This window comes from Nicotiana sylvestris, chromosome 9 (genome assembly GCF_000393655.2).
Source record: "Nicotiana sylvestris chromosome 9, ASM39365v2, whole genome shotgun sequence".
In the NCBI taxonomy this organism is placed as follows: domain Eukaryota; kingdom Viridiplantae; phylum Streptophyta; class Magnoliopsida; order Solanales; family Solanaceae; genus Nicotiana; species Nicotiana sylvestris.
This window is the reverse complement of record NC_091065.1, coordinates 1261161-1322108: the sequence shown is the minus strand read 5'-3', so window position 1 is coordinate 1322108 and position 60948 is coordinate 1261161. Positions and strand designations below refer to the sequence as shown.

General features: G+C 38.1%; 3 protein-coding genes across 3 annotated transcripts in view; 2 read left to right on the top strand and 1 right to left on the bottom strand.

The window, feature by feature from the left end:
* The first annotated feature begins 10199 nt into the window (after positions 1-10199).
* On the top strand, positions 10200-27266 carry LOC104223103 (protein CIA1). The gene is made up of 10 exons (XM_009774456.2): positions 10200-10478; positions 11454-11600; positions 11933-12151; positions 12736-12797; positions 18652-18717; positions 18845-18922; positions 20186-20248; positions 20655-20724; positions 25163-25246; positions 26995-27266. The coding sequence occupies exons 1-10, from the start codon at positions 10287-10289 to the stop codon at positions 27085-27087; spliced, it is 1074 nt and encodes a 357-aa protein (XP_009772758.1). The 5' UTR covers positions 10200-10286; the 3' UTR covers positions 27088-27266.
* Positions 27267-33631: 6365 nt separating this feature from the next.
* LOC104223102 (uncharacterized) lies at positions 33632-37261 on the bottom strand. The gene is made up of 6 exons (XM_009774455.2): positions 37004-37261; positions 35422-35492; positions 35247-35311; positions 34671-35156; positions 34509-34599; positions 33632-34021 (listed from the first exon to the last, which is right to left on the bottom strand). Exons 1-6 carry the CDS (start codon positions 37143-37145, stop codon positions 33935-33937), a joined length of 942 nt encoding a protein of 313 aa, XP_009772757.1. The 5' UTR covers positions 37146-37261; the 3' UTR covers positions 33632-33934.
* A 20273-nt stretch (positions 37262-57534) lies between these two features.
* LOC104235826 (NADH dehydrogenase [ubiquinone] iron-sulfur protein 7, mitochondrial) overlaps positions 57535-60948 on the top strand; it is a 5622-nt gene continuing 2208 nt past the window's right edge. The window contains exon 1 of the mRNA XM_009789652.2: positions 57535-58002. Within this exon, the coding sequence (XP_009787954.1) occupies positions 57596-58002 (407 nt within the window). The 5' untranslated portion in view covers positions 57535-57595. The remainder of the gene's footprint in view (positions 58003-60948) is intronic.

Below are 60948 nucleotides of genomic sequence, written 5' to 3'. Positions count from 1 at the left end.
CGCAAACTATCGTGATGGCACCAAGTCTCTACTACTAGGTAAGCCTAACAAATGCGAAAAAGAAACAATTTGCGGAAAGAAAATAACATAAAACCGAAATATCGAAATGAAATAGTGTTTAAGATGCCGCCTGGCCTAAACAATACAAGAATCACAACCTAACACTTCCCAAAATTCGGAACCCCATAAATCACAAGCTAAGAGATACATAAGAAGCTCTAACTCCAGAAATGTCTAACAAATGGAAAATACAGAAGGGCTATACTATTACAGAAAGATAGAAGGGGACTCATCGGTCTGCGGACGCGACATATATACCTCGAAGTCTCTACAGAAGTGTCTCGCCTCAAGAATGATAAGACTGAGTGGAAGTACCTGGATCTGCACATGAAAAACATGCGCAGAAAGGGCATGAGTACACCACAGCTGTACTCAGTAAATGCAAAGCCTAACCTCAATCGGGTAGTGATGAGGAAGGTCAGGGCCCTACTGAGGTTAAATGAAATATAAGGTATAACAGTGTAGAATAAGACAGTATAATTAAGTGCAACAGTAAGAAATAACATAGAATGGAAAGAACAACAACAACTATAATAGAGACAAAATAATCACAGATAGAGTACAGGTCAACACAGAGATAACAACTGGGGATCTCCCAGGATACCGTACTGTAGTCCTCAAATAAACCCCAGGCAGAACCCACTGTCCAACTATATAGGAAACATCATGAACCTTTCGGTTTGTGTAACTCTTCTGTTTGGACTGGACTGTACGGAGTCTATCCTGAAACACCTTAACCTTCTCCACAACATCCTGAACCAAGATTGTGCCCAATAATCTAGCCTCACCTGGCTCGAACCAACCCACCGGGGATATACACTACCTACCATGTAAAGCCTCATACGGCACCATCTGAATGATAGACTGATAGATGTTGTTGTAGGCAAACTCCGTCATTGGAAAGAACTGATCCCAAGACCCTCCAAACTCGATCACACATATATGAGCATATCCTCAAGAATTTGAATAATGCGCTCGGACTGTCCGTCCGTCTGAGGGTGAAATATTGTACTCAACTCTACCCGAGTACCCAACTCATGTTGTACGGCCCTCCAAAACCGTGATATAAACTGAGTACCTCTATCTAAAATGATGGAAACTAGAATACCATACAGACGAACAATCTCCTATATATAAATCTCCGCCAACCACTCCGAAGAATAGGTAGTACACACATGAATGAAGTGCGCGGACTTGGTCAGCCGATCCACAATCACCAAATGGCATCGAACTTCCTCAAAGTCCGTAGGAGCCCAACTACAAAGTCCATGGTGATCCGCTCTCACTTCCACTCCGGAATCTCTATCTGCTGAAGCAACCCACCCGGTCTCTAGTGCTCATACTTCACCTACTAACAATAGAGGCACCGAGCTACAAACCCAACTATGTCTTTCTTCATCTGCCTCCACCAATAGTGCTGCTTCAAATCTTGGTACATCTTCCCGACACCCGGATGAATGGAATACCGCGAACTATGGGCCTCCTCCATAATCAACTCCCGAAGCCCATCAACATTGGGTACACAAATCCGACCCTTCATGTTCAATACCCCGTCATCACCAATAGTCACATCTCTAGCATCACCATGCTGAACCTTGTCCTTGAGGACAAGCAAATGAGGGTCATCAAACTGATGCTCCCTGATACGATCAAATAAGGAAGACCGAGAAACCATGCAAGCTAGAACCCGATTGGGCTCCAAAAGATCAAATCTCACAAACTGACTAGCTAAGGCCTGAACATCCATTGCCATGAGCCTCTCTGCTGCTGGTAAATAAGCCAAACTCCCCAAACTCTTTGCCCGGCAACTCAAAGCATTGGCCACCACATTGGCCTTACCCGGGTGATACAAAATAGTGATATCATAGTCTTTCAGCAGCTCTAACCACCTCCTCTAGCGCAAATTAAGATCCTTCTGCTTGAACAGATGCTGCAAACTCCGGTGATCAGTATAAATCTCACAAGGCACACCGTACAAATAATGACGCCAGATCTTCAAGGCATGAACAATGGCAGCTAACTCGAGATCATGGACAAGATAATTCTTCTCATGTACCTTCAACTATTTGGACGCGTAGGCAATCACCCTACCATCCTGCATCAATACCGCTCTAAGGCCAATCCTCGAGGCATCACAATAGATAGTATAAGACCCCGGACCTGTAGGCAATATCAAAACTGGGGCTGTAGTCAAAGCTGTCTTGAGCCTCTAAAAGCTCGTCTCACACTCTTTCATCCACTGGAACGGAGCACCCTTTTGGGTCAGCCTGGTCATAGGGGCTGCAATTGATGAAAACACCTTAACAAAACAACGGTAGTAACCCACCAAGCCAAGAAAACTACGGATCTCTACACTACCTCTACCTTCTTCGGATCCACCTGAATACCTTCACTCGATACCACATGGCTTAAGAATGCCTCGGAATCCAACCAGAACTCACATTTTGAGAACTTTGCATATAACTTCTTTTCCCTCAAAGTCTGAAGCACTGTCCTCAGGTGCTACTCATGATCTTCCCAACTCCGGGAATACAACAGAATATCATCAATAAAAAAACAATGACGAACGAGTTGAGATATGGTCGGAACACACTGTACATCAAATGCATAAAGGTTGTTGGGGCATTGGTCAGCCCAAATGACATAACAAGGAACTCATAATGACTATACCGAGTCCTGAAAGCAGTCTTCAAAATATCTGGCTCCCGAATCTTCAACTGATGGTAGCCTGAACACAAGTCAATCTTAGAAATCACTCGTGCACCCTGAAGTTGGTCAAACAAATCATCAATACGAGGCAAAGGATAATAGTTCTTCACTATAACTTTGTTCATATGGCGATAATCAATGCACATACGCATAGAAACATTCTTTTTCTTCACAAACAAAACAGGAGCACCCCAAAGTGATACACTGAGCCGAATGAAACACTTATCAAGCAATTCCTGCAATTGATCCTTCAACTTAGGAGGGTCCATACGATACGGAGGAATAGAAATGGGATGAGTGCCCAGTAACAAATTAATGCCAAAATCAATATCTCTATCGGGTGGCATGCCCGGAAGATCAGCTGGAAACACATCAGGAAAATCCCGCACTACTGGGACTGAATCAACTATAGGGGTATCAATACTGACGTCTCTCACATAAGCTAGATATGCGTCACACCCCATCTCAACCATACGCTGAGCCTTAAAGAAAGAAATTACTCTACTGGAAGTATGATCTAAGGTACCCATCCACTCTACTCGCGGTACACCTGGCATAGCTAGCATCACGGTTTTGGTGTGAAAATCAAGAATAGCATAATGGGGTGACAACCAGTTCATGCCCAAGATAACATCAAAATCTACCATGCTAAGCAATAATAAATCGGCTCTGGTCTCAAAACTATTAAGAGCAACCACACACGATCGATAAACGCGGTCCACAACAAGAGAATCTCCTACAGGAGTAGAAACATGAACTGGGGAACTTGAAGAATCCCGAGGTACACCCAAATGTGGAGCAAAATAAGAAGACACATAAGAATAAGTGGAGCCTGGATCGAATAGAACCGATGCATCTCTGTGACAAACTAGTACAATACCTGTGATGATAGAATCGGAGGCAACAGCCTCGGTACAGGCAGAAAGGGCATAATATCTAGCCTGGCCTCCCCCTCTAGGGAGACCTCTACCTCCCAAACCTCCACCTTTAGCTGGCTGAGTAGGTGGGGTAGAAACTAGAGTTGTAATCATAGCATGAGAACTCTACGGGGCATGCCATGGCTGAGAAGTCTATAGAGGTGCCCTCCTCCCAAGTCTAGGGCAATCCCTCACCACATGGCATGTGTCACCATACTCAAAATAAACTCTGGAAGGACGTGGCAGTGGGAACTGTACGGTAAGGGTACTCTGAGACCCCTGAACACCTGAAACAATGTGTGAAATAAACTGAGCTGGCTGATCCACAAAACCTCTACCATGTCGTACTCTTCCTCCAAAATAAGGAGCAATGGGTCTCTCCAATCTATGAGGCCTCCCCGCTTCCCTATACTCTCTGTTAACCTCGTCTATCCTATCTCTCCTAGACCCACATGTCCTCTACTCGGTGAGAGGTCCTCACCACCCGCTGAACTAGGACCATATGTTGTGTCGCCATGACACCTGAAACCCGACCAATGTGAACTCGCTGCTCTAGAGTGGGGGCGGTAGGAGCCTGGGCCCCTCCCATGATCTGTGAAGTAGTTGGTACAACCTAATCAATTCCGCTTGAACCAATGTACCAAACATGCTCAGGAACTGTGTTAAGGTCTCCTGAAGTGCTGGAGTAGTAGTAGCAGTAGGCGTATCAGGCACTTGGGCTCCAGCTGGAACTGCTAGTGGCTCCTCTGTAACAGCTCGTGCGGGTGCTCTGGTTGCACTGTGTGCGCGTCCTAGGCCTCTACACCGGCCCCGACCCCTGACGGCTCTCGCAGGGGGCGCGGGTGTCTGGTCACCTCCGGTAGCACGTGTCCTTACCATCTGTGAGAGAATGGAAGATAGAGGTTTAGGATTGTGATGTCAAAAATCTCGCACGACAGGGAAATCAAATGAAGTGGAATTTTTCCTAAAGGTAACATAGCCTCTCGTAGATAAGTACAAACGTCTCCGTACCGATCCGCGAGACTCTAATATATCGGCTTGTGATTCATGACTCCTATGAACCTAGAGCTCTGATACCAACTTGTCACGACCCTAGTTCGCCCTCCGTGAACTATCGTGATGGCACCTAGTCTCTACGACTAAGTAAGCCTAACAAATGCGAAAAAGAAACAATTTATGGAAAGAAAATAACATAAAATCGAAATAACGAAATAAAATAGTGTTTAAGATGATGCATGGCCTAAACAGTACAAGAATCACAACCTAACACTTCCCAAAATTCGGAACCCCATAAATCACAAGCTAAGAGATACATAAGAAGCTCTAACTCTAGAAATGTCTAACAAAAGGAAAATACAAAAGGGCTATACTATTACAGAAAGATAGAAAGGGACTCCTCGGTCTGCGGACGCAGCAGATATACCTCGAAGTCTCTACAGAAGCTCCTCGCCTCAAGGATTATAAGACTAAGTGGAAGTACCTAGATCTGCACATGAAAAACATGCGCAGAAAGGGCATAAGTACACCACATCGGTACTCAGTAAGTGCCAAGCCTAACCTCGGTCAGGTAGTGACGAGGAAGGTCAGGGCCCTACTGAGGTTAAATGAAATATAAGGTATAATAGTGTAGAATAAGACGGTATAATTAAGCACAACATTAAGAAATAACATAGAATTAAAAGAAGAGCAACAACTATAACAGAGACAAAATAATCATGGAAAGAGTACAGATCAACATAGAGATAACAACCGGGGATCTCCCAGGATACCGTCTTGTAGTTCCCAAATATAAATATCCAGTGGACCTCCCGGGTGCAGTTCCATAGTCCAACTCATAATGCGCGGGGATCTACCGAAAATCTGATCCGTAGTTCCAAATGTAAATATCGAGTACATGGGGAATCTATCGGGTGCATTTTCGTAGTTCCAAAGTAAATGTGCAAGGGGATCTACTGGAATACAAATCCGTAGTCCCAAAGTAAATATACAGGGAATCTACCGGATACCATCCCGTAGTCTCAAAGTAAACACACAGCAACAACACGAAGAAATACACAATTCAATACAAATTCCATACTAAGGTAAAACAGGTACTTCTAGCCTAGCATGTTGCACATAATCCAATTAAGGCAATTTGAGCAAGTAAAGCAATTAAGTCAATTAGACATGCTTCCCTAAGCTAACAACAGGCTTAAATTGCAAGTAGTATAAACATGAAAAAGAAACACAATTAAAATTACTTAAAGAAAATCGAATTTTCAACAATTAGCATAAGCACGCACTTGTTACCTCACGTACAAGGCATTTCAAATATTAATAATATCAAATCCTACGGAGAGTTTCCCCCCACAAGGTTAGGCAAGTCATTTACCTCGAACCGGCTCAAAATCAATCCGAAACCACGTTCTTGCCACGAGTACTCGACTCCAAATGGTCCAAATCTACTCAATTCAATTGCTTAATGTAAATATAACTTCAAGTAACTGATTCCACAAATAAATTCTAAGCTAATACGCGAAATTAGGTAAAATTACCAAAATGCCCTCCGGGTCCACGTCTTAGAATCGGGTAAAATTTATATTTTCAGAATTCTCATATTCTCACGAGTCTAACCATACCAAAATTATCCAAATCGAATGTCAAATCCCCAATCAAAACTCGAATTTTTGGTCTAAGAACTTCCCCCAATTTTCATACAAATTCCGTAATTAAATGATGAATTCATGTTTAGATTAAGGGGTTATAAGAAAAAAAGAGTTAAGAATCGTCACCCAATCGATATCTGTGAAAATCCCTCAAAACCTCGCTCAAATCCGAGCTCCCAAGCTCTAGTTTTCACAAAAATGGCTAAACCTTCGATTTTGAACTTAACATTCTGCCCAGACGCGTTCTTTTTCGCGAATGCGAGACAACGGTGTTCCACGGGATAGTCTCCTTTTTCGTGAAAGCGATGATCATTTCTCTTCTCCTCTGTGAACGCGAGACTGCCTTCGCGAATGCATAGGCACAAGGTCCCACAGCCTCGCGAACGCGGGAGCTCCTTCGCGAACGCGAAGCGCTAATTCCTCACCAGCCCCAGCTCCTCTTCGCAAACGCGAGACCTTACTCGCGAAGAAGAAAATCAGAACTGACTGTTGCAACATTTTTGCAATTTCTAAGTTCCAAAAATGACCCGTTGAGCATCCGAAACACACCCGAGGCCCCCGTGACCTCGACCAAACATGCCAAACAATCCTAAAACATCATTCAAACTTGTTCTAATCTTCGGAATGCTCAAAAGAACATCAAAACACCAATTTAACATCGGATTCAAGCCTAAGAACTCTAAAAACTCTCAAATTACGCTTTCGATCAAATAGTCTATCAAACCTCGTCCTAATGACCTGAAATTTTGCACACACGTCACATTCAACACTACGGAGCTACTCCAACTTCCGAAATTTCATTCCGACCCTTAGATCAAAATCTCACTATCGAACCAGAAACTTCAAAAATTCAACTTTCGGCATTTCAAGCTTAAATAAGTGACGGACCTCCAAAACACAATCCGAACACGCCCCGAAGCCCGAAATCACCCAATGGAGCTAACGGAACCGCCAGAATTCCAATCCAAGATCGTCTTTATACTGCTTCGACTACGGTCCAAATTCTAAAGCTTAAGCTCTCATTTAGGAACTAAGTGTCCCAAAACATTCTGAAACTCAAAACCAAACATCCCGGCGAATCAAAATAGCATAAACAAAAACGAAAAAACCAGTTGATAGGGGATTGGGGCATTAATTCTTAAAACGACTGGCCGGGTCATTACAAAAAATCAATCGGCACGTTACCTTATTCAAGCTATAAATATGCTTTCTTTCCACTCTCCCATTTCATTGGGGTATTCTTATACCCGGAGTTTGAAAGATAATTCCACATTCAATAAAATATTTTCTCATACATGTAAACTCCATTCCATTATCGCTCCTGAAAGTCTTAACTCGCTTACTAAATTGTCTGTCTATCATAGTAAAGAAATTCTTCACAATTTGTAGTACTTCTTTCTTAACAATCAATAAAAATATTCACACAACACGCGAGTAATCATCTACAATAGTCAAAAATATAATGACCACAAGACGAAGTTGTTCGATAAGATCCCCACAAATCATAATGAATCAACTCAAAAATGCTAGAAGCTCTATTATTACTCAAAGAAAATTTATCTTTTGTTTGTTTAGTCTAATGGCAAACATCACAACTTTTATTCATAATATCACTATTCTTTTCCAAAATTTACAATAGGAATTAATTTGGTTACTTGTAGAGAGGGATGATTCAAATGCATGTGGCAAAGATCCATCAAGTCCACACCACCAACCTTTATAGAACATACACTCTATTTGTTCCATAAATAGTATAGCCCATCTTTCCGTTCACTCACTCAAATCAACATCCTCAAGGTGCCTATATGATACGTAAAAGTTTAGTTAAAAGGACCAAAATCTGAGTAATTGATTGATTGAGATACATAAATCAAGTTGCATGTTAAGCCGGGCACATAAAAAACTTTTTCTAGAACAAAATTTTCTTAAATCGTTGTTGGTCGCTACATCATTACTCCCATTAGGCAGACTAACGAGACACTTCTCAATGTTTTGCACATTATACAATAATTTTAAACATCTTGTCATATGATTCGTCTCTCCTGTGTCGATGATCCAACATAAATAATTTTGCTTACCGATCATCTACTCATAATTTATATGTTGATTATTCAACGTAGCAATCAACGTTTTCCACTGCTCATTGCTCAACCCCGAAGGCCCATCCTTTTCTCCCCTTATCACAGTTGCGGAGACGCCACCTCTCGTAGCATGTGCAAAATTCGCGCAATATGCATCGCCACATCCTAGGCCTCTATTCATTCACCCCTCTAATATTGTTGTTGTCCTCTATCGCGTCCATATGGTGTACTATTACCACATGGTCTCTCTCCCCATCATTTTGGATACCCAACAAGCTGGAAGCAATTTTTGAATCATATCCAATTCGATTGCAGTAGCACGTAATTTTGTCCTTCACTTTATTCCGACCATTATAGGGGGATGTCCCTTGAACGGCAAAGGCCATAATGTCTCCATCTTCATCTATCCCTTGAGCCATAATCTTCGCACGTTCGTCTTGTACCAACTTCGAGTAAACTCGATTCAAAGTTGGCAACAGATCTTGAGCGAATAAGTTTGACCTCACTATTCCATACAGTGTTTCATCTAATCCCATAAGAAAAAGGTGCACTTTCTCCTCTTCCATTTCTTTTCCAAGATTACACCAAGATCGCATGTGCACTTACCATATGTGCAAGTCGACATTTGATCAATATTAGCAAGCTCTTCCCAGAGTTTTGTTAAATTTTTATAGTACTTTACTATGGTTATACCCTTTTGTTTGCACTCCACAAGTTCGGCCTTCAACTGCTTTATTCTTAGAACATTGGAGACCAAAAAACGTTCTTCAATACTAGTCCGTAAATCTTTAGCAACTTTTATGTGTGGTATAGACTAATGCAAAGGAGGCTCAATAGCATTCCGAATCCAAGAAACCAACAACGAGTTGATGGTCCACCAATCTTTAAGATCGGGAGACTTCTCATATGGTCTCTTGATTATTCCGTTAATAAATTCGAACTTCTTCCTCGCCCTCAAGGCTGTCCTCGTGGACCTTGCCCATTCATCATAGTTTTCTCCCGTTAGAGCCACATGTGTTATCAAAATCCCAGAATTGTCATTAGATGTTATATCATACGGAGATATGGTCTTTCAATTATTTGTTTCATCACCACCACCGCTTTCGCCGGTAGCAGAGACATCTTTACTATTGTTCCTTGCCATTAGTATGTCACTCCGAGTTTCTTATGGTTTGGCCCGACTTTGGCTCTAATACCATGCAAAATACGCAAGCATACGATGTCCAAGTGTGAAAGAGAAAGGCTTGCCTTCTTTAATTGATTTACAAGAATATAGATATACAAGTCAAGTAGTAAACCTTACTCCTAACAAATATGGGAAACTAGTCATAACAAATATGGAAAAGGAAAACTCTCCTAGCCCGAAGCATATAAATATATTTGCTATCCATATATAGGGGTGGCAAATGGGTGAGTCGGGTAGGATATCGGCGGGTCGAAAACGGATAAATTATCTGACCTAACCCATATTTAATATGAATAAAACAGGCTAACCGACGGATAATATGAAAATCCATATTAGACAGATAATATGAATATCCATATTATCTATAACTTCTTGAATATGTTCACTTTTAGGAGAATTGTTAGTCTCCTAAACTTGAAAAACACTTAATTTGAGACTTTATAAATAAAAAAATTAAACCCATTCATATAATATAATTTTTATTTATATTTGACTTGTTACTAACAAATTCATTATGTAACTAATTTTTTAATAGAAAATATGAAAAAGTTTAATTTCTTTTAATTATTTAGACTCCATTAGTTACTGTACACGCGCGCACACACGCTTTAATAACTATCCCACCTCTCATTTCGCCACCTACTTTTGCAGCACACCGCATCGCGACCACAGCTCCGCCGTTCTTACTATGAATTTCGTTGACGATGATTTTGAACTGAAGGAGATTCAGAGGCTGGAAGGCCACACCGATAGGGTTTGGACCGTCGCTTGGAAACCACATACCGGAATCAATGGTGTTCCAGCTGTACTCGCGTCCTGCAGCGGCGATAAAACCGTTCGAATCTGGGAACAGGACTCCACCGGCTCTTTCCACTGTCAGGTTTGATTTTTTTTGTTTTCATCATAAAATAGCATTTTCTGATTGATATTCCTCGAAAAACTATTACTTTATCAAAGTGAAAAAAAATTAAAAGAAGTATTGGACAATCTGCACTATGATCAGCTGGATACATTAAAGAGTTGCAATTAGAATCCAAAGTATCAGCTCTGTCTAAGAAAAAGAAAATTATGAATTGTTGCAAATTAATTATTTACACGGGAAGAAGTCAATGCGCTGGAACCAGAGGCGGACACACATTATACGTAGAGGGGTCACGTGCATCCGGAAACTTCCACAAAAACTGTATGTATACTTGTAAATGTCTTCAAGATAGTAAGATATTAGCATAGGCCCCTTACCAATCTTTACGAGCAGTGATGAATTTATATTGAATGTCATCGTGAGTCCGCCTCTGGATGGAACTATATTGACTACAGAGTTACTTTTGAGAGCATTAGCTTCAAATCTGTTCTGTTGGATACTGCCTTAGCCTGTTGATTTTGAGATCTGGTTAGTTTCTCTTTTTAAGAGTTATTATTACTTTTGATACAACAGCTATACCGCAATCTCAAACAAGTGGGGGTCGGCCATATGAATCCTCACTAACCCACTTTACTCCATTTAAACTGTAGTGTGAGGATTGATCATGGAATTGGCTAGTTTTATGCTGGTTGTAGCCTACTGCAACCCTCTTTTATTCGGTCTTGGACTGACAATGTGAGCAAGATCACATAGGCGGAGTTTATTATTTACTTCTGATAGTTAATTAAATTTTTGGAAATCATACATGGGGTTATGCAGCCAAAAAACAATGTGTACCTTTTTTATTGTTTTCCTTCTTTCATCCTTCTCTAGCACTCTTTCCATCCTGAAGAAAATAAAGTGACCTTCATCCTCTAGCTATAATGACTATTCTAGTAAAAGTAAAAAAAAAGAAAAGGGAGCTATAATGACTATTTGGAGGAAATTTTGCAGGCTGTTTTGGAGGAAACACATACACGGACTGTTAGATCATGTGAATGGTCACCGTCAGGCAAACATTTGGCAACAGCTAGCTTTGATGCCACCACTGCTATTTGGGAAAATGTTGGGGTTGACTTTGAGTGTGTTTCCACTTTGGAGGTACAATTACCTTTTGGTATCTCTCTATCATATTAATTTCAGTTCATATTCATTACCCCAGCTCTGACAAAAACTAGTGTTAAAGTAGGCAAAAGTTGCATCTTCTGTCTGTTTATATCTGTGCATAGCACAACAAAAGCTTCATAAATCTGTCAGTAAAATAAGGGAATTTGTTTCCCGGGCAGCTGTGCTAAGTGGAATCATTTAATTTAGCTTATATTGCTTTGTGATCGTAATTTACATCAATCTTTTGTACTTGGCCTTTTTATTTCTTTAATATAAATCTACTAAACTTCTGTCTGCCTTCTTTTTCTTATGCGGGTAATGTCTAGGGTCATGACAATGAAGTGAAAAGTGTTTCTTGGAATAGTGACGACTCACTACTCGCGACGTGTGGACGAGATAAGTCGGTTTGGATATGGGAAGTGTTGCCTGGAAATGAATTTGACTGTGTTTCAGTGTTACAAGGGCACACACAAGATGTTAAGATGGTTAAATGGACTCCTAACATGGATATGTTGTTATCATGTAGTTATGATAACACCATTAAGGTATGTTTGAGTTGAACTTAGCGTCCCTCCTTTCTCTCTCTATCTCTTTGTTCTTTGTTTAGAGAGATTCTAGCATGTTTTTCATACCCCTGTTACATATAAGGCATACTAGTGGTTGTTTCTCTTCCATTCACGGGCGTGTACAGTAATTTTTATAAGCAGTGTCGAAATTTATAAAAGAACGAGATAAAAACTTTAATTATCATATTTCTAAATTAGAAATAGCCTTAGTCTATTGGTTTTGTTGATTTTTTAGTTATAAAAGGTCCCAAGTTCAATTCTACTTCATCACAATTTTTATCCATAAAGACTCTCTCAAATATTTACAAAAAATGTGCTAGTTGAGGTTTGAACATTGACCTCTTAGAACAAAATCAAACACACAATCAGCGCACCAAGAGAGAAGTTTTGTCAAATGGTGTCATTTTCTCCTACTTATCTGTTCCTCATTGTATTGATACATATACTTAATAAAAATTTTCAACTAAGCGGTGTCGCGTGCCCCTGCTTCATTAAAGGTGCATCTGCCCCTACTTCCATTTATAAGTAACAATATCTAATATTTAGCGGTGCTTGAAATGCAGGTATGGATAGAGAATCGCGGTGATGATTGGCATTGTATTCAAACTTTGGGTGAATCTAATAGGTAAGATTCGTTATTGGGCATAACAAAATCATAAATTTATTGCATCCAATGGTGTGGCATAATAGTTGTTTTCTTCCACTCCGCATAAGCCTTGGCTGCTAGATTTGCATCTAGGGGTGTGCATTCGAGTCGATTTATCGATAAATCGAATCGATTATCTGTTATCGGTTTATCGATTTATCGATTTCGATTTCAAAATTTTCCTTATCGATTTATCAATTTTGATTTCGATTTTGTTCTCTTCGATTATCGGTTTATCGATAAACCGATAAGCTACAGTAATTTTTTTTTAATTTTTTTTTACCCTTATTCTATAATACCCTTTCCTTTACCCTAAGTCCCTAACCCTATTATTTTCTCTACCACATTTAAGGAATGATCGTATTTAAAGCTCAAGGGAATGAAGTTCAAATTAATGAAAAATAGAATTAGCCGTGATGATATATTTTGATTTTTTGTTTTTTTATACCGTTGGAGTGTTGGTGGCATACATTTGATCCCTTACTTTAGTTTCGTTGCATGTGCTTGTTGACACAATTTTTATGTTATAAACGGTGCTCTTCTTATTTTAGCTTCCTTTTGTCCATATTAGTTAGGTGTGTTTGTAGCGATATACTTTCCGTGGAATCCCGTAAATTTTCTTATTGGTATAATCGATAACCGAATCGATAAGCCCCAAAAATCGATAAATCGAAATCGAAAAAATCGAAACCTTATTAAAACGATAACGATAAGCATATGTACAAATCGATAATCGATAAGTAATTATCGATAAAGGTCAAAATCGAATCGATAAATCGAATGCACACCCCTATTTGCATCTGGTACTTGTATTGGTGGGAGGTGTCATGCAAGAGCGGATGCACCAAGGCCCAAGCAATGTCACGTGGTATTGCTTCGTCGAATTATTTTACTAATATATCAATAAAAGTAATCTGGAAAATGGCATACATACAAAATTAATAAACAAGTGATTCTGCTTAATGTTAAACTTGCCTTGGTTAGTTGGTCAGGCGCCTGAACTATTTTGGCTAGGTTGAGGGATCGATCGTACCGAAATCTTTTTTTATTATACCCTCATTTATTTAGAAGATTATGGCACATCCACTTCCGTAAGGTAAATGAAGTTATAAACCTTCTAACACAAGTTGCTAACCAATCCATCCTCCTCTTCAGTTTGCAACTGCTTCTTCCATTGTAGTAAGTGATTTGCTACTTTTCCTTCGTTCTTTCTTGTACTTTTTAGTAGTTAGAAATTTTTAAAGTTGTTTTTACTTTATGAATAGAACTATATAGTACTATTTAGGAGTTCTCAAATGGACATTTTAATTTGTAATCTGCTTAAATTTAATAGAGATTCTACCAAAACAACTTCCAAGCCAATGAGTCGGAACAACATCGCAAAATGAAAGAGTTGATTTAAATTCCTTAAATGACCATGGTGCAATAAGAAGCGCATATCTTCAAAAGGATCATTTTCAAACTTGAATCCGCAATTTTCCTCAAAGAAATTTAAATGTTAAATTACGTCGCGGTTTTGAAAAGATCATTTGCTTACTTCTTTAAATGTGCCACCGCTTACAAAAAATTCCTGCATACGTCACTGATGTCAGGTACTCGGTGGTTAGTAGAGTGGTGCACAAGCTAGCTCGAAGAGGACCATTATTAAAAAAAGAATCAATCTTAAATTTATTATGTTTATTAGACGAGGAAAAAATGAAAACTTGAACGATGCCATCAGGGTAGTGATTATATTCTTACTGCATTTTAAGCTCTTTTCATTTATGTAGAATACCGTATTTTATTGAAGTGAGGTGTCTGTTCCTATTCATAGCATGTAGCTTGCACAATTTAGGTTATAAATGCTTCGTCTGTCCGAATTGGCCTTCCATGCAAGAATTGGGTTCAAATTTTCACAAGCTTTGAGAATGAGAAGTTTCTAATGTTCATCGCGGAATATGTGAGATCATAGGTTTTACGGAAAAGCGTCAAAACCGCCCCTGGACTATTGGAGTTGGTACAATAATACCCTCCGTCCACCTATTTTGCAAAAAATACCCTCATCGTTATCTTTTTGGCTCAAGACTGCCCTTACGACTAACAACCCTGTTAGGTAAAAAAAATTTAATTAATTTCCACGTGTCATAGTGCAATTGGCTTAACTTAAAACTCACCTAAATTAAAATAAACCACCCACATTCTAAGACCCATAAACAAAAATACTTTTTCCTAGTCTATCCTTCTTCCTTTCCCTCTTTTGTTTCTTTCTCCTCTTTCTTTTCAAAAATATTCCAACATCTAGAATTCTCATTCGCCCATTTTTTTCCTAAGCAAACAAAAATCTCTCTTATAGTTAATCACCTTCCTCTTCCTATTTCTTTCTCTATTAAATGTACACATCAATACTCCTATTTTTTCCATCATAGAAATACCATTCATATCAATTTTTCTTACTACACTTCACTGCTTCATACAATTAGCTCAATCAAGTATTTATTACAGTCACATTCTCCAATAAGTCGTATTCTCTCATATTCTAAGGCATAGGATCCAAATATTCCTCTTGATTTAACCGTCCCTTTTTAAAAATTAGCGGTGTAGATATAACTTGAAGAGCATCCTCGTACAATAGCTTAATTTTATGGACATGATCGGATGTTCAGACTATGGTGAGCTAATGTTGAAGAAAAAAGTCGAGGTTCGAGCAAAGACCAAATAAAACTGTATAATCGAAACTGGATACGGAGTTGTCAGGAAATATACAACGAAAAATATTGCAAATGTTTAATGACCATTACCATTGACACTCTGTTAGTGTTCATATATTCGGGTGAAAGTTGTATGACGTAAAGTATTGGTGACTAAAAATTTTGCTTGTTTGAAAATAAAACTTTAATGGTGTTTGTAGTGATTATTCAAATAGAGTACAAGGTCAAAAAAAGGATGAGAAGAAGAAGAATATGAACCCACACACGCTGGGGGTGGGGGGTGGGGGGTGGGGGTGGGGTGGGGTGGAGGGGTAGAGATTTTTTGAGACGGGGGGTATTATTGTACCAACTCCAATAGTCTAGGGGCAGGTTTGACCCTTTTTCGTTATTTTAATTTAGGTGAGTTTTAAGTTAGGCCAATGGGACGATGGCACGTGGAAATTAATTAAGTTTTTTTTTTTTTTTTACCTAACAGGGCTGTTAGTCGTAAGGGCAGTCTTGAGCCGAAAAGATAACAGTGAAGGTAATTTTTGCAAAATAGGTGGACGGAGGGTATTGTTGTACCAACTCCAATAGTCTAGGGGTAGTTTTGGCCCTTTTCCGTAGGTTTTAAATGTTTTAGAAATTGACAGAAGAGAGAGGTGCTATTCGAAAGTGAAGTTTTTAGACTACAAACAGAAGTTGTTTCAAGAAAGATTTCCGTTGACCAAGAAAGAGTAAAGGTGGCAGCAGTATGGATGAGCTCCCGTATATGCTAGATTTTTAAATTTATGATAATAAATCCTAGCAATATGTTGTTGACTCATTTATTCTTTTAGGCTTCAATTGATGAATGCGTACACATGAGAAACTCTTAACAGATTGAAAATTAGGCCAAAGGATCTAAAGTTTGCACATTAGAGGTTATGAAAACTATGTATAACTTCGTAAAAGTGAGAATTGTGGAATAGTGGCATACACACGCTCAGCGAGATTGTGCAAGGGTGGAGAGGTATGATTCTAACTTTGGATGCAAGGAATGTTTCTTGTTTTGGCTGCAAGAGTTCCTGAGTACGATTCACGGAATGACCTCTAACTTTCTTTAGCATATAATCTTTTTCTTTTATTGAAAACAAAGATGAAACAAGAGGTCTCCATTGAATACCTGCTAGCAGTGCACTTTATGTTATAGCTCTAAAGGATCTAAGCAGCTTTCAGAACAAGGTAGGTGATGACTGTTTGTAGCAAATCCCATAAGGCCATGTGATTTCAACGCAGTTCTAATTTCAAACAAAGAACTAAACTGTTTTTGTCAGTCAGGAAAAAAGAACTGACCTGTTTCATGTCGAACCTACTCCAATTAGGGTCAAAAGGTTTGTAGTGTAGCTAGATTGAGTGATCCTTAAACTGTGTTTTTCACTCTAATGTATTGTCTAGAGTCTGTAGCGGTGCTTCTATCCGCTATATTGTTCTCATTTTTGTTGTGATAAGGAAAACATGTTCCTTTTGGTCACTTAAGTAAGATGGAGAAATGCTTGTTATTCTGTACGAAATTTCAGATCTATGGTTAATATTCTGCTTACCATATTATGCATGCTGAACAGTTGAAAGTTCCAGATGGAAAAACTTATGAAATCCTGCTCAGTAATTGCAAAGCAATTGATATGAGATCTCCATTATCTAGAAGACCTCATAATTAGAGTCATTATGAACTTAAATATTTGGGGAAAGAGATGGAGAAGTAGTAGTTGGACAGGCATCTTAACATGGATGAATAATTGCATGCAGTAGAGCAAGTGGACTTGCTTAGCCAAATTTCCAAAGCTCTTGAGTTTGTTAAAATGATATTTTCCTTGTTTTTTCACCTTAAGAGTTTGCATAAGGAGAAATTGAAGAAAAATGCGTCAACTGTCCGAATTCAAATTGAAGAAAATGTGCAACAAGCCGAATTCTTTCTTGATGTAAAGAAACATGGGAAGGGACAGTTGTGACAATCATACTAAATAATCCTTGATTTCATGATATTTATTTATTTAAGGGCAGGGATACGGATACGGAAAAGTTGAAATATCTTCTTTTGAGCCGCTCTTACCAGTTTGCTCAGAAATGATGGAAACAATGGTGTTTGATAAATGGATGAAGTACATTTAACAATTATGGCTAACTTAAGTTGATTGGATAAAAAATCGTTTTGTAGTCCCTCGGCTATTTCCCTTTTGGTGGTATATAGTTCATTTTGTTATGTCTTGATAGCGCGTAAATGTATCTTTTCTCCCGACAAACCTTTTACTGAATGACTATTTGGGATCTTCATATAATGGTCATATGTTGGATTGCTATTTTAGAGTCAGATAGTTTGGGCATGTGCGGAGGAGAAGCCCTAATGTCCTGGTAAGAAGATGTGAGCGGTTGGCTTTGGCGGGAACGAGAAGAAGGTAAAGGCTGGCCTAAGAAGTATTGAAGAGAAGTGATCAAACAGGACATGACGTGGCTTCAGATTTCCGAGGACATGGCCCTTGATAGGAAGGTGTGGAGATCGAGATTAGGATTGTAGGTTAGGAGGCAATTGAGCATTTTTCTACTTCGTTCCGGGTGTGAGGTTAGACTGATAGGGTTCGTCTTAGATTTCTGGTGGTCTATGTTGTTTTCTCACTATTCTCCCGTTTTTCTTTACTAGTTATTGTATTGCGTTTCAACTATTTTTTGGTTTCTTATAATGCTTTATTATTTCTATGGTTTCTGTTGATGGTACTCATATACTATCTCTTTTGTCTTTTTTGTTTTCTTGAGCCGAAGGTCTATCGGAAACAACCTCTCTACTCCATGGGGGTAGGGGTAAGGTCTGCATACACACTACCCTCCCCGGACCCCTTAATTCTGGGATTTTATTGGGTTGTTGTTGTTGTTGCTGCTGCCTCATTGGTATATGCATGTGGCATGTAACAAGCAGTTCACCGGAGAGTGTTTTAGGGTACAGATATATGACTTGGTAACTTTTAATATTGTTTGTTAGCTTATGTCACTAGTTGGTTGAACTTTCAGCGGACATACATCTACTGGGCCTGTAACAAGCAGTTCACCGGAGAGTGTTTTAGGGTACAAATATATGGCTTAGTAACTTTTAATATTGTTTGGGAGCTTATGTCACTAGTTGGTTGAACTTTCAGCGGACATACATCTACTGTCTGGTCCGTCTCTTCCGATGCTAGTGGACTAAAACTGGTTTCTTGCAGGTATGTTCTTCCTTTCTGCATAACTTGTTTTAAAATATATGCTCTCCAGTCTCCGCTGTGTAAAAAAATGGATAATTGTTGCAGTCACTACTTAAACAGAGTTTACATTGAATTCTGTATCTTGCAGTGATGACCTTACCATTAAGGTATGGATATTGAATGATGACGACAACAGGATGATAGATTGGAATATAGAGCCAGCCTGGTAAGCATGATGATAGCGTCCCTTTTCTAAGCATCATGATATCCTATATAGTTGATTCATGGACTTACTTTTACAGTCTGGAGTTAGTAATTAGTGCATGAGTGTTTGAAACCGTTAGTATAACTGAACTTTCTGGCAACTCTCTGTACTGAAGACTTGGAACTAACAGTTTACTTGTACTTTGTGTGAACTAATAATCTAGTGTGCAAGATATTAAAGCTTTACAGCTCTTGTTTGACAATTCGTGTATGATATCTACAGTCCCACGACTTTTACCATCCTCTAGTTTGTTAGTATTTTTATGTTTGTAGTTTACAAGTTTTTGTTTTTACATCCTAAACGAAAAATTAAAGATATCTTTGGTATAAGGTACTGTATTGGAGTGCTTTAATGAGCCATCCTTGTGTTTCTCCCTTGGCAATGTAGTTAAGCAACACATGGTCAGTTTACATGATTCAACCTCCACTTAGCCATGTAGATTCCAGTAAATTCCTTTTGTAAAATTACTTTCAAGTGTTTTCAAAATTGATCATTATTTAGTGCACAAGTGTACAAATTGAGGTGTTTGACCAAGCTTTTGGAAGGAAAAAAAGTATTTTTGAGGAGAAGCAGAAAAAAGTAGTTTCTCTCCAAAAACACTTTTTTGAGAAGCACTTTTGAGAAAAATACACTTAGAAGCAGTTTCTTAAAGCTTGGCCAAACACTAATTGCTGCTCAGAAGTGCTTTTCAAATTAATTAGCCAAACACAAACTGTTTCTCACTAAAAGTACTTTTGAGAAAAGCACTTCTCAAAATAAGCTGATTTTTGCAGCTTGGCCAAACGGGCTATAAGTCAACTAATACTGGTATGTTTATTTTTTTTCTCAGGCCAATTGTGGTCTTTATGACTAACTATATTTGATGTAATTGTTCTTGTTGAAGTTTGTGACCAATCTCATTTAGAAGCTTAAACGGTTGGAGAGAGTACATTTTTGTTTACTTAATTATATCTTCAACCTGTGACTTCCCATGCGGGCCTAAATCTTTTTCATGTGATAAGCACGTGGATTTTTTTTTTTTGTTGATTTTTTTATAATGGTGGTGATGAGACTTGAACAGAGGACCTCTGCTTGCTTCGATACTATGTTGAAGCGTGTGACCATCGCATTGAAATGCTTAAGCTATTAGAGAGAAGACACATACCTAATTATGTCTTGAACAGCTTTCAATAATTACTATGTTTGCCACTTTATATGCAACCATTTCCTTTTTGTTCTTGTCAGGAAACATGTTTGCACTCTATCTGGATATCATGATAGGACAATTTTCTCAGTTCACTGGTCGAGGTAACTACTCCATATCTATCTCTTATCATGCTCATGCTAATGTAGGCTTTTTCTTTTGCAATCCGTAATATTACTTTTCTTTGTCGGATTTTGTCTTGTCTTTTTTTTTTTTTCTTATAAAAAAAGTGTTTGTTGGTTGTTGGGTGGGGTTGGGGGTTGGGGGTGCTTAACTAAATCTATTTTTCGATGATTAAGAGTTTCGTAATTTGTGCTGTCTGTCTAGATTTTATGTTTGACCTCTTTTTTGTTGGGGCTCGTATTGTTGTAGTTTCCCTTAATTGCCTCAAGGTTTTTCAGTAATCAGGGCTTACATGCTGTGATAATATTTGTATCTGTTTTCCCTGTCATCCTACAAGCTAACACTGTCATCTTTCAAGCTAACGTACTTGATATGCTAAAATGTCAGGGAAGGAATAATTGCTAGTGGAGCAGCAGATGACGCTATATGTTTATTTGTTGAGAATAACGAAAACGAGGTATTGCAAAACCATCAATATCCCTATTTCTTTTAATAATAATGTAATTCATCTTACATGATATCTAGCAGAGGCGGATCTAGGATTTTTATAACATGGGTGCACCACTAAAGAAATGAGAAAAAAAAGTATTAAGTGGGATTTGAACCCTACACCTCTTAATAAATAATATAATATTCGTCCAAATGCACCGTTTAGCCTCTTTGATGCATGAGTGCCAGCAGATAATATTAGATCAATTCTAAAAAATATGTACACAAAATACCTAGTTTAGCGGAAGACCATGGGTTCACGTGCCCCATATATATGCCTATAAATCCGCCCCTGATATCTAGTACAGTGGTGAATTTTATGTTGCTCTGTACCCCCCAACCTTTCTCCTATTCACTCAATTTCTTGTGGGTGCTGGAAGGTGGGGTGTTCTTCAAGAAAGTCATTGGTTCGCCCTTTACTATGTGGTTCCTTAATGAGATTCTTAAAATGTTGACGGTTTGAGTTTTTTTGGGTCTTTGTTTCATGGGAAGGAAGTAATGCTAGCCAGGGGCGTACGCAGGATTTTTCATAAGTGGTGTCGACATTTAAAGTAGATAAAGAAACAAATATAGTAACGATATCATATTTAAAAAATAATTACCTTACTACAACTCTCCTCGCCGAGTTTTCATATTTTGAAAGGTATTCATAATAACCGAATTAGGAATAAGACTAAATACATCCTTTTCTATATAAGGCACCAAACAACTACTCAAAAACTCATCATCCATTCGACTCCGCAAATCGGTCTTAATCAACTTCATTGCCGAAAAAGCTCTCTCAACTGTAGCGGTAGCAACTGGCAAAAGCAAAGCAAATTTCACTAGTCGAAAAACAAGAGGATAAGTCCCATGCTTCTTTGTCTCCACTAGTTTTATGGAAAGATTACCAAGTCCCCTAAGACCAGAAAACCTTTTATCATGATCTCGGACATCAACAATGTAATTCTGAAGCTGAAAGCGAAGGTCAACCATAGAATATTTATCAAAATCATCAGGATATAACTCAGCTAATCTCAATATCTTCTCAATGTCAAAATTGGAAAAAGAGTCAGTTGGGTTCAAGCAAGCAACTCCAAGAAGCAAATTAGTTGTCACCTCACCAAAGCGATTATTGAGTTCTTGAAATTGCCAATCAATAATTTTACAAAATACCTCAACACGATAGTGCTGCGAAACAGTGTACTCAGAAATTCTACGACGTGATCTTCCAGGGATAACATAAAGCTCATCAAATTTGGGTATAAAAATATCATATTTTATACAGAATTTAGATACCTCGTCAATAAGTGAATTCCAACCTTCTTTTCTCAATGTTTGCAACTGATCCTTTGCCACTCCAACAAGTAACATGGCATTTGCAATATCTTACTCCTTCTTTTGAAAGGCTGCATTAAGCTCATTTGTGATTGCTAAAACTGTACGTATCAAATGCAACGTGAAGACAACTTCAAATGTTAAACATGCTTTAAGATATCCCTTTGCCTTACATTTCTCTTCAAAACGTGCGTTAACAGCAATAACATCAAGCACATCAATAATAGGGCCAAACATAATAATAAAATTATTAAAGGATTTATAGTGAGATCCCCATCGAGTATCACCAGCTTTAGCAAGACCCAATTCTTGATTCAAACCCTTACCAATTTCAAGCTCCCCTTTACGTAATGCCTCTTCTATTTTTTCTGCTTGAGATTCACGAAGTTCATCTCTACGCTTGAAAGAAGCTCCCACCATATTCAATATATCGGAAACCAATAATAAAAGTTCTTGTACTTCATCGCATCTTTTAGAAACCGCAACAAGAGTTGATTGAAGTTGATGAGCAAAACAATGAATAGAATGAGCACCTCTACTTTCTTTTTGCATTAAGATCTTAAGACCATTTAAATCACCTTGCATGTTGCTTGCTCCATCATAACATTGTCCACGTATAGAAGATGGACTTAAAGAATGTTGAGCAAGTAAACTAACAATTTCATTCCTTACAGACAATGCATCACGAACATGAACAATACCCATATATCGCTCCATCACGCTTCCCCTTCTATTAACGTAACGCAAAACAATAGCCATTTGCTCCTTACATGACACATCACGAGATTCATCAACTAAGATAGAAAAGTGATCATCATCTATATCCTTAATGATACTCTTAATTGTTTCCATTTTACATGCAGCGATAATATCCTTTTGAATAGATGGAGAAGTCAATTGGTTATTTTTTGGAGCTTTTTTAAACGCATCATCAATATTTTTACATCGCTTTGCATACCATGTAAGAAGTTCAATATAATTTCCTCTATTGAAAGATGACTCACCTTCACGATGTCCCCGAAATGATAATCCTTGGTTCAAAAGATATCTTATCACATCAATTGCAGCTTCTAAACGAGTTCGGTATTCTAACTTTTGTTGTTCAGATTGTTTAGCAAGTGCACTTTGAATGGATTGATTTTGTCTCATCAAATCTTCACAATTCCTTCTTGACTGATTATGAACGTTGTTTGGTCCACTAATATGCACGACAAATCTATCCTTCTTGTTCCAACTTGTAAACTCTATACTTGAAAATACATCTCCTCCCCCTTGATTAATACATTCATCTTGAAACAAATAACAATAGAAACAATATGCCGCATCTTTTGTTATGCTATACTCCAACCAATCGTACTCAACAAACCATCGAGGATTAAAGCGGCGCAATTGCCCATAAAAATTTCTTTGAGGGAAATTGTGATTTCGAGGTCGGCAAGGACCTTGTTGAATATATCTTCTTCTTACTGCATCACGATCATTTGGATGATAATTTCGAATTGCTAATCTTTTAGCCGGATCAGTCTCTAAAGAATCCAAATTAACTCTCACTTCGTGGACGTTCTGACTCATCGATCGTTTCTTCCAAGTTAGATGAACTTTGAGATGTTGATCCTTGTTTTGAAGGCTCGGAAGGTACTACAGAATAAAATCTCTTCATTGGAATTTAAGCTGAATTATAAATCAAAACATCAATTAGATAACCCTGTATGTAAATTGCACAAAAATCAACTCAAAAAGAAAAGTAATATATGTTTGAAGAAATTCCAATTAGAAAAATAAAAGAGAAAAACTAAAAGTAGTAGAACAACTCACGGCAAGCAATTTCGGCGATTTCAATGACTATTTTTCCAAAAAGTAGGTCTAAAATAATTGAGTTCCAATGTATTTTATATTGTTTATTATCCTTTTCCTACACAAAAAAAGTAGTTTAGTTCTCTTTTTCCCTACACAAATTGGATGAGTAATTGTATCCTACAATGCATCTAACTCTAATTAATATAAAAAGTACGCTGTTTCTGGAAAAGGAGAAACTTGTTGCTCAAAAATTTAAAGGAAAGGAACGAAGCTGCTGAGCTTCGAACTCCCGACCCCTGCCTCACATTTCAGGGAATTAACCAGTGAACCAATTAGCTTGCTTTGACTAAGTGGTGTCATTTTGTTTTACTTGTACACGTTTTTTCTTTAGCAGATTACTGCTATATATATATTTAATAAAACATTTCGACGAAGCGGTGTCGGATGACACCACTTTAACCAGGGTAAATCCGCCCCCGGTGATAGCAACTTACTTTTTATTCCTTTTCTAGCGGTTGGGTCGCTGTGGAGAGAGGCGGGCTTTCAGTTTTTTTACCTCGAGATCCCTGTTTAAATATCATAAACTAGTAATTACGATTCGAGTGGACCCGTTACAAGCATAAAAAAGAATTAGCTTAGAGGACCACTTAAAAAGATGTACATTTTCTAGTTCGTCAAGCTAATGAGCAGATTACAATGATCCCAAGGGGATAACCTAGTGGTTGAGGCGTGGGAGTAACAACATGGAGATTTCGGGTTTCGAATCCCATCTACAACACTTGGTGTGGTTCCATCAGCTCCAGCCTTGGTGAGCTGGATTACCCTGACAGCCTGTGCGTGCATGCGGGACATAGTATCCTACATATAGTCGAGGAGTGGGTAAGCTGTCCCCACCTCGAGCGCTATATTAAAAAAATGGTAAACAGAGCAGATTACAGTTAGGGATCCTGATAACTGCTTAGGACGACACTTGAATTCTGACTTGGTTCTTCTGGCCAATCTCGCTCGACCTGAATATCTATTTTAAATTTTTATACACTGTTAGGAAAAGAAAATATTTTTAATCAGGTAAAGTAGAAAATCCTTTTGAGACAGCTAAAAGATCTAGAAAAACCAATCTCCATTAATTACAATATAATTATAACAAGTCATATGAATGATGTTGTCCATATACAACTACTGTTGATCTTCTATTATCGCCTCTTCCAACCCCTCTATGGCAAAATAATTTTTTTGTGTCTGTCTGATCCAAAATAAATAAATAAATAAAAGTTTGCTGGGTCTGGTTACAGGTTGATGGACCTACATTTAAACTACTTCTGAAGAAGGAGAAGGCTCATGAAATGGATGTAAATTCTGTGCAGTGGAACACTGGGGTAAGTCAATGGAATACCAGAATGATGGGATTATTGACATTTACTTGCTCATCTATCGTTGCTTTAGTTCTGTATTTGTCTGCTGCAAGATGATTTAGCTTTGAGCAGAAGCCAAGATCACCTGGAAATTTTTTGAACGTGTTAGGGATGATAATCTGTTGCCCGTTCAATCCCTTGTTTAGTTACCATGTTGAAGTTTAACAAATGTCTGACCTTTCTAATGTATCTTGTGTTGGCACTTCATGATGCAGTAACCTGCTCGCTTCCTGGTTGCTTGAACTTGAAAATTTGAATTTGATACCTTTTGGAACTTTATCTTTGGGATACCAATTGGATTGTTAATGTTATACCCAACCACAAATATAGTACAATCTTATTGTGGATGGGACTTCAAGTGGCACCTAAATTTTGGACATGTTAGATTGAACTAAGATCATGTTCTATTTTTGATGGATGACTTTAATGTCAAACCAACAACATATATCCATTTGACTCTTGTCTTTCAAATCCACAACTCTTAGAGGGAGCGCTGGGTTATGCTGCCCAGGTATAGTATTGCACATTACAGATGTTGGTTTTCATACAATGAGCGCACCAAAAACATCTAGGTTTGGACCTTGAAATGAATATTTGTTGACCTGAGTTTTGGTTTACTTTCCATTGACCCATGTCTAATAAAATATGTGCGTCAGAGCTGACAATTCGTGTTGTGGACAATAAATATATTAGGCCTTGGAATGATCGTTGTAGGGTTTTTCAAGGAGATAAATTTTTTCTTCTCAAAAATTTCTACGGACGGACAAGACGCGAGTCGGTGTTAATGAGAGGTTAGAGGTTTGGAAGCAAACTCTAGAGTCTAAAGGTTCAAGTTGAGCAGGACCAAGACAGAGTACTTTGGGTGCAAGTTCAGTAGTGCGACTCGGGAAGTGGACGAAGACGTGAGGCTTGATTTACAAGTCATCCCTATGAGAGAGTTTCAAGTAACTTGGGTCAGTTATACAGGGGAATGGGGAGATTACGAGGTGGATGAAATGGAGGCTTTCTTTAGGTGTTTTGTGTGATAAGAATGTGCCACAAAAACTTAAAGGTACGTTCTATAGAGCGCTGGTCAGATCGATAGTGTTGTATGGGGTTGAATGTTGGCCAGTCAAGAACTCCAATGTCCAAAAGATAAGGTGGCTGAAATGAGGATGTTGAGATGGATGTGTAGGCATACTAGTTAGAAATGAAGCTATTGGGGACAAGGTAGGCATGACCCCCGTAGAGGACAAGACGCGAGAAGCTAAACTTAGATGGTTCGCGCATGCAAAGAGGAGAGGCACATATGTCCAAGCGAGAAGGTGTGAGAGGTTAGTCTTGGAGGGCCTAAGGAGAGGCGGAAGTAGGCCGAAGAAGTAACGGAGTGAGGTGATTAGGTAATACATGACAATGCTCCTACTCTGGATAGGAAGATGTGGAGATAGAGAATTAAGGTAGAGGGTTAGGTAGTCGAGTGTTGTCCTAGCTCGTACCAGTAGCTTTAGTGCAATACTTAGTGTTAAGTCTTGTATTTTCTTATTTTTAGATTTCTGTTATTACTTGTTTCTTTCGCTTCGATTTTTCTGATTGCATTACTTAGTGTTGGTCTTGTATTTTCGCTTTGGTTTTCTGATTGATTTGCTTATTTTTGCTCATTCCTTTTATCTTTCCTGAGCCGAGTTAGAAACATCCTGCAAGATGTTAATGCCCTTTTTGACAAAACCTTGCAGGATAGAAGGCTTCTTGCTTCTGGCAGTGATGATGGGACGGTGAAGATATGGGAGTTGGTTCGACGCTCCGGACAGAAGATGCCGTCAACATAGCTTCATACCTGATATTAAGAAAGCGATGCATATTTATTTTTCGATGATGTTGAAATATAATTCGCACTTATTTTTAGCCTTTTGAACCTTTTTCTGCTACCCGAAATTGTTCGATTTAGGCTTCAGAACTGGGGTGTGTAACTCTTCAGGTTAATAGCCTAATTAATTAATTTCTCCAACGGCTTGGCTCTTGCAGCATTTTTGGTAAGAAATTCAGAAATAGCTAGATTTACAAGTGGTAATTGAAAAATAGCCACAGTTTTAGAAGTAATTGAAATTTAACCATTTTTCATGTAAAGTTAAATTTTATCAAAAGTACTGTTCAAAATCCGAAAATAATGTTGGAGTTCGAATTTTTACACGTGAACTTCCCGCATAACATGCTGGAATTTCATAATGTACCGGTGTTCCAACATTATATGCTGGAAGTTCATACACAGGTGCTCCAATCTCTGGAACTTTTCGTGTGCTGGAGTTCCAGCATAATATGTTGGAAGTTCATAAACAGGTGCTCTAATCTCCAGTATATTATGCTGGAACTTTCCGTGTTGAGGTATAGTGGCTATTTTTTTAATGACTTGCAAACGCTGGCTATCTTCAATCACAAGTCCGAAAATTGGCTAGCATGTGTTATTTTAACGCCTTTTTGGCCTATTGGTTCGGACTTAAAAGATATGAGGTTGCAGTCTGCTTGTTACTAGATGACCATCTTTTCTGACTCATCAAATCTGAAAATGTTTGTTGATGATGTTATATTCATTTAAAGAGGTTGCATTGGGGCATTTGCATCTATACCCGCTTTTTGTGTCACGTTTTAACTTGTGCCCGCTTTGTAAAAAAAATTACAAGCGTACCCGCTTTTTCACATAACTTCAGCATACAGGGCTGAAGTAGGAAAAACAATCACACAAAACTTCAGCATTCTAGTAGCCGGGCCTGAAGTTCAGCTCTAGAGCTGAAGTTTTTGTTTTGTAACTGTCAAACTGAAGTTTTGTTTGTAAGCTTCAACTTTAGACCCTACCTCTAAAGATCGTTGTGAGATGTATATGATCCAACTTACCTTATATTGGGTTCGAGTCATGTAGTTGAAATAAATCCTGTTAAAACATGTTCTCTCTTTTACTAGGCCTTATGCGATACAAATCTAGATTAGTCGGGGCTCAATACAAATACGAGTAAAAAACAAAAAGAAAAACTTGGGGCCTTCCAAATTTGGGGGGCTAAAGCCTTTGCTTTAGTGGCTTGACCCTTGGGCCGCCCCTGATTATCAGCATGATGAACTTAGGTGGAAAACATAGCCCATGCAGTACCTCGGTCAGGAAATCCCAACTAACCACGTCATATGCTTTCCTCGGATCAATTTTTATCAAGCATTTTGGAGTAATTTTCCTATTGTAGTGCCTTAGTATATCATGATAAATTAGTAAATTATGGAGCCTTGATCTTCGTAGTATAAATGTTGATTGGTTGTCTGCCACAAGCTCATTCACTGCACCCTTTAGTCTACTACAGATCATCTTGGAGATACATTTGTAAAGTTCAATGCAACATGAGATTGGTCTGAATTGACTAGCTACTTCTGGCTCAGGTATTTTTGGAATCAAAGCTATGCAAGTGGAAATCAATTGTTTCAGTAGTTTGCCATTCTGAAAGTAATTCAATATGGCTACAAAAACAACAACAACAATCCAGTATAATCCTAAATTTAGTGGGGTCTGGGGAGGGTAGTGTGTACGCAGACCTTACCCCTATCCCAGGGTAGAGAGGCTGTTTCCAAATAGACCCTCGACATCCTTCCCTCCAAGAACTTCCCACCTTGCTCTTGGGGAGACTCGAACTCACAAGCTGTAGATATATATTCACATATGATTGACCAAGTAGCCTTAATGAACCTACTGCCATAGCCATCTGGCACAGGGCTCTTGTTGCTCTCTATCTGAAATATAGCTCTTTTAACCTCTTTTTTTCTCAAAAGGCTTCAACAGCTGCATTTGATAGTCACTTGATAAGATAGCTAGGAATTCCTTCAAATCCCCTACTCTATACTCAGCCTCCTGCCCCAGCAAGCAGTGGCGAAGCCAGGAATTTCTTCAAGGTTGTTCAAACTTGAACTAAGTGGAAAAAAATTTCGACAAAGGGTGTTCAATATATGTTATATACCTCTAAAACTTAATATTTTACCTATATATACGGTGTAATTTTTCGGTGAAGGGTGATCAATTGACCACCCTCAAGGGAATGTAGCTTCGCCCATGCCAGTAACTCTTCATAATAATCTACAAACATTTGTGCAATTGTATCTGGATTAGATTACCAATTACCTTGTACATCTTTCAATTGTGTCACACTTAATCTGAGGTTCCTGTAGCATTTTACATCCTTCCACTTGCACATCTCATCTTGTCCTTATCACATCTAGAAAATGAGGGTGTTGAGCCTACACATTACAACTTTTAAAGGATCTTTTTCTCCTAGATTGGTCCTCTTATGATTTTGATAGGGTAGTGATCACTTACTCCAGGAAAATATTTGGCACAACAATTTGGTATTGAATCTAGCCACTCTCCGTTTATGAATGCCCAGTCAATTTTTGAATAGATTCTATGATCATTATGTCTGTCATTCCAAGAACGGAAAAGACCTAAAAATGCCACTCAACTTTCAGAAATGGTCTATCCATGCCATCCGTTAAAAAAATGCTCATTTCATGCCATTGCCGTTACATATTTGGTCCATCCATGTCATTATTGACTAACGACAATGGCATGGATGGGCCAAATAAATAATCAGGTTGTTGGATGGATACAACTTGAGCAGTAATAAGTAGTGGAGTGACTCTGTAATAATCAGGTCTTCATGTTACTAGAATTCTATTGCAGTGAGAGTCGAGGTTGGTGATATATGGCCAACCACTGAACATCTTCCCTACAATCTGATCCACCCTATCTTTCTTTATTTTAGCTTCTAACAAGCCATTATAGGGCTGTTCACGGTTTGACAGAAAAACGATCCAAACCGAAACTCGAATCAAACCGTTTAAGCAAACCGATATTTTTCTTGATTTGGATTGGTTTTGGTTTAAATTTTAAAAAACGATAAAATTTGGTTTGGTTTTGGTTCTATTATAAAAAACCGAAGCGACCGAGCCGATTAATTATATAAAAAATTAATAATTATTGATATATGGTATAATATCTTTTCGTAAATAATTTTAAATATTTTATACATTTTAATTATTATTTTGAATTTTAGTTTATCCTACTTATATCTTAAAAGATTGTCTAAGTCCAAAAGAATAGGAATCGGCCGATTTTCTTTTCCTTAAGAGAATCTAATTCTCTAACCTACACACATATTTTTTTCTAATAAAAGAGTTAGAAAAAAAAAATCTACCACAAGAGTAAAGAAATCAAACTCAAATTGCAAGACTATAGTAGCTAAAGCTTTAGAAAGTAAACTTTTAGTTTGTTTTTTGTTCATTTTTTTCGTATAAACAGGTAAATAAACTTTCAGTTCTGAAATAAATATTTAAAAAAACATAAATTTAGCAAATTATTTTCAGATCGTAGTCTAGTGTTGTTTTACTATTATCGACTTATCATTAGCTTACTAGGAACCGAAAAACCGAACCAAACCAACAACAACCAAACCGACAGTTTGTATGTAATTTGGTTTGGTTTTGGTTTTGGTTTTAAAATTTTAAAAACCGATTAAATTGGTTTGGTTTTGGCTTTAATCAAAAACCGGCCAAACCGAACCGTGAACACCTCTCTCTGCTTATTTAATACCTGAAATGAGTTACTACTCTCAATAGCCTGCCTCTTATTTTGTTTGCCTTTACCAATTCTTAGTTGCTTTCTTCTTGTTGTATCAGTTTGCTCATCTGTTGTACTCTAGGATTCCTTAGGTCCCTGCTTCTCAGTCTCCTTCTGTATTGGTTTAGGAGGAGGATTCTTTTTCCTACAAATTTCTTCTGAATGGACATATTTCCTACTAAATTGGCATAAAGTATTACCTATTTATAGGTAATTTTCACAAATTAGATTTGATAACTGTTTTAAAGATTCGGGAATTAATAGCCTGTAACAGAGGAAATTATAAATGATTATTTGCAAGAAGAGAATTGATAATCCAAAGAAGGATGTAGATAATTTGTTTTAGTGTGAAAGAAAGAAGATAATTTTGAAAGTTACGAGACATTACACAAAGAAAAAATCAAAAACAAAAAAATTCAAAAAAGAATTTAAATATATTCATATATATGATATCTCTATTTTAAAAGAATGGTAGAAACTAGAAATAAAAAAAAAAAAAAAGCTTTAATCAGTAAGAGATCATTTGGAAAATATAAATTTTATGGTGAGGATAGTTGTCTTGAATAAATTAATTTTCTGCTTATGTTTCTGCTTCTTGCGGGAAGTTAGAATTTTCTGCTTCTTCCCAAAAGCAGAAAAACTGCTTCTACTACTGACCAAAAGTACTTCTCCGTCTTGGCCAAACAACTTAATTTATTTTAAAAAGTGCTTTGGGGGGGGGGAGTACTTTTGATATCCGAGAAGCTTGGCCAAACAGACTATTAGTTTGATATTTAAATTTATATGTGACGGTGTAGTTGTGATTGTACCAAAATTTGCTACTGAATAGGAATGATTTTATTTTGTGCCTCACACAACTTCACTAGTTGTGGGAGGCCTCTTTTTATCTCATATATTTGTAAACTCATATCTTACACATTTGTACACAAAAATTCTGGGACCACACAGTTGTGAGACAAAAAAGAAGCCTCAAACAATTAGTCTTAGTTGTGTGAGGCACGAAATAAAATTTTTCACTGAATAATACAGGAATTAGACAAACTACAATTGTACAGGTATTGGTGAATTGTAATTTTAGTAGATTTCCAATGATCTTAAGAGTATATTTGTTTTAACAGTGGTATCCGGAATAGCTAGTGCGCATCTTAACTATTTCACTAGATACGTGCTATCTCGCATAATTGAAAAAAATAACTTTTACTCAACGTATTTTCGCATGGAGGGACCTTTAATATTTGCTACTTTAGCCTTGATTGCACCTGTGTCAACAGAGGCGGATGTAGTGAACAACTAACGGGTTCAACTGAGCCCATAACTTTTAACGCGGTATAAAAATTTATTAAAATTGCAAAAATAATGAATATTAACCCATAACTTTAAAAATATAATGTGTTCAATGCTAAAAACCTAAAAAGTTAAACCCATATGATTTAAATCCTGGATCCGCCTCTGCATGTCAAGGCTAAAGTAAAGTCACTAAAGAGATGATTCCCAGATATTCCCCCTCCTAATACGCGATCGTTGAACTTTATTAGTTGAATCAGTAAAGTCACAAAATTATTTTTCGTATCAGTAAAGTCTTTGATTCCACGACTTGAACCCGTACACCGAACTGACCCATTTTTTTATTCTCGGAAAATAAAACTTACCAGAATCTCAAATTTCCAGAGGAATGACTGATCACATAATTGGAAGTCTTTGTTGGACAACATTGTCTGATCCCAAAACAAAGTGAAATTTTTATAGCTTGAATTCTGCTATGTGCCTCTTAATTTGAGCATTAATTAACAGTGGTGTTCATGCTAATACAAGTATCAGATAACTCTGGCTACCAAGGCTCAGGTAGATGATTCAGATTTGAACGATGGTCTCCGAGAATTGCACCCACTTCATTGTCCATTAGGCCATACACTGTTGGTAGACATAACATAACTACATAAATGAAACCTTTTCAAGTTTCATCTTGAACTGCATGACAAGCTGTAGATTTTCAAGAACAAATGAGATAGTTTGTAGGTGTTGCTTAGACCTAGTCAATGATCTAGGTAACAACAACGACAACAACAAAAATCCAGTAAATTCTCACAAGTGAGGTTTGAGGAGTGCAGTGTGTACGCATACCTTACCCCTACCTGGAGGACAGAGAGGTTGTTTCCGATAGACAAAAGAAAGGAAGAAAAATAAATTTTGCTGTAAGACTAATTTGTTGTTGTCCAAAAGGGTGAACTTTATAGTACTTCTCTAGTGATTCAAAACGAAAATCCAAGATTAAAGAGCATTACTTCCTTGAAGCAAAAGAAAGGCAAGATGCAATAAGCAACATGCAATATGAAGCATGAGCCTTTCTTCACCAAAAAATCTGATTTACTTTGCACACACTAAACAACTACAACAACAACCAAAAAAAAAAAAAAATCAGTGTAATCCCACAAGTGAGTTTTAGGAAGAGTAGTGTGTGCGCAGACCTTTACCCCTACCTTATGAAGATAAAGAAGTAGTTTTCGATAGACCCTCGGCTCAAGGAACATCAACAAACAATTGTAACAAGGTAACATGGTAATGGAAGCGAATAACACAACATGTACTAATAACAGACCAGGAATAAGAAAATACAACAATAGAACTAGTACCACTGTCAACCTTTAACCCTAATACTCGTCCTCCACACATTCCTATCGAAGGTCATGTTCTCGGTAAGCTGAAGTAGTGGAGAAAAGAGTAGAAAAGGATAGCTGAAAGAAAAACCATTAGAATTATCACACCACTGATTTGCCAACAAGAGTACATTTTATACAAAAAACAAAAGTAGAAATGACAACTAAAAGAGATGCCATGAAATCCAGTTGACTGATTATTAGTTCTTGTTATTCCTAGGAAAGGCATTTTTAGTGACCGTAAGCGTCCCCTGCTATGATCAAGCCTCATTTTTTTTATCAAAATAAAGGTCCAAAATGACAAATCTGGATTCAGAATGTCGGAATGTCTTTCATCTCGTGCAGATCTTTTGCCAACGCTTTCCCTGCACTTCTAACTCAAGCCCCGTACTTTGGAGCCTTCCACATCTTAAATGCCACTTCATGTAAAAATCTATCAGCTGGAATCACAAGGTTTGCGCCACGCTGTTTCAAAGACGATAATACAGAATATTACAACAACAACAACAACAATCCAGTATAATCCCACTTAGCGGGGTCTGGGGAGGGTAGTGTGTACGCAGACCTTACCCCTACCCTGGGGTAGGGAGGCTGTTTCCAAATAGACCCTCGGCATCCTTCCCTCCAAGAACTTCCCACCCTGCTCTTGGGGAGATTCGAACTCACAACCTCTTGGTTGGAAGTGAAGGTTGCTTACCATCAGAGTTCCTTATATATCCATGTTAGCAGACAATAACTCTTGTGACGACAAGTTGACGCATTACCACGTTCAATATAATTTTCCCACAATTAGACTGACCAAGGAAACAAAACATGGCATCGAATTTGGCACTATTTATCAAACTGTATTTTTTCTTTGGGAAATTAAACTTATTATGGATCAACGAAAAGCTAGGCAAGATCACACAAACTATGACGTAAAAATCATTAAGCTCTTCTTAATCTTGGATACCTCTTTGAAATCCTTGTATGAATATGCCTCCACCATATCCTTTCGAGTCACCGCATTCTGCCACTGGGCCACTAACATGGGGCAAAACTGCCTGTTAAAAAATACGTCAGACACCACTAATGCGTGGATGATATAGAATGAACGCGACAAAATTGCACTTACCTAACATTCGGTCGTGGTTTTCCTTCTTTAATTGTATAACTTTGACGAGGGAAAATAGGAGAAAGTTTAGAGTTATTCTCTGGTCTAGTGTCAGCAATAGAATACATGGAATCACCATCCTCGCAAACAACACCATAACTCAATACAACTGACATGTGCAACCTAGAACCTACTTCCGTTCCAGGATGTGCCATTTGCATTAAATCGCCGACCAAGCGATTGACATGATCCAAGTCTTTGAGGCCATTTGTCCTTTGACCAGCTCCAACGTGAAGGATAACCAAATCAAATTGGCTCGACTCTAAGGTCTTCCCTTGTTGAAAACCCAGCAACTCTAACAATTTGGAAGCTAAGACGGAGGACTCGACCTGGTCAATAATGCTACCAATTACTTCATTCAACTCTAAGACGGTGAAGCCGAGCTTATCACATAAACTCTTCAATCTGAGATCATCACTGATGACAGCAGCTTTCATCCCCATAAACCTGAAACGACATTTTGTTCAAGAAGGTATTTTTAACAATGTAAATAATTTAAATCAACGAAACTCTACCATGTAAAGAAAAGTTGCCTACCTCTCTGATATGGTAGCCGCTACATATTTCTCCTGAGTTTGCGTTTCAGAAATTTCTACCCCATTCTTAAGAAGAGAAAAAAGAAGAAAGATCTTTAGCACAATGTGTGTTCATTAAGCTAAGAAATTTCATGCATTTTTTATTAATTTCTATAAGCAGAGTAATTGCATCTCACCAGGTTAAGATAAGCTTCACTTGCATCCACTAGCTCAGCAAATTCTCTGACTATTCTTGCATCATAATTTTCTGCAATCTAATGCCCAAGTAAACACCAAAAAATGACAGATGAAAAGTACAAAAAGAAGTAATTTGATTCAAAGCAAGAAGTGTAAAGCAATTACGATCTTTGTACTGTCCATGGAAATTACTTTCTTTAATTTAGTAACATCGTGATGTTTTCTCATGAATAAAGATAGGCATCCACCCCAAACACTAACCACCCGTAGACATAGCATAAGAAGAAATATAATAGTCACCAGGCTATAGAGTTGATTTTTGGGGTGGAAGACTCTTTAATTTTAAGTGGTCAAGATGCATCCTATACAGTATCCAACAAGAAGAATTAACCCCAAATAGCCGCTCACCCAAACGCTTAAACTAAAAATAGCTAGTGGAATGTATAATATATGTATAATTCATGTATAATATGTATATAATTGTATATAATATATGCTAGGAAAAGTAAACGGTATCCTGCCGGCTATTTGTGTAAAGATCTCTATCAAACAATATCTAACAAATTCAGAAAAGATGAGTATAGAGAAATGAAAACTACGCAAATTGATAGCGAGAACACTGCTTACAGGAATCTTATTGTCACAGAAATCATTCAATCAATTACAACTCAATCCTTAGCTAACCAGGGTCGATTAGACGAATCCTCTGCATTTCCTTGAAATACTAAGTAATTCGTCTTTTAATTACGTGTTCCAATCTAAAGGTTCTCTAAATCTCTCTAACAAGATAAAAAAAGACTCCTCATACAACACCAGCACCTAATATATATGAAAACAACAAAAATTAAAGTCCAACTACATAGTTATCATCGCCTATATAGATTCTTTGCCACATTACCAACCAAACCACTAGAATGGGATTAATTGACTAGCTAACTCAAAATACATAATCAAAAAACAAAAACTTGTATTGCATAAAGATTACAACAACAACACACCCAATATTATCCTACACCGTGGGGTCTGGGGGTATTGCATACAGATTACTGTTCAAAAAGCATGCAATTTCTACAAGCTCCAAGATTATAGACGAAAAACAACATAAACCCAGTTGAAATCATCAAACAAAAAAAAAAAAAAAGGCAGCCCGGTGCGTGAAGCATCCCACATTCATGCAGGGTCCGTGGAAGAACCGCACTCTAAGGGAGTGTGACGTAGGCGGTCTACCCTAATACAAGCATAAGTGGCTAATTACACGTCTCGAACCCGTGACCCATAGGTTATACCGAGACTACTTTATTGTTCTTCCATTGAAATCATCAAAAAGAAACAATTTTGGGAATTAAAAAAAGTAAAAATTCAGAAGCTCTTGTCTATAACCAAACTAAAAATAGACTCTTGATAAAAAGTGAACATAATGTGAGCATAACCTGGATGTACGCAGTATTAAAAAAAAAAAAAAAAGGAGAACAGATTCTTGCATATGCAAATAGTTCAAAATCATGCAATCTCTACAAAAATAGCAAAAACCCAGATCAAATTTATCAAAAAATAATAAATAAAAAAAGAAGCATAAAAGACCTGAAGGAGGAGAGTGAGGAAGAGACAAGAAGCCACAACAAGCTCGAGAAGCAAAAGAATGGAGGTGGGTATGGGTTGGGTTGATAAATCGGGCCAACCCGTCACCGTATAACACCAGTGCTCTGCTAGGCTTGTCTGCCATAATCAATCAAATGTAATTTTGCTGACCTTATTTGAATAAAGGATTAATTAATCACTGAAATTGGAGTCGAAATTGAAATAGAAGAAGAGATGAGTTTATTAATAAGTTTGCAACTTGAGAAAAAAGAATCTAACTTTGCTTTGATGGTAAGCAACCCCACTTCCAACCAAGAGTTTGTGAGTTTGAGTCTCCCCAAGAGCAATGTGGGATGTTCTTGGAGGGAAGAATGTCGGGTTTCTATTTGGAAACAGTTTGTTTAATAAGTTTATTTTAGTGATAGAGAGTGTTTGGCTAAGCTTATAGGCTGGTCAAATTGATTTATAAGCACTTTTTGATTTATCTACGATTTTGGTAAATTAAAAGTGTTTATAATTTAAGTGCTTATAAGCCAAAAATAATAAGTTGGACCAAAATATTTACTATTTTATCCCTAAAATACTTCTTTTTAAAATAAAACTCTTTGTATACTCAGTTCTTCAGGTGTTTCTTATTAATTTCAGCACTTTTATCCAAACACGTAACTGCTTATTTTTTAAATTAACTTCAACACTTAAAAGTATTTTTCAGCACATAATATTTATCAGCTACTCTAAATCAGCCAAGTCAAACGGCCTCATAGTATTTTCGGGGAATCTAAGGTAGCGTAGGTTTTGTGTATGTTCGTGCGTCTAAAGTAGCAGTGGACGCTGCTTATGTGGCAGCAAAAGAGTACACATTTTAATTTTTTTTAAACATTATAACTTCCCCGGTTTCAAATTAGAGGAGGTAGTTTGACTAAGTACGTAGTTTAAGAAAATAAAAAGGCTTTAAAATATGTGGTGCTAAAAAAAGGTAAAAATTTTGTGGGATCATAACATTTATATGACTACTGGTTTCTGAACACGTGCATTGTGTATGTATCCTATGCTAAGTAGTACAAATATTTTGAAATAATACATATTTTTAGAATAAGCGTACAATGAGTTACATGAAATTTGAAAGAGAAAAATATAAGCTCAAATTAATGAATGATGAGCGTATCATATTTTATAGAAGTCAAGCAGAAATTTGATCAACATATGTCTTCCTTACGATGTCTGGTGAATTATTATCAATTTATAGTGTAAACCTGCATAAAAATGGCAGTTAATTGTGATAAAAATACATAAGTAATTACTAAAATCAGTAAATCTGGTTCCTATATATAAATCACAATTGCATGTTTACATACCTTTTGTTTGATTCAAGATTATAAATTCTTTTATATGTGAATTAATTTGATAGAAGAATATTAGTTAAATTATGTAAATATATCTTATCATAAAATATCACGCAACAATTGAGTGTTAGATGTTGATAGTTTAATCGATGCTTTGGTGTATTTCATAGAAAATTTAACCTTATCAAGAATTAGAGAATGATTGTCACAAATTAGTTTTTCGACCAAAATATTAAAAAAATAATAAAATTTATGAATAAAATATATAACTATATTTATAAAATTACTAAAAAAGAACCATTGGATTTTCCAAAGTTTAAATCATATTATATTTTACTCCTCCACAGTTGTCCTAATATTCCTAAAATTAGTCCCAAAAGCATGAGTTACTTTAGTTTACTTTGCTTTAAAATTAATTTAATTGACTCATTCTTTCTTAAAACATGATAAACAAAATATGACGAACATAGAATGAATTAGCATACTCGAATAAAAAAGGTTACATAAGAATAGTCATTCAATATGCAAGTGGCAATCAATTGTTTCAATAGTTTGCCATTTGAAAGTAATTCAATATGGCTACAAAAACAACAACAACAACCCAGTATAATCCTATACTTAGTTTACTTATGCAAATAGACCCTCGGCATCCTTCCCTCCAAGAACTTCTCACCTTTTTGGTTTACTTATGCCCTTTGACCGTTAGGTCAATGCTGAATTAAAAATAATTACTTAAAAAAATATTTACAAAATATTTTCATTTTTTTAAATTAATGCACCAATAATACACTAATTTAGTAAAGTCTTCTTCTTCTTCTTTTTTTAAATTTTTACAAAAAACAATTCACTTTTTACAAAACAATATTCTTTTTCGTTTTTTTCAATTTTTTTAAAGCATTTTTTTGAAAAAACTGGAAAAGAAAATGTAAAAACAGAAAATAAATTGTTTTTAGTAAAATATTTTTGTTTTTTAAAAAAACTGAAAGCATTTTTTTGTAAAACCTGAAAAAATATTTTCGTTTTGAACAAATATTTTTGCTTTTTAGAAACTAAATTTTTTTCTATTTTTACAATTTTTTTCCAGTTTTTACAAAACAAATGCTTTAAAAATTGAAAAAAAAATATTTTTTGAAAAAACTGATTTTTTTTGTAAAAACTAAAAATAAAGTAAAAGAAGAAGACTTTACTAAATTAGTGGATTACTTGTGCATTAGTTTAAAAAAAACAAAAATATTTTTTAAAAGTAATTATTTTTAATTCAGCATTGACCTAACCGTCAAAAGGCATAAGTGAACCAAAAAGGTGGATGAAGGGGTATTTTTAGCCTAATAGGAGGATGAAGGGTATCTTAAAACCTTTTCCAATAGTTTAGGGGCATTTTGAACCCTTTTCTTTTCTCCTTATTTACGTTAATTTCATTTGTTGTTATTTACTGCTTGGTATTTGTTTATCATTGCTGAAGCTATTTAGAACATTAAATGCATATTGCATTTAATCCCTTACTAACATTGTCCGGCAATACTTGTATTAACTAGTTATAAAATCTAGAGACATTATCATTAACTCGGTTTAATCCCTTATTACATAAAATTAAATAGTTTAATCAAAGGTTTACACTTTTTTGTCAAATAATTTGTCGCCGTCTGTGGAGATTTCCTAGTTAAAATTTTAGTTTCTTCTATATCTATAACTAGCACGGTTGACAAAAAAACTCCTACTTCCTTTTACATACAGATCTAGCATGGCAGGTAATAGAGAAGAAAGAATGAAGGCATTGGCCGATCTCATCACCAACCTCTTAAACACCATGAATGAGGTTTCTGAAATGGAAGGCGAAGATATAATGCCTAACGCCTCTCCCAAGCGAGGCGGGTCGCCTATTCCTCACGGCAGTATCATGACATCGTGCGTAAAAGAGCTTTCACGTCCACAAAGGAAGAGGCGCCACCAGAGGCGTGGCTAACAAACACGCTGACCAGCATCCTCGACAAGCCTGCCCATGAGGCAGCTAGAGAAAACACAAGGACTTGCATTGCGTCAACAACGGTCGAGCAACACGGGCCTCTCCCTCTAGTAACATGTATCACTCACAATGCTAACCATGCAGGTGACGACACCCTCATAGCCATTTTGAGGGAGATATAAGAAATGGAAAATGAAAATAAAATGCTTCGGGACCAAATGAAAGAGCATCAAGAAAGAGTCGACAAAATACCGGGGGCCCCAAAACTCTTGTCGAAAAGAGACGTTGGTCGATTCGTTGTACAACTCTATAGTGATGAAGCTGCCCCGCATGCCATACCTAAGACCTTCAATATGCCGCCTTATCTGAAAATATACGACAGTATGACCGACCTCGAGGACCATGTGACTTACGTCACTACGGTAAAGGGCAATAATCTCGCCAAAGAACAAGTATCCCGAGTCTTGTTTAAAAAGTTCGGCGAAACCCTTATCGGAGGAACATTAACCTGGCACTCACAACTGCCCACACGATCCATCAAAACATTCGAAGAGATGGTTGACAAGTTTGTGAAGGCCTATGTTGAGGCCAAAAAGTCGGAGGCAAGAGTGAACGATATATTTGCCATCAAACAATCGCCCGGAAAGAGATTGAGGGACTTCCTTGCTCATTTCAACCAAGTAAGGATGACCTTACCAAATATATCAGAAGGCATGGTTGTAGCGGCTTTCCAAAATGAGCTGAACAGGAACGGTTTGAGGGCGACCAGAAAATTATTAAGTCGGTTTATGAAATATCCTCCAACTACTTAGGATGAAATACACAACGCCTATTATGCCGAGGTCCATGCTGATGAGAACGACCTGAATGGGCCAACCCATTAGTTGACCTCGATACAGGTCAAATCCAGGAAGGATCAAAGAAACAATGCCAGGAGAGATCTTGCAGCTCCTCGACCCAACCGAGAAAGGCATCAGTTGTATATCAGAAGCGCCATCATGCCCCCCTCCCGCCCCGAAGAGGGCCCATCTAGGCCAAGGACAGGGGCTCACCGGAACTAGAGAGGTAGGCCTCATTTAATATCCGTTCATAATTTTTGTGTGTCACCCTCAGAAATAGTCTACGCGCCGGAAAAGCTCGGACCAAAAGTGAAGTGCCCATAAAAGATGAGGTCGGACCCAAGCACCAGAAAGTCAAACATCCTCTGTGAGTTCCACCAAGAGCGAGGTCACAAAATTGAGGATTACATCGCTCTAAGGCAGGAGGTCGTAAACTTGATTCACCAACGACACCTCAAAGAATTGCTCAGCGACCGATGGAGGACTAACTTTTCCCGATGACGGGAATAACACTAGGGACCGCTGAAACCACCTTCACCAACTTACACCATTCAAATGATCATTGGAGGCGGCGATGATGCATCAATCAACAATGTAAAATTCACCACAACCCACAAACTCAAGCAGTCGATCATTCATGAATGGTATGACGAACTCGAAGAAAGTATCATCTTCGATAAGTTGGATACCCACGGATTGGTTTTCCCTCACTATGATACCCTTGATATCACTTTACCATTATTAGATACAGATGTAAGATGCATTATGGTGGACGATGGGAACGGCGCGTGCGTTATCCACCCTCGAGTACTTGCACAGATGAAACTCGAGGATAAGGTAGTGCCACACTGCATCACGCTAACAGGTTTTAACAATGCAGTTGAATGAACATCTGGAGAAATCACATTCCCCGTCCTAGCTGGCGGCGTCACCCTAGAAACCACATTCCACATCATGGATCAGGATATAGTGTACAACGCCATAATAGGGAAACCTTAGATACACGCTATGAGGGCCATCCCTTCCAACTTATACCAAATTATCAAATTTCCATCCCCGTGGGGAATATTCAGCATACGAGGAGAATAACGTACATCTCGAGAATGATACCGCATCACCCTAGACTGCATGACTACCCAACAAATAAAGGGAAAAGCAAAAAAGGCATAGCAATTAACAAGGTCGAGGTCGAGGTGTGATGAAAGTGAAGACGTCATCAGAGATCCTAAAATGGTGGAGGCCGCAGGATCAACCATAGAAGACCTCGATCTCGTCCAACTTGATGACAACGACTACAGCAAGAAAGCCTACATTGGCTGCAAGCTTGAAGAACCAGGTAAATTCTGTCAATTCCTAACCACTAACACAAACTTATTCGCTTTTTCCCATGCAAATATGCCAGGTATCCCAAAGGAGATTTCCACACACAAATTGAACATCGACCTGTTCTACCCCCGGTGAGACAGGTTAGGCAGAGTTCAATTTTGCAATAAACAATGCAGTCCGCGAGGAGGTCGAAAAATTATTGCAAAACGGTTCCATTAGGGAATCAAAATACCCCTAATGGGTAGCCAATGTGGTCATGATGAAAAAGAAGAACGGAAAGAGGCGAATGTGCATGGACTTTACAGATTTAAATAAAGTATGCCCCAAAGATTCATTCCTGCTACCTCATATCGACCAGCTCATTGACGTAACGGCCGAGCATGAATTACTGAGCTTCATAGATGCCTACTCAGGTTACAATCAGATCCTCGTGGAAGAGGAAGTCCAAGATAAGACTACCTTCATCACCCACTAAGGAACATACTGCTATAGAGTTATGCCTTTCGGACTGAAAAATGTGGGGGAGACATACCAAATGTTGATCACCAAAATGTTTAAGATCAACTCGGCAAGACCATGAAAGTCTACATAGACGATGTGTTTGTCAAGTCCAAAAAGAAAGAAGATCATATTGACTACCTAAAAAAAGTTTTCGATATACTCAGGCAATGCGGAATGAAGCTAAATCCTGAAAAGTGTGCATTCGGCATGACCTTAAGAAAATTCCTAGGCTTCCTAGTATCACAACAAGGTATGAGGTCAACCCCGACCAAATCAAAGATATAGAGGGGATACCAGAGCACTCAACCAGCAAAAAACAGGTTAAGAGACTGACTGGTCGTATCGCCGCCCTGTCGAGATTCATCTCGCGATCATCCGACAAATGCCACAAGTTTTTTGGCATACTCAAGAAGGACAACATCCTCCAGTGGTCTTGCGAGTGCGTCGAAGCCCTGAAGGTGTTAAAGGCCCAAAGAACGTCTCCTCGTCTACCTCGCCATATCCGAAGTAGCAGTGAGTGCAGTCCTGGTCCGAGAAGATAAAGGTACGTAATCTCCCATCTACTACATTAGTAAAACTTTAGTCAACGCCAAGACGAGGTACCCCCACCTCGAAAAATTGGTCGTGGCCTTGGTCGTAGATTCACAAAAGCTTAGACCCTACTTCCAGTGCCACCCCATCTCGGTAGTCACGACTTTTCCCTTGAGAAGTATTTTGCATAAGCCCGAGCTATTGGACAGGTTAGCCAAATGGGCCATAGAATTAAGCGAGCATGATAGCACATATCAAACGCAAATGACGATAAAGTCGCAAGTGTTTGCCGACTTCGTCGCTGACTTCAGCGCAAAATAATGCACGAAGTCGAAAGAGAGGCCGCCCATACTTCTCCACGAATACAGGATCTATGGATTTTGTACACTGATGGCGTTTCTAATGCGTCAGTGTCCGGACTAGGACTCGTGCTTGAAGTCCCGACAGGCGAAGTGATTCGTCAGTCCGTAAGGTGCCCAAATATGAATAACAACGAGGCCGAGTATGAGGCCGTGATTGTAAGATTAAGGCTCACGCTTAAGTATGGGGCAAGACAGGTCATCCTACACTGCAACTCTTAACTCGTCGTCAACCAAGTCATAGGGACTTTCCAGATTAAAGAGAAAAGGTTACAAAAATAATAGGTCGAGATATGCAAACTACTACCCAAATTTGATGAATGCTAGCTCGACCAGATCCCTTGAGCACAAAACATCGAAGCATATGGCCTTGCCAAATTAGCGGCAGCCACTAAAAGCATAACCCGAGAAGGAAACGTGGTTACCTTCCTCCACTCATCAATCGATCAAATCGAGGTAAGGACTATAAATCTAACTTGGGACTGGTGCAACAGCATTATTACATACTTTCAGGATGGCGTGCTCCCAAATGATAAAAAAGAAGCCAAGAAGCTTCGGATGCAAACGGCCAGGTACAACATCATCCACAACAACCTATACAAGAGGACGTATGGCGGCCCACTAGCAAAATGCTTAGGCCCGAATCAAACGTGGTGCATTCTATAACAAGTCCATGAAGGCCACTACGGGGCTCATTCCGGCAATCGAGCACTAGTTAGATGTCTCATACGGATAGGCTACTACTGGCCCACTATGAAAAAAGAGGCCATTGACTTTGTGAAAAAATGTGAGCAATGCCAAAAATACACTCTAATGATCCACCAAGCGCACGAGCACCTCCACTCGGTCACCTCCCCTTGGCCTTTCATCAAGTGTGAATAGACATCGTCAACCCCTTTCCTGCGGGGCGAGGTAATGTATGATTTCTTTTATTTTTTAACTGACTATTTTTCTAAATAGGTAGAAGCAGGAGCATTCGCCTAGATACATGAACAAGAAGTGATCGCCTTCATATGGAAAAAACATTGTGTGCCGGTTCGACCTCCCTAAAGAGATCAATTGCGACAACAGACCCCAATTTACCAAAAAAAAGGTCGCCGAATTTTTTGAGAAATGACATATCAAAAGAATACTCTTCACACCGTACCACACCATGAGCAACGGGCAAGCGAAATCCTCTAATAAATCAATACTGAACATCATGAAAAAAAAGCTTGAGGACACCAAGGGACTATGGTTGGAACTATTATTAGAAGTGCTTAGGGCCTACCGCACAACACCAAAGACGAGCACAGGAGAGATGCCCTACTCATTAGTCTTTGGGACTGATACGGTAATACCAGTCGAAGTCGGAGTGCCCAGTTTGAGATACTCCCATGAGAGCGGTCCGAGGAATGATGAAAGCAGAAGGAAAAAGCTCGTCGAAGCCAAATAATGGAGAGACATGGCCTACATAAGGATGATCACCCAAAAGCAACAGGCAGAATGCTATTACAACAAAAAGGCTAAGGTCAAAATGATCAAAGTCAGGGACTACGTGCTCAAAGCCAAAACACAAGCAAGCAATGACCCGTAGGAAGGCAAACTGGGAGCAAATTGGGACGGCCAATACAAAGTCACGGCAGTGGCAAATAAAGGATCATTCCAACTACAAACAATGGAAGGAAAACTACTACTAAACAACTGGAACGTTGTCTACCTCAAGTACTTCAACTTCTAAGGAAAAGTGTTCTCCGACTCGTACTCTTTTTCCCTCATTTAAGTTTTGTCCCAATTGGGTTTTCTCAAGAAGAATTTTAATGAGGCGAGAAGGAGGACATTTCAAGTTAAAGTGCGAACAGATGGGGACACGGGTCGATCAGTTCATTGCCTAATCTCTCAATACTTCTAGATATACTGGGACTAGGACACCAACCGACACTAAGACTAGACTAGAATGCCAGCCCGAAAAATATGTAAATTTATCCAATATATATAAACAAAGCACAAATGCATGAAGTTCACCCATGTTTTTGCCAAAGCAACGCTGCATCAATTAAACAAAAGTTGCATTCGACCTCGTTCGAATTAATTATGCGTTGCATTAGACCTCGTTCGAATTAACACCTATACGACCCCCAGCCATTGTTAAGTACCAGTTACATTCGACCTCGTTCGAATTAACACCCATACACCCCCGGCCATTATTAAGTACTAGTTACATTCAACCTCATTCAAATTAACTACGGGTTACATTCGACCTCGTTCGAATTAACACCTATACGGCCCCCTGCCATTGTTAAGTACAAATTACATTCGACCTCATTTGAATTAATACCCATACGACCCCCCGCCATTGTTAAGTACAAATTTTATTTGACCTCGTTCGAATTAACTACGGGTTACATTTGACCTTGTTCAAATTAACTATGGGTTATATTCGACCTCGTTCGATTAACACCCATACGATCTCCGGCTATTGTTAAACAAAAATTACATTCGACCTCATTCGAATTAACTACAGGTTACATTCAACCTCGTTCAAATTAACACGCATACGGACCCTCGACCACTGTTAAACAAAAGTTATATTCGACCTTGCTCGAATTAACTATATTGCATTCGACCTCGTTTGAATTAACACTTACCGGCCCCTGGCCATGAACAAAAATAAATTATGTTTCGACCTCGTTCAACACGTATAAACCAAACTTCTACGACTAAAGCGGACAAATGACAGAACAAAAGAAAGAAACATAAAAACCCAAACAGAAGGAAAAAAATCATATACGAACATCGAAAATAACATTCCATACTTTAAATATTTACAAGGTCTAGTACAGACGCCCGCAAAATTGTGCACAAAATTTACAAACAAAAGAAGAATAACTACTCGCTACCTGACCTAGCAGCACCATCTCCACCATCGTTGTCGCCATCGGGATGCTCGTCCTCGTACCAGGCATACTACTCAATCCCATCCACATTTTCCTCACCATCACCAGCCTCTGGTATAGCAGGGTCATAGCCGTAAGCGATTTGAGCCGCACACGCCTTAGTGAGAGCATCCTTGAAGTCAGCCTCAAGAACTTTCCTTGCTGTCATCAAGTCTCTGAATATATCCACATGGGCCTCAACGTGGATCCACTTCTCATATAAATCCCGCGGGACATCATGGTAAGCAGAAGTGTGAGAAGAGGACGCCTGAGCCAATAATTGCATCTTATCGACCTTAAGAAAGTTGACTTGGTCACCAAGGCTCAAAACCTCTTTTCTAGCTCCCCTATCTGCTCGTCGAGCTGCCCTTCTCTGAGTTTGGCTGTCTCCAAATCGCTTACCCTCTCAGATCGAAGAACGCGGATTGCGGCATCCAAAGCCTCCATTTTCATCGAAGCCGCCAATCGAGCCAACTCGCCCTTCTCCAAATCCGTTATCTTCTCGGTGACCTCGCCACTCAAAACATTGGCCCTGACCAAACATTGCTCGAGCTCAGCCCGTAGAGAAATCACTTGGGCCTGAAGGTCTGCACATTGGGCCTCAACTCTCTTGCTCACCTCGAGCTCCTCTTCTTTGTCCTTCAACACTACTTCAAGGACGATGCATTTACCGATGGACCTCATTAACTCGTCATCCTTCAATTTCAGCTCGTCCCTGATGGCTTGGAAGTTTCTGCTCTCACCAAATCGCCTAAAGATCTTGCGGTGCTTGTTGCGGTATTCACCGTACTTCCTCTCCATCTTCTTAACAAATGGTTTGTGCCTCTCTTATCGGCGAGCGCTCTCAATATCCAAAATAATGGTCTGAAAAGAAAAAAAAAGGGAAGAAAAAGAAGAAGAAAATCAGTCAATCAACACATAAAAAAAGAGTGTGCAAGGCACAGAAACTAGAAAGGTCGGAAAACTTACTGTAAGGGCGAGGCCGGCTATACCCATCTACAGGGAAGCATTGTCCAACATCTCAAGGGTCCTGCCCTACACATCAGAGCAAAGCGGACCTAAGGAGGGGGCTACATTCTCTATATTCACCAGTAAGTCCCGATCCATAGGAACCACGATGGTCCTCGAAGACCCATCCAACTTGACTTCAACGCGAGTAAAACCTTTGCTCAGCATTCGAACCTCATCAGGATCTAGATCGGACCCCATCTCATAGCCGCCCTCAGCAACCCTTTTGCCTCTCTCATCGGTATACATGGTGGGAATATCGACTGGTCTCGAGGACGATGGCTCATTTCGAAGCCTGGTACCCGCAACTTCCACAAGTAGCCTGCCAATTCCAACTTCGGCATTAGGTAAAGGTGTGCCCTCCACGGTCCCTGCTAATGGTGAAACCTCAGACGGTGGGTCTGCATGACCTTCAAACGCGGTAGTGGTTGGCTCACAATCATCCCAGGTAGAGTCTACCGCTTGGATTACTCCATCTCCGACGTCCACCGAACTCCTTTTATGAGGAACCAAATCCTCCTCTCTCGGCGATGACTCTTCATCTATTAAATGCAACAGGGTAGAGGCCGGAGTCTTTGGTACCGAAGCCATTGATGATCGAGCTAAAGTGGATGGTCGGGCATGCCTGGTCATAATCACAGCAAGGCGAACCTCGTTGTAGTGTTCTTCTGGCGGAACGTTGGGGTAAGAGCCCTCGACCTCCTCGAGGATACCCGAGCTAAAATCAAAAAGAGAAAGGAAAAGTTAAGAGATCGATCATCACGAAGCAATAAATATCCAAAATGAGTAAACTCACTAGTCACAGAAGGCGCAGGCCCAAACTTCTTAAGGAAGACCGGCCATTCACGGATCCCCGTTGTGTATGAGATAATCCGGCTCACCCAATCGTACATGTGCTTGATCAAGGGAGAAGGTTCGGTCTCGGCTGCAAAAGAAGAGTAAAGTGTCAATTACAATTGAAATTAGTGGAACTAAGGCATAATATAAAAAGAAGGAAGAAGGGGAGATGCTTACGAGCGTAGTTCCAAACCTTGGGGAACCCACTTTCATTGACCAGTACATCCTCAGTCTTGACGTAGAAGTAATTGAGCCAAAACTGGCGATTTGCCTTGTCATCCATCTTTACCAGTAGACATTTGCTATCCCGGTGGCGAAGATGTAGCACGTCCCCCTATAGAAGCTGGGGGCGAAGAGGTGTATTAAATGGCGAAGTGTCACCTCGGCCGCGGCTAGTTCTGCATATTTCATAAGTATGCAGATAAGTTTGTAGATATATGGAGAAAGTTAGGCCGGGTAGACACGGTAGTAGCGGCAGAACTCCTCGGCCAAAGGGAGGATGGGAAAAGAGTAACCAGCGTGGAAAAGGTATGTATAGAAAGCGCAGTACCCAGGACAGTGTATTTGCACCACATTATGCCTTGCTAGAACTAGGTCAATGCGAGCGGGAATATTGAATCTATCCATAAATTCAACAAGGCGCACCTCTTTCATCAATGATTCGAAACCTCAGGTTCATTTTCAGGTACCTTTGAAAAATTAGATCTGTCTTTGTCACTACGAGGGATTATCTCCTCCACCGTAGGAAGGTTCCCATCTTCAATGGCAACTGAAACTCTATCATTATGGGGAGGCACGCGCACCACCAAGGGAACAGGTTCGATCGCCCTTCTAGAACTAGAAGATGCATTAACCATCTTTGTTTATTTATATATGAAGAAGATATAAGCATGGAGGCATCGTGAGTAGTAGAAGTCACCAGAATCAGAGAAAACAGGGATGCGAGAGTAAAGGTAACAGTAGCAGGAACTCTGAATAAAGAAGGAAGAAAGAGATACAAACTTTCAATATTTTAGAATGCAAAGAGTAAGGCAAAGGGTTTCATATCCCTATTTATAAGAACCCATGCATCAGTACCGAGAAAACAAACCGTCAATGCCCAGCGCATGTGTCGAAATGGCAGAGGCATGGGAAATGACGCAAAATATCAAAAAAATGTATAATAATGACGCATGATATCATGACGTCACTCTAAATCAACGTGACCATAGGTTATGGCTCACAAAGTGCGATGTTGCCACCTCATTTGAAACGTTACTACTTGACATGCTCGCTTAAATCTCTTAGCTACGACTAACAGAGTCCGCTCATCGAGGTCATCCAAAGTCGACCTCAATAAGTGGAGGGACTAAGTGTATAAGTCAAAATCTGCCTCAAAGAGATTTAACATGAAGCGGTATTACGAAAAGTAATGTGACCGAGGTCGATTAGTAAATATTGGGCCTCATAGCCGGGCAGCCGATAATGCCCGAGGTCAAGTATCAAGAGCAGTAGTAACGGCTAGTTTTGTAATGGGATCTTTAGGGGAATATTCTATTATTCTTTCTACTTGTACTTTTAGGGTTGACTAGGGGTATGTCTCATATAAAATAGAAAAAGAGATAAGAGGAAAGACGTGTAATATCCCTTTGATAAGAACACTTTTTGAGAAGAAGACTCTCTCTAGAAAAGGATACAAACACTACTTTTCTAATAAGAATCTTCCGTCTATTATTCTATACTTTTCCACCAGATCCGAAAATAGTTTTAATATTTTAGGATGCGTCTGTCACTTATCTTTGTCAGAAAGACAAATCATCCACCTCATTCAATATTGAGTAAATCTTTCTCCTTATTTACGTTAATGTCATTTATTGTTATTTACAACTTGATATTTGTTTATCATTGCTGGAGCTATACAGAACATTAAATGCATATTGCATTTAATCCCTTACTAACATTGTGTGGCAATACTTGTATTAACTAGTTATAAAATCTAGAGATATTATCATTAACTCGGTTTAACCCCTTGTTACATAAAATTAATTAGTTTAATCAAAGGTTTACACTTTTTGGTCAAAGAAAGGGTAAAGTAGTTAAAATGAAAGTTTAAAGTTAAATTATTTTCAAATATAAAAATATATCATTCTTTTTGGAATGGAATAATAAGAAAATTGTGTCATTTAAATTGAAACAGAGGGAGTGGTATTTTTAAAATGCTATCTTGAGACTCGCTTCGGGGCAGGGCAACATTAAAATGCCCTGAGACTCTCGTGCGAGACTTAGTTATGTGAGACTTCGCTCAATTGTGCGCTCAAAATACACCTAACGTTCAACGCTCGGGACTCATTTCTAACGTAAATTATGCATCGAACTTCCTAATTGGCACTATCTACACTTAAAAAATATATATCAAACGAATGTTCAAAGTTCTATTTATCTATAAAATATAAAAATTGAGAGTTCATTATTATTAGATATTTACTACTCTAGTTGAGAATATTATGACTCGTAAAGTGAATATCTAGCAATATAAGTAGATTATATATATATAATTGTTATAAATATATTATATTATGGATGTTCATTTAGTGCCCCATTGTAAATAAGATTCTTGAAGAAGCTTATCCATATGGGACTCCGCCGTAAATATGTTTATCTATTTAGTACTCTATTGGAAATAAGCCTCCTTAAGAAGCTTATCTCTTCGGTACCCGGTTATGGATAAACATTACCCCCGGTAGAAGATTATTCATACCGGGTATAATGAGCTTATCTTTTCAGTACTCCGTTATGGATAAACATTACCCCCGGTAAAAGATTATCCATATCGGGTACAATGAGCTTATCCCTTCGGTACCCGATTAAGGAAAAATATTACCCCCGGTAGAATATTATCCATACTGGGTACAATGAGCTTATCCCTTCGGTACCCGGTTATGGATAAACATTACCCCTAGTAGAAGATTATCCATACCGGGTACAATGAGATTATCCTTTCGATACCCGGTTATGGATAAACATTACCCCTGGTAGAAGATTATCCATACCAGGTACAATGAGCTTATCCTTTTAGTACTCCGTTATGGATAAACATTACTCTTAGCAGAAGATTATCCTTATCTAGTATAGTAGCAGCTTACACAACAACTTCCTTTCTTCTATAAATAGAAAAGATTTCAGTTCATTATGTATATCAGTTTGAATTCGAATAATATAACAGTTTCTCTCTATACTTGTCTTTACTTTACAGTCTTTATTTTATAACACGTTATTAGCACGAGACTCTGCCATCTCGAGCAAATACTTTGAAAGTATTATTAGAGGTAAGAACTTTCTTTTCCTAAATAATGTCAAATCTTTCTAAACTTGAATTTGTAGCCCTGGATATATCGGGCAAAAGCTACATGTCTTGGGTGTTTGATGCTGAAATTCATCTTTATGTGATGGGTCTGACAGACACCATCAAAGACAAAAATCAGGCATCAAACCAAGACCGTGCCAAAGTAATGATATTCCTACGCCATCACCTTGATGAGGGTCTGCAAATGGAATATCTTACTGTTAAAGATCCAGTCATACTGTGGAATAATTTGAAAGATAGATATGACTACCTGAAGATGGTCGTTCTTCCACAGGCACGATAAGATTGGACTCATCTAAGGCTACAAGATTTTAAATTTATCAGTGAGTATAATTCTGCTATGTTCAGAATTATTTCCCAATTGAAATTATGTGGTGATAATATTACTGATCATGATATGTTGGAGAAAACTTTCATCACTTTTCATGCCTCGAATATGCTCCTACAACAGCAATATCGAGAGATGGGATTTAAAAAGTATTCTGAACTTATCTCACATCTTCTTATAGCCGAGCAACATAATGGGCTATTAATGAAAAACCGTGAAAGTCGACCTACTGGCTCTTGTCCATTCCCTGAAGTGAATGAGACGAACTTCCACCAGACTAAACATGGAAGAGGTCGTGGCCCCAGTCGTGGTCATGGCCGTGGTCGGGGAAGAAACCCTAATCATGGTAATAATAATGCACCAAAGAACCCTCCTCGCCACCAACAATGGAAAAGGAAGGAACAAAAACATGAAGCGGTGCAAGCACCAAATGCAGAAAATGCATGCTATAGATGTGGAGGAAAAAGGCACTGGTCACATACCTGCCGTACGCCAAAGCACCTGGTTGAGCTTTACCAAGTCTCCTAGAAGAAGATAGAGAAAAATACTGAAGCAAATTTTATTTCTGAAGATAATTTGGACTTCATGCATTTGGATGTAGCTGATTACTTTGCACTCCCCGAAGGAGAAACAAGTCATGTAATCGGTGGTGAATCTGTAGAAATATAAATATTTTAATTTTTGTTGTTTGTAATAGATAGTATGGTTATGTAATTGTTGTACATAAATAAAAGTTATGCTTTGATAATGATGTTTACTATAATATATTTTATTTATGTTATTTTGAAGAATATGGATAACCCTCAAATTATGTTTGGATCAAAGACAAATCATGAAGATATTTGTGTTATTGATAGTGGAACAACTCATGCCATATTCAACGATCAGAAATACTTTTCTTATTTGCATAAGGAAAAAGCAAATGTTTCAACAATTTCTGGTAATATAAGTTTGATTGAAGGCTCCGGAAGAGCCATAATATTTCTGTCTAAGGGAACAAAACTTATTATAGACAATGCATTGTTCTCCTCCAAGTCCCGAAGAAACTTGTTGAGTTTTATAGATATCCGCCGAAATGGGTATCATGTAGAGACAATAGATGAAATGAACAGGGAATATCTTTGTATTACAAAGAATATTTCTGGCCAGAAATGCATTGTAGAAAAGTTACCAACTTTATCTTCTGGCTTATACTATTCAAAAATTAGTACAATTGAAGCACACTCTATCGTAAACCAGAAGTTTACGGATTCAAATACTTTTGTGCTTTGGCATGGCCGTTTGGGCCATCCCGGATCAATAATGATGAGACGAATTACTGAAAATTCGAGTGGGCATCCATTAAAGAACTTGAAGATTCTTACAAATGACGAATTTTCTTGTGATGCTTGTTATCAAGGAAAAATGATCACTAGACCATCACCGATGAAGGTTGGTATTGAATCCCCTGCCTTTTTAGAGCATATACATGGGGATATATGTGAACCTATTCACCCACCAAGTGGGTTGTTTAGATATTTTATGGTCCTAATAGATGCATCTTCAAGATGGTCTCATGTGTGCCTACTATCATCTCGCAACCTAGCGTTTGCAAAGCTATTAGCCCAAATAATTCGATTAAGGGCACAATTCCCATATTATCCTATAAAGGATATTCGCCTTGATAATGCTGGAGAATTCTCATTTCAAGCTTTTGATGATTATTGTCTATCCGTTGGGATAAAAGTTGAACATCTTGTAGCTTATGTTCATACTCAAAATGGCCTTGCAGAGTCATTTATTAAACGCCTGCAATTGATAGCAAGACCACTACTTATGAAAACAAAATTGCCCACTACTGTTTGGGGCCATGCTATCTTACATGCAACATCACTTATCCGTCTCAGACCGACACATTATAATAAATATTCTCCGTCACAATTAGTTTTTGGTCATGAACCAAATATTGCCCATCTACGAATTTTCGGATGTGCTGTATATATGTGCCAATAGCACCACCACAACGTAGTAAGATGGGACCACAAAGAAGGATAGGAATATATGTTGGGTTGGAATCACCCTCTATTATTCGCTATCTTGAACCATTAACAGGAGATTTATTTACTGCTCGATTTGCAGATTGTCGGTTTGATGAAACAAATTTTCCACAATTAGGGGAAGAGAAAAAGGAAATCAAAAAAGAAATTGTGTGGAAAATTTCATCATTATCTCACTTTGATCCCCGTACCCCTATATGTAATCAGGAGGTCGAGAAGATCATCCATTTATAGAATATAGCAAATCAAATGCCAGACGTATTTACTGATTTGAAAAGGATAACTAAGTCACATATCCCAGCATAGAATGTGCCTATCCGAATTGATGTCCCAGTAGGACCATCTACTAGCATGAGATATAGTGAACCTAAAGCACGCCTGAAGCGTGGTAGGCCTTTGGGTTCTAAGGATCGAAATCCTCGAAAAAGAAAATCGACAAATGATCAAAACGATACTATGAAGGTATCTCCTGAAGAGTCCCAAAATCTGAATTAGTTCTGAGATTCCTGAAGAAATCAATGAACCCGAAGCTCATGTGAGTGAGGAACTTTTAATAAATTCGATCGGTGATGGGATTAATTTAAATCGATCTGAAATAGTGGTGGATAATATTTTTGCATATAATGTTGCACTTAATATTATGCAAGATAGTGAGGCTCTTGAACCTCGATCTGTCGAAGAATGTCGACAAAGATCTGATTGACCAAAATGGCAAGAGGCAATTCAATCGGAGTTGAAGTCACTTGCTAAAAGAGAGCTCTTTGGACCAGTAGTCTAAACACCTGCTGGTATAAAACCAATTGGTCATAAATGGGGTTTTGTGCGAAAAAGGAATGATAAAAATGAAGTTGAAAGATACAATGCTCGCCTTGTTGCACAAGGATTCTCACAACGACTTAGAGTCAATTTTGATGAAACATATTCACCTGTTATGGATGCCATAACATTTCGATATCTCATCAGTTTAGCACTACATGAAAAGCTTGAAATACATCTAATGGATGTAGTTACAGCTTATCTGTACGGTTCACTTGATAATGAAATTTATATGAAAATTCCTGAAGGATTTAAAATGCCTGAAGCAAAATCTCAGGAAATGTATTCAATCAGATTACAAAGATCTTTGTACGGTTTAAAGCAATCTGGGCGCATGTGGTATAATCGCCTTAGTGAATATTTGCTGAAAGAAGGTTACATAAATGATGTTATTTGTCCATGTATTTTTATAAAGAAAATGACATCAGAATTTGTTATACTTGCTGTTTATGTTGATGACATAAATCTTGTTGGAACTCCAGAAGAGCTCCAAAAGGCAATTGAATATCTTAAGAAAGAATTTGAGATGAAAGATCTTGGAAAGACAAAACTTTGTCTTGGTCTGCAAATTGAACATTTAGCAGACGAGATCTTTATCCATCAATCTGCCTATACAGAAAGGGTCTTAAAACGCTTTTACATGGACAAAGCGCACCCATTGAGTACACCAATGGTTGTTCGATCACTTGAAGTGAATAAGGATTTGTTCCGACCTCCAGAAGAGGACGAGGAACTCCTTGGTCCCGAAGTACCCTATCTCAGTGCAATTGGTGCACTAATGTATCTTGCTAATGCTACAAGGCCTGACATAGCATTTTCTGTTAATTTACTAGCAAGATATAGTTCTTCTCCTACACGGAGACATTGGAACGGGATTAAGCATATATTGCGATATTTAAAGGGAACTCTTGATATGGGTTTGTTTTATGCTAACAAAGATAGTGCAGACCTTGTTGGTTATGCAGATGCAGGTTATTTATCTGATCCCCATAAAGCTCGATCTCAAACCGGCTACGTATTTACATATGGAGGTACTATCATATCATGGCGCTCCACAAAGCAATCTATTGTTGCTACTTCTTCAAATCACGCTGAGATAATAGCTATTCATGAAGCAAGTAGGGAATGCGTATGGTTGAGATCAATAATTCATTTTATTCGAGAAAAATGTGGTTTGGAATGTGAGAAAAGACCCACAATTTTATACGAAGACAATGCTGCATGCATAGCCCAATTGAAGGGAGGATTTATAAAAGGAGATAGAACGAAGCACATTTCACCAAAATTATTCTACACACACGATCTTCAGAAAAATGGTGACATTGATGTGCAACAAATCCGTTCAAGTGATAATCCAGCAGATTTATTCACTAAATCTTTGCCAACTTCAACTTTTTAGAAGATGGTATACAAGATTGGAATGCGGAGACTCAAATATTTGAAACAAGGTTTTCATCAGGGAGAGTAAAATAAGCGATGCATTCTTTTTCCCTTACTAAAGTTTTTTCCCATGGGCTTTCCTTATAAGGTTTTTAATGAGGCAACTAGCAATGCGTCTTACTAAATATGTGTACTCTTTTTTCTTCACTGGGATTTTTTCCCACGTGATTTTTTCTAGTAAAGTTTTAATGAGGCACATTATCTTTTAATGAACATCCAAGGGGGAGTGTTATAAATATATTATATTATGGATGTTCATTTAGTACTCCATTGTAAATAAGCTTCTTGAATAAGCTTATCCACATGGGACTCCACCGTAAATATGTTTATCTATTTAGTACTCTATTGGAAATAAGCTTCCTGAAGAAGCTTATCACTTCGGTACCCGGTTATGGATAAATAGTACCCCCGGTAGAAGATTATCCATACCAGGTATAATAAGCTTATCCTTTCAGTACCCAGTTATGAATAAACATTACCCCCGATAGAAGATTATTCATATCGGGTATAATAAGCTTATTCTTTCAGTACCCAGTTATGGATAAACATTACCCCGGTAGAAGATTATCCATATCGGATATAATAAGCTTATCCTTTTAGTACCCAGTTATGGATAAACATTATCCCGGTAGAAGATTATCCATATCGAATATAATAAACTTATCTTTTCAGTACTCCGTTATGGATAAATATTGCTCTCAGTAGAAGATTATACATATTTGATATAATAGCAGCTTACACAGCAGCTTCCTTTCTTCTATAAATAGAAGAGATTTAAGTTCATTATGTATATTAATTTGAATTCAAATAATATAACAGTTTGTCTCTATAATTGTCTTTTACTTATAATTGTCTTTTACTTTACGGTCTTTATTTTATAACACCGTCGGCTTTTTCATGGAATAGGGACAATCTCTCATTTTAAGTTAAAAAAGGACTAATATTTTGAGTCATTTTCTACTAATTTATAGGCGGGCGCACACACACACTCTCTCTCCATTGAATCCGTAATGGCGTTAATCGCTCGAAACGCAAAACGGCTAACCGATACGGCGCCGTTCCTTCAAAGTGCGGCGACGATCCACACGACACTCCCAGTACTCTCACAGCAACCTTCGTCTTCTCCGGCCACGTATGGTCGCGCACCGCCGCCGTCCACGACGTCGCCGGCTGGGATATCGAAAACGGCGGAGTATGTGATATCGAAGGTCGACGATCTGATGAATTGGGCTCGGCGCGGGTCCATTTGGCCCATGACATTTGGGCTGGCCTGCTGTGCCGTCGAAATGATGCACGCTGGAGCTGCGCGTTATGATTTTGATCGATTTGGTGTAATTTTCAGACCTAGCCCGAGACAATCTGATTGTATGATTGTTGCTGGTACACTTACCAATAAAATGGCCCCTGCTCTTCGCAAGTATGTATTACTTCTGACTGTCAACCCTATTTTTCCTGTTTGGCTGTATTTACATTGAAATTTTTCCATTGGAATTTAGTTTCGTATAAGCACATATAGGGAAACTCGATTACTGGTAACAATGTTTGTGTTTCAGTGAGATCAGTCATTTGTTGTTTATATTACGAAACATGATAGCTCAATAGATTTTATATACTGTCAGGGCAGTTGTAGTTCGTTTAAGTTCACTATATACTTGAACAAAAAGTTCGTCAATTTTTTATTTAGTTACTGATTTTTTATCTGCATTGTCTTAATGTGAGTGTAATGAATGAGGCTCTAGTTTATGATATTGGAACTATTCTTTTGTCAGTGTTGATGAATTTATTTGTAAATTAGTAGAAAAGTAGATGGTGGAAGAGTACTATTGCTGTATAATGTATATTGTATCGAGGAAAAATGTTAAGATTTGGGGGAACTTTACCATGCTCTGGAAGTTCTTCATGGAGTGTATAGTGGGGCTTCAGAATGAACATATCTCACAGGAACAATGTAACTTATCAGACAGTGAGATTGCAATTATAAAGAGATGGTGTGTGATAGAGTTTAACATGTAGTTCATCCAGGCTCTTTAAAGTTCTGCCTATGCATCCATGGAGGGTTGTTGTGAAAATGTATCTAAGGATTTGTTTTCAAATGCTAACACATAAAAACTCTACAAATATTCGAATTCTCACAAAATGGGCTTAAATGGAGCGGACTCAAACTTGCTTGGTATTGAGGTATAGTTGTTTTGCATCTTTTGTCATGTTATTTAAGAGTTTTGGTGGTAATATATAGGGTGGCAAAGTCGAGCATCAAAAGGTGATGCTTCAAATAAGTAATGTATTTGGTACTGGGATGACTGATTTCCTGATTAATAGGAGGATAAGCACTCAATATAACAAAGGACAATAAATTGCGGATAAATACCATATTGTAAACATTTTTGTGCTGGTATGATGACTATAATCTGCCTCACATTGGTGGTGCTTTTTTAAATGGTCAACGTGTAGCTTTTTGCTTATGTGGCCTCCCTTTTTTTTCTTCTACTTCATTTGTCTATACTGTGTCTTGATGCTGTGAACATGTTACTAGCTTTTGTCATAGTTTTATGATGGATATGAAATTGGCTGTGAATTTTCCATAAAACTTACTAATGTTTAGCAATAATTCAGAAGATGCATGAGAGTAAGATTGTCGTGCAATGCAGTGTAAGAGCTTGTAAAGGCTGAAGAGTTAAAGATGACAGGCTTTGGTGATTGAAGGTCTTAAAAGAGGAAGAGGTAGACGGCAGACCTAAACTAATATGAAAATAAGTTACTTCAAAAGATTCAGAATCTCTCAAAATCCAGGCAGATCTAGCAAAAAAATAGAAAACAATTGGAAGTTAAAAGCAGGTGATACCAACTAGAAGACTAGTGCTTATTGGAAGACTTACTATATTGTAGATATAACCACTACAGTATATTAGAGAACCCCTAGTGTTAGATAGTATGGAGTATTGAAATATCATAGACCCAAACAGAGCATTTATGATTATGAGGATTCATACAGCCAACCCAACTAGCTCCAACTAGCTTGAGACTGAGGGCTAGTTGTTGTCATCAATGTTTTCTTATTTAACAATTTATATGTTGATTTGCGAAGTAATACTTACTGTTTAGCTCTGTCAGAAAACTCCCGTAGTTCCATTTTATGTGACATTATTTCCTATAAGTCCGTTCAATTTTGAATTTTTTATATTTGGAAATAATATAACTTTCAACATCCCATTTTACCCTTAATGCAATTTTTTTATAGGCTGAGAAATCTCATAGCATATTTAAAATCACAAGTTCTAAACCCGTGTCGAGACAAACTATGCATATAAATTGAAATAGAGGGAGCAATACTTAGTGTTGTCCTCTTAAAGAGTGAGTTTGTAGGCGTTGAGGAGCATGCCTTAGCACATTGGTGGCTGCATTGAAATGCCGCTTAAGCAAGATGAAACACTTAACCTGCTTTGAACAGGGATTCCTGAGCCTTTAACAGCACTTGTTACACGGAACATACACTTCTGGGATTTGGTTAGGTGATTAGGGCAAAAGGGAAGAGCGGAAAATGGAGTAGTAAAACATCGTGATTTCTCTTTTCCTTCTTCTTTCTACTCCCTTTTTTGGAAAATGGATTAGTAAAACAGAGTGATTTCTCTTTTTCTTCTTCTTTCTACCCCCTTTTTAAAACTTGTAGTCATTCTTCAAGGTATCTCTTTGTATAAAAAATGCAGAACATTACATCAGGGTAACTTGATGTGTGACCTTTCAAGGGAAAAATAAATGAGATTTAAAGGTTTTTGATTTGTATTGACCATTATCCCGTGAAGTCCTAGAAGGAGACCCTCCTTTCTATTGGAGGACATCTGTCAGTCCCAAATGAATCTCAAATCAGAACTCATTCACGTTACACTTATTTCTATAGGTCAATGTGTTTATTGCGCTGCTGTTTTCGATCATCTGTTGTACTTTGTATTAGTGGTAGCTTACCAGCTGTCCATATATATGATACTGAAAAAGATCTTAAAAAGTTGGGTTTTACCATTTTGCGCCTTCCACTGCCCTATCAATGTATCATATAGGGGCGTATCATGGTATCAAGCTGACATGATTAATTTTTCCTATCAAATAAATGGTGTATTATTAGAACGGCATCCTTGGGGTTGTGACCTTTATGGCTTACATATAAAAGCTACTTCAAACAAAGAACAACAGTGTGAACTCCAGTAGTAGAGAGGGTAGAGAAAGACTTGTATGCTTGCAGAAAATGTATTTGTCAAAAGGGGAAGTGTTTGTCAAAAGCACTCTATCGAGCATTCCCACTTATTTCATGTTTATACTACAGGTACTCGCTAGCATAACAGGAAATTTGGAAAGACTAGAGAGGAAATTC

Coding starts and splice junctions, on each gene's coding strand:
- LOC104223102 (XM_009774455.2), bottom strand. CDS start 37,145: ATGGCAGACAAGCCTAGCAGAGCACTGGTGTTATACGGTGACGGGTTG. Junction 35,493..37,003: donor TCCTCACTCTCCTCCTTCAG/GTCTTTTATGCT, acceptor ATTAGATTGCAG/AAAATTATGATGCAAGAATA. Junction 34,600..34,670: donor AAACCACGACCGAATGTTAG/GTAAGTGCAATT, acceptor ATTTTTTAACAG/GCAGTTTTGCCCCATGTTAG.
- LOC104223103 (XM_009774456.2), top strand. CDS start 10,287: ATGAATTTCGTTGACGATGATTTTGAACTGAAGGAGATTCAGAGGCTG. Junction 12,152..12,735: donor GTTATGATAACACCATTAAG/GTATGTTTGAGT, acceptor CTTGAAATGCAG/GTATGGATAGAGAATCGCGG. Junction 20,249..20,654: donor TTCTCAGTTCACTGGTCGAG/GTAACTACTCCA, acceptor CTAAAATGTCAG/GGAAGGAATAATTGCTAGTG.